The 69,972-nt window shown below is 44.8% G+C and overlaps 1 protein-coding gene across 1 annotated transcript; it reads right to left on the bottom strand.

The window, feature by feature from the left end:
* Positions 1-10,245: 10,245 nt before the first annotated feature.
* On the bottom strand, positions 10,246-45,109 carry HELLS (helicase, lymphoid specific). Its single transcript, XM_082266850.1, has 22 exons — positions 44,974-45,109; positions 39,275-39,393; positions 35,818-35,940; positions 35,464-35,514; positions 32,294-32,321; positions 31,348-31,409; positions 31,223-31,264; positions 30,922-31,143; positions 26,845-27,027; positions 22,772-22,915; positions 22,151-22,347; positions 21,962-22,058; positions 21,661-21,822; positions 20,449-20,597; positions 20,234-20,372; positions 16,533-16,616; positions 16,261-16,380; positions 16,049-16,165; positions 15,295-15,454; positions 13,291-13,387; positions 11,660-11,736; positions 10,246-10,542 (listed from the first exon to the last, which is right to left on the bottom strand). The coding sequence occupies exons 1-22, from the start codon at positions 45,005-45,007 to the stop codon at positions 10,466-10,468; spliced, it is 2,484 nt and encodes an 827-aa protein (XP_082122976.1). The 5' UTR covers positions 45,008-45,109; the 3' UTR covers positions 10,246-10,465.
* Between the last annotated feature and the right edge of the window lie 24,863 nt (positions 45,110-69,972).

The following is a 69,972-nucleotide window of genomic DNA, read 5'->3' as shown; positions in this document are numbered from 1 at the left end:
CCTGATCCCATCTCTGCCACTGCCATACCTCTGCAGGGGGAATGTTTGCTGGTCACTGCATTGAACGGGGCCTGTACTGTGGGGTTTGTGCCACTCTCAAGTCAGTGTATCCCATAATAGGGTGTGTCTCACAGTATAGCCCATAATAGGGCCCCTGCTCCCTATTTATAGGATATACTAGTACTGATGGACCCCTTAATGTGATATATTGGGAGAATTTGTTCAAGCAAGCAAAATACAGGGGACAAAATGGGTGTGGTCTAAGGGGTGGTGCTACTGAGAAATGGGAGGGGTCAAAATAGAAGGGCAGGGTCTTGCACCCCCCATCTTAAAACTTCACCAGCCGCCACTGGCGAGGAGTGCATCCCTCGGCAAGGAGGAACCCACAATTGACCCTTTTTGTTGCCTGAAAAAAAATAAAAATAAATAAAACCGAAGACTTAAGTTCCTCGTTACCTCCAGGTAGTTAACAGGATTCTCCTCACAAAGTCTAGATTGTGAAAGTCTTTCCTTAGGGTTAGGACAAAAGATGTCAGCAGGCCAATATCCTGAGACAGGTTTTGAACTGACTTCACCTTTTGGGGAAGTCAGGAATACTCAGGAAAAAAAAAAACAGAATTTTTGTAAAATTCCTGTCTCTGAGTCCTCCCAACAGTCACCGCCTCCTCTAAGTTATCACTGTTGGGTATTAACTTCCTATCCATAGGAATAGCTAAGCATATAGACTTAGTCCAAAGACAAAGATTGTCCCATCCGGTCAATACCCCCCCTGCATCACCACTCCCAACTCAGTTTGGTAGCATAGCAGTAGGTAATAAGAACCCCAAAAGAGGGGCAGCGACTGTCGGAAGACTCAGAGAAAGGAATTTTACAGGTAAGATTACAAAAATTCAGTTTTCTCTTACGTACTCCGACAGTCGCCACCTCATCCAAGTCATCACTGTTGGGATGTCCCAAAGCAGTATAGACATGAGGGGTGGGAGACGCAACCGTAGAAAAGGCAACGCAGTACCCACATCAGAGAAAGGAACCTTACATGCACTGTAAGAGAACCAACTGGGCAACAGAAAAAAAAAAAAACAATGCTCAACAGGAGCAACAGCCCAGGAAAGCAAATGCCAACAGCCAGGAAAAAAAAAAACACAAGGGTCCATCATGGCACTGAGAAACTTGCGGCCAAAGGAAGCATCAGCTGATGCCAGAACATCTACTTTGTAGAACTTTGAAAAGTATGCACCGACGACCCAGTCGCAGCCTTGCACACCACGGCCCAATGCCAACAGGCCCAGGACGCACTCACAGATCTGGTGGAGTGCGCCGTAACAGGGAACGGTGGAACCCGTTCCTTCAAGGCGTAAGCCTGTGCAATGGTCTGTCTGATCCATTTGGCGATAGTGGCTGCAGATGCAGCCATGCCCTGCCGAGGTCCCTCAGGAAGGACAAAGAGGGAATCCGTCTTCCGAAAGGATTCCGTAGAAGATCGGGCGATCAGGGTTTACCTGACAACAGCCAAGGAATGCAGAGCACCTCCTAGGATGCTTATGCTTCGTACAAGGCAAAGGCAGGACAATGTCCTCATGAATGTGGAACTCAGAGACCACCTTAGGAAGAAAGGAGGGATGCGGACGCAAAACCACCTTATCCCAGTGAATCACCAAGTACGAAGAACGGCAAGATAACGCTGCCAGTTCAGACACCCTGCGAGCCGAAGTGATCGCCACCAAAAAAGGCAACCTTCTTAGAGAGCAGAGGCAATGACATTTCCCGAATGTTTTCAAAGGGAGCACGTAAGACGGACAGAACCAAGTTCAAGTCCCATGGAGGTAAAGGCTGGCTCCTTCCTGGGAGGAACCAAATGTCGCACACCTTGAATACAGGTGCGAACCAGAGAGTGAGACGCCACAGGGCATTGAAAAAGAATAGCCAGTGCGACCTGGCCTTTGATCGTGGTCAGCGCAAGGCGCTGGTCCACTCCAGACTGGAGGAAGGCCAACACTCTAGACACAGAGTATGCGCGAAGGGAGAACCCCCTGGATTCACACCAGGCGAAAAAAGCCTTCCAGGTACGGCAATAGATCTAACCGGAGGAGGTCTTCCTAGCCCCGACAAGGATGACCTCAGAAGAGAGACCCCTGTCCTTCAGGACCAGGGTCTCAACAGCCAGGCCGTTAAAGCCAGCGACTGTAAGGGCTCTTTCACACGGGCGTTCCTTTTTTTTTGGCCCGATCAGGTCCTTTTTTTTTTTGTAACGGACATGGATGACACTTGTGTTATCCGGTCCGTATGTCCGTTTTTCATCCCATCCGTTTGCGGATGAAAAACTGACATAATGCATGTCTATGTAAAAACGGATGTCTGCGGATGACACCACTGACATCCGTTTTTGCTTCAGTTCCGTTTTTTGAAAGGAAGAAAAAATAGGGTTCTCCTCCGTTCAAAAAAACTGAACTGACAAAAAACGGATGTCAGAGGATGATCATCCTCCGACATCCATATTTACAATAGAGATACATTATGTCCGTTTTTCATCCGCAAACGGATGGGATGAAAAACGGACATACGGAACGCCCGTGTGAAAGAGCCCTAAAGCAGGATGGAAGATCGGACCCTGAGACAGAAGATCTTCCCGCATTGGCAGCCGCCACTGCCAGGTGAACAATGTCGGCGTACCAGGACCGGCATGGCCAGTACAGTGCTACCAGAATCACCAGGTGCGGTTCCGAGACCAATCTGCAGGGGAACCGGGATAACTGAATCAGAGGAAAGGCATACATCAGACGATACAGATGCCAAGGGGCTACCAACGCATCCGAGGCGTCCACCAACGGATCACGCGTTCTTGCCACGAACCTGTCCACCTTTTGATTCAGCCTGGATGCGAACAGATCCACGTCCGGGGATCCCCACCTTGCACACAGCATGTGAAAGACCTCTGGGTGTAGGGACCATTCCCCCTGGTCCAGGGTCTGGCGGCTCAGATAATTGGCCTGCCAATTCTCCACACCCGGAATGTGAACTGCCGAGATTGCCGGGACATGAGCCTCGGCCCAAGACAGAATGTCGGTCACCTCCCGGGCCACCCGAGCACTCCTGGTGCCCCCTTGGTGGTTGATGTAAGCCACCGCGGTAGCCTTTTCCGTCTGTACTCGGACAGGACGGCCCCCCCGAAGACGGCCCGACCACTGGAAGAGAAAGTTTCATTGCTCGCAATTCCAGCACATTTATCGGGAGAGAGGATTCCTCCTCCGACCAAGTTCCCTGGGCAGACAGGTTGCCCAGAACTCCACCCCAGCCCGACAGGCTGGCATCCGTGGTAATCACCGTCCACACCAACGGACGGAAGGACTTGCCTTCCGCCACCGACAGGGCCTGGAGCCACCACAGAAGAGCCAATCTGGTCTGACTCCTCAAGGAGACACACAGATCCAGGAACTGAGGCAGTCTGTCCCACTAGGCCAGGATCTCCGCTCGGAGAGCCCGCGTGTGAAACTGAGCAAAGGGTATCGCCTCGAAGGCCGACACCATCAACCCCAGGCCCCGCATACAGGTCCTGAGTGATGAGGACGGGCTGTCCCTGAGGGACCTGAGCTCGTCCTGCAAGGTCCGGAGCTTGACCTCCGGCAAGAACACCTTCACCTGAGCAGAGTCCAGAATCATTCCCATATAGGGAATAGGACGCACTTTGCCCCCCTTCCTGGGCACCGCGAACAGATTGGAACAAAATCCGAAACCTGTCCTGATGAGGTACCAGGACAATCACCCCCCGAGCAAGGTCCTACACCGCTTGATGCAGGTCCTGCCGACGCCCAGGAGGCAAGCGAAGCTTTGAGGGAAAGAATCTACCCGCAGGCCAGGAAAGGAATTCGATCACGTCTCCTGATCAAATGATTCCCTGAACCCACCTGTCCAATATCCGGAGCAGCTAAGGTTGGAGGAAACCGCGCAAGCGTCCCCCCACCCCTGAAACGGGTGAGGGCGTCCCTTCAGGCAGTCAGACTGACCCGCCGAGCCGGCATTGCCCGACTCCTGCTTGCCCTCCCAGGGCTGCTTCTGACTGCCCTGGGCCTTGAAGGGCTTACCCTTGGATTGGTTCCGAAAGGACCCCTGATTGGATCCAGGCGCAGAACCCCACTTGCCACAAAAGGACTTGTTCTGGGGCAGCATAGTGCTCTTGCCCCCCCGTGACGCCTTTCACCAGGGTGTCCAACGCCTCGCCAAAAAGGCGAGAGCCAGCATAAGGAAAATCCGCAACTGTTTTCCGTGAGGACTGGTCAGCCGACCAGCTTTTCAGCCATATCAGTCGCCGGTTAAGTACCGCGACACTAGAGAGGTGAGCCACTAAGGGGGCCTCATTCAAGGCCGCATCACACAAATACATTACCCCTTGGTGGCTCTGATCCACCATTTCCAGCCGGGCTGGCAGGACCCCATCAGACACGAGATTGCACCTAAGCATCTTAGTCCAATCAGCCACCAAAACGGGACGCGAAAACTGGTCTGAGCAACGAACCCACCACCGTATAGGAATGGTGAGCTAGAGACTCCAACCGCCGGTCCGTGGATCCCAGAAAACCAGGGTATCCTCAGTAGGAACCAAGGTAGCCTTGTTCAGCACGGCCACAGTGTGATCTACCTGTGGAGGCACACACCATCGTGATTCCGTAGCCGGTGCAAACGGATAAAGCAATTTGAACCAACTAGGCACCAGGAACAGATGTAACGTGCGCCACATGTCATTAACAGTGTAATGAAATTCTGCTGGGCAGGGAAAAACCTGCGCAGACTTGCGGGTCCTGGAGGACAGGGCTCATCCTCCAAATGCAAGGTTTCCTTAACAGAAACAAATTAACTCATCCATGGTCGCCTGTACTTCGGGTGACCCCGGGGAGGAGGTATCAACCCTCTCCATCTCAGCCTCCCCCACGGACCCCGGGGGGTCCAGGGATGAGTGGGACCCTGAAAAGGGCACGCTCGCAGCAGCCATATAACCCCATCTGAATCAGAAGAAAGACAGTCTGGGCCTCTTTTTGCAGCACCTTCAGCCATCAGCCATCAGCCTTTCCATATTTGCCACTAAAGTCGCTACTACAGTGGCCAAATCGGGTCGCAGCGGGGCCACAGGAGAACTGGGACCCCCCACTAGAGCTGGAGGAAACTTGCTTTCCTGAGAATCCATGGCTCAAGTTATCAGAAACAACTGACAGTGCAAAAATTATGTACTGTCCCCTTTAAAACGCTGCGGTGTGCGCAGCCCACCGCTACTGTAACAGTGATGAAAGAGCCCCAAAGGGGAAAAAGAAACTGAGCCAGAAGCAATATACAGACGGAAGTATGAGAGTGATAACCTGCAGAGCGTTGCTACCAGTGTCCTTGCTGCTGATGGAATGCTGCTGGAGAGGGTTGGACTAAAGTCAGACCCCGGGAAAATGGCTGCCCCATAGGGAAGCATTGGAGGCTACGCCAAAATGGCCGCCGACATGCGGTTGGACCGATCGTTCCACCGCCCAAAAAAATGGCAGCGGATGGCGCCAAAAAGACATGCAGGAGCGCCCCAGAGGAGCTACACGTGTGCCCTAGCAAAGATGGCGGACCGCGCGAAAAGGCACCGCTGCGGTCGCCGCAGTCACAAAACGTCTGCACCCCCACAAAGCACCTATGGTGACACAGGGACAGGGACCCCCGGCAAACATACAGATCTGCACAAGTGAACCCCGCAGGGATCGCACAGGGAGTCGCACAGACATGGGGACACACAGCAACACAGGCTGCCACCCCAGACAGAGGCCCCACACAGAAAAGTACTTACCTGTACCAGATGGCGTGGGGGAGCCTCTATGCACGGAAAACCTCTGTCCTCATCTGACAGGTAGTGCCGTGAGCCAGGGACATGACGCTGCAGCACCGCAGACGAGTCCTGTGAGGTAGCCACCTCACGGCTGCATCCCTGTAGCGAACAGAGATGGGTCGTTCGTAATGCCAGGGCAAACCATAGCTGAACGCTCGATGGCGGGCTGGGGGTCTATCTGACCCTTTTGATCTGGAGAACCAGAGCGGCCAGTCCGAATCCCAGCACCGCATGATCCATCTTCATCCGAAGAGAAGACTAACACTAGAAGCTGACAAACAGCTAGTAAAGTAAGAGAAAAAAAAAAAAAAACTGACATTTTCAAAGAAAAATCAAATAAAAAAAGATTAGGAAGGCTGAGACTGAAGCCCCAGCACAAGGGAAGCCTGACTATTCCTGACGCTAGGAAAATTAAAACTGAGTTGGGAGTGGTGATGCAGGGGGGGTATTGACCAGATGGGACAGCCCCCATGGGTGTGTATATGCTAATGCCTTTTGTCTTTGGACCAAGTCTATATGCCTAGCTATTCCTACGGATAGGAAGTCAATACCCAACAGTGATGACTGAGGAGGCGGCGACTGTCGGAGGACGTAAGAGAAAAAAGGTGCTACCAGGACTACTCCGAAAAAAAAAAAGGTGGCTACCAAGACTACTCCGAAAAAAAAGGTGGCTCCCAGGACTACTCCTTTCTGCAGGAATTCAACATTGACACGATATCTTTTAAAGTTCAATTTGTTGAATGACCAAGTATTGTAGGTTTTTCCAAACTTTAGCGTAAATAGCCCTAGTTACTTTCTTCCTACTGGAAAGCAAAGTGGTCACTAGGAGGTTCTGAGAGTCCTTTATTTCTCAATAGCTGTTCCTCAGATACCAGGCAGTGAGGTTTAGCCAGGCCACATCTGGGTGACTTACTGGGCCCTGAAGCAGCAAATCCTGTTCAAGAGGGAGCTGCCAAAACAGTTTGACTGCCATCTGTAGAATGGTTGAGACCCAAGCTTTCTTTGCGATTCTGCTTGCCCCATTTTGGCCAGACGCTAGTTTCTGTATTTTTCGCAACACCAGTGGAATGAGCTGGAAAGAGGGGGAAAGGGGGGGGGAAGCGTAATCCAGAAGTTCCAAGGATGCGCTAAGGCATCGATCCCCAGGGAACCATCCTCTTGAAGAGGAAGCTGTGCGATCTTGACGCAAATAAGTCTACTTCTGGATGCCCCAAATAAGTCTACTTCTGGATGCTCCCAAGTCCTGGTGATTAAATGGAAAGATTTCCAGATTCAGGCTCCAATCTGCTTCCATCTGCTCAAAGTATCTGGCACCTCGTTTAACGTGCCTTTGAGATGGACCACTGATAAGGAAAGTAAGTGACTCTGCCCACTCCAGGATTTCAGTCGACAGCAACTGAAGGGCCCTGCTTCTAATGCCTGCTACACCCCCCCCCCCCCCATCCCATCCAGTTTGTTTAAATAAGCCACAGCCGTGGTGTTGTCCAAGATCTGCACATGGGATCCCTGGAGGTTCGGAGAGAAGGCAGCCAAAGCGACTGCTTAACAGTCTCCAGTTTGAGGACTTCATTGCCTCGGCGTGGAACCAAACACCTTGTGCCAGATTCTGATCCCAGTGGGCTCCCCATCCCCCCACATGCTGGTCTCTGTTGTCACTCTTTTCGACTGGAAAGGACCATAGTAAGCTCCTTGACAAAGTTGCTTGATTCCTCCACCAGAGGGTCCTTTTGACCTTGGTGGGGATCTTTACGTTTGCTTCTAGGGTTTTGGACGGTGATCCTAAACCTTCAGCAGGAAATTTTTAAATGGCCTGAAATGGAGCCTTGCATAGTCTAGGTTAGGGTTCCCAAGGCTGACATACTCTGGCTGACCTCTCCTTATTAGTCTGTAGCATAGCTACTACATTCTGGATTTTGTTTTTCTTCTGGTAGGAAGATCCTTCTATTGAATTTATCTGGTAACCCAGAAACTGTACCAGCTGAGCTGGAGTGGAGCATGACTTCTGAAGGTTCACAATCCAACCAATAGTTTCCAAGTGATTGCGGGCCTTGCTCAGGTCTTCTTGCAAAGAAAAAAAGGAGGTCGTCAATATATGGGATTACTGAGACTCCTTCGAGGGGGGGGGGGGGGTAGAGGAGCAAGGCCTTCTGCCATTACCTTCGTGAAGATCCGAGGGGCAGATGAAAGGCCGAAAGGGAGGGCTCTGAATTTCAGATGCAGGACTTTTTTCCATATCACAGCCAACCTCAGGAACTTTTGGGAATGAGTGGCTATGGGAATATGCAGATGGCATCTCTTAGGAATCTGTTGACCAAAGGATGCTTCATTGCATCGATCGATTTTTAACAGTGAAGATTGAATCCATACTAAATCTTTTGTACAGGACTGACCTGTTTAACGGTTTGAGGTTGAGAATAAGGCGAAAACTCCCAGATGGCTTCCTGATCAGAAAGATATGGGAATAAAATCCCTGATGTGGCTCTTCTAATGATACTTGACTCAACTCCCTGTCGCATCAAGTCCTTTAATAGGCCTTTCATAGCCAGGGCTTTTGTTGGGTCTTTTGGAAGGTTCGTGACAAAATATCTTTCTGGAGGAGGATTCGAAAATTCTATTTGATAACCCTGGGGCAGTATGGCTAAAATAATAGATTTTTTTGTCATAGCTGCCCAGTGGGGGAGGAATTTTTGCAGTCTTCCTCCCACAGGCAACAAATAGTCATTGTCACTTGTTGGTTGACGTAGAAGGATGGAAAAGGATGCTTCTTTTCCCTAGACCTTTGTGCTGACCAATTCTTACTTTTCCCTTGGGGCTTGCTCCTGAGCCCTTTGAGGTAAAAAAAAAAAAAAAGAAGTTGGCTGTTTTGCTTTTTAACAAGGAATGATTTTTGTCAGCTGCCCTGTCCAAAACTGCGTCTAAATCAGGACCAAATAGTAGATCCCCACCATAAACGGAATACCGCAAACTTTGCTTTTGGATTCCGCATCCCCGGGCCAAGTGTTCAACCATAGCGCACTTCTGGCTGAGTTAGCTAGAGCCGACGACCTTGGTCATCCTTACATATTCAGCTGATGTGTCCGCTATGTAGGCTATGGCCATAGACCGGGTGGAAAAAGAATCAAGGATCTCTTGTTAGGGCGTGGAAAAAGAATCAAGGATCTCTTGTTTGGGCGAATCTGCGATTTGAGTTGATTAATCCAGTGCTCCAGGTTTCTGGATAAACAAAGTGGTCGCCTTAGCTGGTTTGAGATTGCCCAAGCTTTGAGAGTGAGAGACAGACCACAGTAATTCGGGCAAGAAGCACAATTCAACCCTTACCTGGGCTTTGCTGGTACCTGTGCCTGTCCCACTTGCTGCTGAGCCCACTTCCATAGCGGTGTTTTGCAGGCACTGCCAATTGCTAGGAAAGTGCCGCAATTATGTACCAGCATCAATCCTCCCCTCTCCCGCTGTGCTCCAGGCGGAAGTGACGCCTCGCGCCTGCTCCATGAGCACTGCCCTTTGCCGGATACCTCAACTTCCGGCCAGGCGAGTCCCTACCCACATCTGGAAAAAAAAAAAAAAAAAAAAGAGGGGGTGGTTTTAAAATACAATGGCGGGAAGAAAAATGTAAAAAAAGGGGTATGGTGGAGCAGGAAGCCTGGTCTCAGGACAGCACCTTAAGAGTGCTTGACTCCCCACTAGGTGTACCTCAGCCAGAGAAAATAACTGATGAGCTGTGGGGAGTTTGGTGGATGTGGTGTTTTTCTGTTTGCAAGTGGGAAGAGCCATCTCTCAAGGTGCTATCCAGAAAGAAGTTTAGAAAAAAAAAAAAAAAAAAAAAAAAAGTTCGAAAGACCCCTGCACAAATACCATGTGACAAAATATTGCAACGGCAGACATTTTTTTCTCCAGAGTCTCTGCTAAAATATATCTCATTTTAACTTGTAAGAAACTGTGTGCAGACATTGTGTTTTTTCCTTTTAGTCTTAAATTTTTTTTCCATCCAGCTGCATCCTTTATAATTAACCTTTTGGTGAAATATATTGTGCACACCAAAATTTAACTTCTACTAAGTATTACTGAAAACAGATTGCAAAGCGATTGATCAATGTAAAAATGGAAACTGCCACATTTCGTTTACATGGTTTCTTTCCAATAGATTCTAGTGGCTGGAAGTAATTTTTAGCCATAAAAATGTGCAGTAACACGCAAAAAAAAAAAAACCCACACACACCAAACAAATCTTTCAAGGTCAAAATCTCAGCACTTCCAAAGCACCTTATCAGACACTCCTCTGAGCCAGTAATAGTCAAACGCTTTCATTTTGTGGTTTGGTGCTATTCACAACACAGTAAGATAGTATTCATTACAACTTTTATTAACAGTTTTATAACAAATAAAAAAACAAACATAATACTTCCACAGGAAGACTGTTCATTAATATAACCTTGAAGTCAAGTAAAAGTGCAGTGATGGGCATGGCATTCCAAGAATCTAGAAAAAAGACACTGGTACTTTAAAAAGAGCTTTCTCAGGTCCAAGGTAAACCTCTACTGTGACAAGGAAGGTCTATTGCTCTCTAACCTACAGTTAAAAGCAAACAAAGTAGAAAGAAGTGCATAGTGAACTAGTGGTATCTCAGACTGCAATTTCCTCCTTGTCTTCAAGAACCATAAATGACCCACTTTCTTCGCAAGGTGGATTTTTCATTTGTGCTAGAAAAGAATGGAATAAGTGTTAACCATAGTAACACAGGATTTTGTATTATAGCATGCTCAACCGTTTGTTATAAAATGCATTATTTTGAGCAGGGTTTGACAAATTTGCTTGGAATCTAGGAGCCAGCTTTTTTTTTTTTTTTTTTTTTTTTTTTTTTACAACAAAGCTTTATTTTCAATGACAAAAATGACTGATCTTAAATTTACACATAAAAGACTAGAATCAATCCTAGGCATTAAACTTGTGTAGATAATGAATATATTCTGATTTGACACACCAGGTGTTTAATGCAATGTCATTTTTTTCACTTGGCTTATTGTGGCCATGAAAATATGCCTTGTAATTTTGCGTGTGATGGGCAGCGGCTCACTAGGGAAGGACAGTGCAGCAAGGTGGGGGCGATAGGAGAGCCAATGACCAAGAGTATCACGTGCCGCCTTAGGCCCCTCCGCTCAGCAGAATCCGCTTTCTCAGCGGGGATCTATGCTGATCCGCGCTAAGCAGGTGGATGACCGGTCCTGTTCACTCTATGCAGACACAGCCCATTCTCCTCTATGGGGCAATCAGATGGAAACGGACAGTCTGTCCGTTTCCATCTGATGCCATCCAATCAGATTCACCGGACGGATGGAAAATGGAACCACCATCCATCTGTTTTTAGCGAACAGGATCGGATGGCAGCGGATTGCCACTCCATAGGGTAGACTAAAAGGTCTAATTAGGTCTACCTGTGTGAAAGGGGCCTTCCGGCTGTGGCAGGGCGATTATGAAAAAGGGACAGAAACCCTCCTGCAGTGCACCCCAGGCGCCAGGTCGCTAATTCTAGTTGCCAATGCGACCTGGCGCCTGGGCTTTGTTGAGCTCTGATTTTGAGTAGTGTTACAGGTCAATAGGAACATGTACAGTTCAGATTTGGTGTGTTCGATTTACAGTCGAGACACCTGAATAAAACCTATATTCACAGATGGGGTACACTTCTGCACTGAAAGCAGCCAAAAACGAAGTCAGGGCTCAGTTGGCTTGCAAACAGCCTTTAGTGGTGTTCAGGTCATGGGCAAGCAACACACTCCATGTCTTTTGTATGCATTATGTCGCCTAGAAGGCTCAACTCACCAATGAGGTCACTTCTATCCAGTAACAATTCGAGGTCCTTGTCACTCATGACTTTTCCATTGGATCCTTTTACTTCTCTGAAAGTAGAGACACTCAAACATCTCACAAAAGATTTATTAAAAAGCGGCCAGTGAACACTTCACACAGTACTTAGATCATACCACGCTCAAACAACTCTATGCAATTATTATTACACAGGACAAAATGCGCCATTATGCACATGAGCTTGAAACCCACTTGGTCCATACTTCCCATTGAAAATTGTTTACTGTACAGCATGCACTATAAATTCCAAATGCAATTTAAAAATGGTACCTGGAACTCAATGGTTAAAGTTTAAAAAAAAGAAAAATTGCATGTTTTTGGGAGGTAAAGTGCATTTTTTCCTCATCTCAGGAACCTGCAAAGCAATGGATCGCAGGTCAAATGTCAGGCTCCTGCACACTCCTACTGCTCTGTGCTCTCACCTCTGTACAGGCTATCAGTTTCAGAGCTGTAGAAAGAATGGAGTAAGAGTGTGCTGATAGCATTCTTGCAGTTCATTTGAACTACAAGTAATTCCGTTGCAGACAGATAAGGCTTAAAGAGGAAGTAAACCCTCCTCAGGAAGTTGTACCTATAGGTAAGCATATATTAAGGCTTACCTATAGGTACTGTAAATATCTCCTAAACATGCACCGTTTAGGAGATATTTACCTTTAAGGCAGCCAGTGACACTGGCGCATGCGCTCTGAAGGAACGGCAGATCGTGCCGTTCCTTCAGAGCCCCGTGCCGTGACCGTCGGCTCCCGCGCGGGAGTGACGTCACCGCGGCTCCGGCCAATCAGATGGCCGGATGCCGCGATCCCGGAAGACTGGCAACTATACATGTCGCCCGTCATACAGGTAAGCGGACGGCACGGCGGGGGCTTGTTCTAAGGTAAGTATTTCACATTGAGCTAGTATGCGATGCATACTAGCTCATTATGGGTTTCTCTTTCAGGATGTAAAGAAGAGAAAAAAAAATTCTCGGTGTACAACCTCTAATACATTCACAGATCGCTTAGAATGAATGATGTGGCTGTGTGGGTGGAGTACATTTTAATAAAGCTGAATTTATTCAATTTCACCTGGTCGTTAAAGGATAAGGTATAGACATCACTCTCTGCAGCTGCACGTCTTCCGTCAGCTCCCAACACTAACTGCCACAGTTAAGGCCTCAAACACACAAAGGCATTGTTCAACATCTGCTGATACTTAAGGACTACGTTGCTAGAGGCTTATTAAATGTTTGCAGAACCTAATGGTCTGTAGGCTAAACAAACAAGATTACATAATGCCTATATGTTTGGAGCCCAAAACAACAACAGCCCTTTCACACAACCCATTTATTCATTGCTGCCATATTGCTTTACCAGTTACAACTCATCACCGAGAAGGACATAAAGTCTACATCCCCTACTATTCAACTTTGTTTTTGTCCAATATAATTTAATTTCATGCTCGATTGTTACAGGTTCGAGCTTACATTTTTGATCTGTGTACCTGTTCTAGGTCAGATCAGTGACAAATGTCGGTGGTTAACGAAAATTAGTTTTTTCAGAGTCTGCAAAATTTCTCTCCGGACAGAAAAACATAACCCCTATTCTTACCTTTCATGATCCCGAGATTGAAGTAACTCCAGTAATTCTTTTGGATCAAGACAGCTTTTAGACTGGTTCATTCCATTGTGCCCACCTTTAAATTTATCTGGAAAAAAAATATATATGACTTATAGCTTTACATGTCTATTTTTAGAATGCCATATGTTTACGGTTTTCAAATGGGAAATACTGCACTTTAGCTTTATCAGATGTACGGATCAGAGGCAGCTTGGAAATCAAGAGCCAGACCACCCACCCCTCGTCGAGGGGGACACCATGACAAACCCCACACCAATGGTTCACTATCAGAACTATAACATTAGCCAAAGTCCTTTACAAAAGTGGTAGAATTAACCTAAATGTACGCTTGCTAAAATACTAGAAAATCACTCATGTTTTTGTAAATATTTTCCTTAATATCTTACAGGTTTGTTCAGTACTTGGGACACACCGAGTAAGGTTAAATTTAAAAACTACTACATAAAATTTTTACCCCGTGGAGCCAGCAGGTGGCAGAGTTTGACAATTCATAGTGGTAATAAACCCTTTACATAAACCCACTGAAATTACAAGATTTAGGCGATACAGTTATGAAGCCAACCCCCCCCCCACACACACCCCTCCACAAAGAGGATCTACTACATACATCTATGCTATATCAAGGGATGTGAATCGGGGGGGGGGGGGGGGGGGAATGGTTTATGTATACAAATGCGATTCATTTGCATGGTGGGACAGTGAGGCTTTAAAAAATTTACAGTGTACACACACACACACACACACACACACACGTTCTCATAAATATCAGCAAGCACAATGATTCCAGCACTAGACCTCATGTAACTAAAATGGTAACCTGTGAAAGGTTTATAGGCGTTGCCTATGGAGATATTTCAGGTACAATAGTTTGTAGGGTGTATGCAAATTTTACAGCGCTGACACAGGCATCTATTTACGTGGCTTTTCATTTATATTTTACTAAAAATTTTGATATTCTATGTGTTCACTAAAATTCATTAAAGTAAATGATGAATATACATACATACATACATACGTATGCAAGAAAATATCCAGTGAGTAACAAAAGAACCACTCTTTACAACCAGGTATGCAGAATACCATCTCTGAATTCACAACACATTGAAACTTGAAGCATATGGGCTACAGCAGCAGAAGACCTGATGCCACTTCTGTCAGCTGGAAAATGTAGCCTGGTCTGAGGAGTCTCAATTTCAGCTACAACATTCAACAGATGGGTTAGAATTTGGCGTAAGCATGGATCCATCCTGCCTTGCATCAGTTCAGGCTGGTGGTGGTGGAGTAATGTGCGGGATATTTTTATTAGCACAGTTTGGCCCATTTAGGCCGTGGTGTTTAAACTATGCTCAGTTGATACTACCTGAGAATTGTTTTTGACCATGTCCATCCCTTTATGATTACAGTGTACCCATCTTCTGATGGCTACTTCCAGCAAGATTTCACAACAGAATTAAATTTGATTAAATTATAAAATTAAAAAGAAATTTAACAGAATATGCCACACAGAATTAAAGGTTCAGTTCTGAAGGCAAAAGGGGTCCAACCCAGAACTAACTAGCTAACTAGTACCTAATAAAGTGTATGTGGGGGGGGGGGGGGGGCGCGCGCATGTATGGGGGGGTGGGCGTGTTGTGGTGTGGGGGGGGGGGGGTGGTTATAATTGGCCTAGACTCAGTCAATACTGTGCAACACAAAGCAGGCAAGTTTGCATTGGAATTTTACGAGCTCTGGGTCACAACATATCAAACCAAATACCTTTAACCCCAAAACACATTCAGGTTTAACCACACTGAAAGTAATCGAGTGATTTACAGTAGACCAATTACTCACTTTACAGCCGGTTGAAGAGCGAGCACAACCTTGTGGCTGCTTAATGGAATACAAGGTCGTGTGGGACAGCAGGCATTGTAAGTAAACCTTGTACTATTACAAATTCAAGTTTATTTTAAGATACAAGGGTAGGCAACTGCTTACTTTTGTGGATCACCAGCTTTTCTAGCTTCCTTTTGGCGGCTGCTCTTTCCACAATCTTTTGATCTATAGTATTTGCCGTCACAAGTCTATACACCACTACAGGTTTTGTCTGACCAATTCTGTGGCATCTGTCCTGGGCTTGAAGGTCAGCTTGAGGATTCTGTACAAATTTAGAAAATGGACATTTAGAAAAAGCATCTATACCAAGGACACAGACCATCTGAAGCCATCAAATTCAGACATGTAACTACTTTTCAGCCACTATGTGCAAGCAAAGGGAAACAAAAAAACACAATAAAGCAAGTCCCTTCAACTGCACAGGAGTCAAGCAGTTAAACACATGGTACTTGGATGGGGAATTGGGAGAAAACAGCCCTAGGAGAGTGAGCAGGAAGAGAAGGGAAGAGAAAAAAAAAAAATAAAAAAAAAAAAAAAAAACCACAGAACAGAAAGGAAAGTGCCTATTGCACATTTTTGAATCAGTGACAAAGTATTAAAGCAAGAGGGTCATAACAGTTTCCTGTGACTGAAGTACTACAGAAGCACCAAGATAGTTATTCGACCCCTGTGTGCACAGTTGGGATTGGTTTGCATGCTAGCAAGAAAACAATTTTCTAGCCAAGATGTTGTTGCCAATATAGGATTACAGAATTGCCATTAGGAGAGTTTACATTGAGGGGGCTATTAATTCTACCCTACCATGGACACTAGAAAAAAAAAAAAATAGACATTTTATAAGAGACATGGCATTTACCCAGTCACTGTCGTAAAGGATTACTGTATCCGCAGCTGTCAAGTTAATTCCCAGTCCCCCTGCCCGTGTGCTAACCAGAAAGATGAAAACATCAGGGTCAGTATTAAACTTGTGCATCTGTGAAAAAGGAGGAAAAAAAAAAAGTTAAAGGGGGCATCACAGGACACATCAGTAGGTACTCAATATTTTAGTATACAGAGCTAAAACCTCACATTCTCTTCTCTTTCTGCATACGCCATAGATCCATCCAATCTACAGAAGTTGAAATTTCTGTAATAGCAGTAATCCATTATTATGTCCAACATCATTGTCATTTGTGAGAAGATCAAAATCTGAGGGGGGAAAAAAAAAAAAAAAAAAAAAAACAACACGCAAGCATGAAAAAAATGATACTTCTAAAAAAAAAAAAAAAAAAAAAAAAAAAATGAAAAGCAGGCTTTGAACTTGCACAAATCTATAGGTAAAAAGTAAGCAGCATTAATACCTTGTGCCCTCTTTTTTTCATTTCTGGCAACATTCGATCCAAGATCAAGAACTTTCCTGAACTATTTATCAGTTCCTTATCAATCTGGCAAAAAAAACAAACAAACTTGAGACTTGTTTCTGTGCAAAACATTCAATACATTGGTTTACGTATATGCGGTGCAAGATGCGCAATTTTACATGCATCTGCCACCGGTGTCAAATGTTAACAGATGGCAAAATGCAGTCAGATTGCAAGAATCAGATCGCCAAAACAAACAAAAAAATGGGGGATTTTTGACTAGCCGTAAAATCCATTTCTCTGAATTGATGGACACAGCTCCTGATATTCACAACCATTGGGTTACATTGCCCCCTACAGGAGTAGGACACTAGGCAGAAAATAATTCTGGCTACACCCATGGGCAGTCCCAGGGGGTATACTCTGCTATAGCCACTCTTTTACAAGCAGTGTCAGGAGAATTATAGCTCCACAGAGCACCGGGTGGGTGCTGTGTCCGTCAATGAACATCAGAGAAATTAATTTTACGGCAAGTCAAAAATCCCATTTTCTCTTTCCTTCATTGAGAGACGTCCCAAAGCAGTATTAAACCCGAGAGGTAAGAACAAAAATTCCCAAGGCTAAAACATTAGCCAACCAGGCAACAGGAACTCTGAATACTAGAGCCCACCTGGAAAAAATAAACCCCCCAAATACACCCTCAAGAGGATCAGGTTCTCTTAAACAGCAGCCTGCGAATCCTTGCGGTCAAAAAGGAAGCATCCGCAGATGCCATCATCCATTTTATAAAACTTTGTAAAAAAGTGTGCACCGACAACCAGGTGGCCACCTTGCAAACCTGCATCACTGAAGCCTGATGACAAAGCCCAGAAGGCACTAAGCGCCCTAATAGAGTGCGCCTCAACAGGGAAAAGGAGGAACCCGACTCCTGATGGAAAAGGGCCTGAACCGTCTGATTCATCTGGAAATGGCCACAGAGGAAGCCGACAACCCTTTGAGGTCCACCCGTGAGCACAAAGAGAGTCTGACTTGCTGAAAGGGTGTACCTGGCAGCTATGGAGTCTAATTGCCCAGACCACATGCAAGGCAATTTCTTTCGGATGTTTAGGCCTGGGAACGGCTCTGATGAAGAGGGTTTTCCCTTGAAAGGCATCAGCCCCATCACCACGGACGCTTTCCAGTCCTGCTTTTTTAAAAAGCATCTTTGTCTTGGAGGTCTGATTGCAAAAGGAACTTTATGCTTACTTTCAGCATATGCTTGGGAGTATAATGTATGACATACGTTTTTAATTTTCCAATAAATCTCTTGCCACATTGCACTAGGTCAGTGCGCCCTTCTCTTGTTTTCAGTTTGTATCGATACCCATCGTCCTGAGAGGTAGCAAGATCCTAAGTGCCAGCAATAAAGCCGTCCCTTGAACGAAGGAGATTTTACTTTTTTTTTTTACAGGGAAGTCGACACAAGGTCTTCATTCAAATGAAAATCCAAGACAACCTTTGGAAGCAACGACAGACAGGGGCGAAGAACCACCTTATCTCTGAATCACCAGGTAAGGTGAACGACAGGTTAACATCTCCAGTTCCAACACCATGAACGCAGAGGTGATAGGTCACTAAAAAGGCCACCTTCAGGGACAGCGTAAGCAGGGGAATCTCCCAAATATTTTTAAAGGGAGGCTTCTGTAGAGCTGAAAGCACCAAATTAAGACCCCAAGGCGGCAACAGAGCCCGCCCTGGAGGAACCAAAATGGTCAGACACCCTGAAGAAAGGTATGCACAAGGGAGTGTGTGGCCAAAGGTCGTTGGAAGAAGACTGCCAAAGCAGATACCTGGCCCTTGATGCACTCACAGCCAATTACTGTCCAACCCCCAGTTGAAGGAAGGCTAGGATCTGAGCCACAAGAAGGAGCAAGGATGAACCCCAAGAGACTCACACCACACAATGTACGTCTTCCATGTACAATGGTAGATCTTCCTAGAAGTAGAATTCCTAGCTTCCAACAGTGTAGGAATCACCAACTCCTGATAAACCCCTATTCTTCAGCACCTGGCGTTCAACAGCCAAGCCGTCAAAACCAGCGACTAAAGCAGGATGGAAGATCGGTCCTTAGAACAGAAGATCCTCCCCGAGAGGAAGCGGTCAAGAAACATTGGCGACCAGCATCCCCCTGGTGATTGACATAACACGGCCGCATTGTCCGATTGAATGCACACTGGACAACCCTGAAGACGATCCATCCAATGATCCAGACCGTCTGATCACATGGAGTTCCAAGAAAAGGAAGATCAATCAAGGCCTTTTTTGAAGGCTGAACCGCAGACCATCACTTGAGCCAAAAGGCACGCCCCAAGGACCACTGCCAAAACAGATGCGAGCCATCAGGGGAGTCGCATCCAAAGAGGCATCAAGATATAAACTGCAGCCCCTGGGCTAGCTGGTCTGCCAGCCCAGCAAAGGAAGGGGGGAGCGGTTTACCCCTCCAGGTCACAGTGTAGGAGCTTAGCCCACTCAGTCAGTTTGCGACACGACACTAGGGCAATTGTGAATACCGACCTCATTGCCAAACCAGCCAGAGTGTACATAGTGCGGGCCATAGCCTCCGCCTTGCGGTCAGCCGGATCCTTGTAGGCCAGGGATTCTTAAACCGGAATCATGGTTGCCTTGTTCAATCTGGAAACAGGAGGGTCCACCACCGGTGGCACAGTCCACTTCTTAAGTGACTCCTCATAGGGGTAATGTCTAGTAAAGCACTTCGAGACCCCCACAGGGACACTTTGGTCATCCCCCACCCTTTAGCGACAATTTGGTCAAGATAGGCAGGAAAAAGAAACCCCTTTGCCGCTCTGGATGGCTTGTGAGTGCCAAAGGGCACCTGCATCTTAGTCACAGATTCATCCTCCCATCTTCAGAGTCTCATGCACATATACAATCAGTGCATCCACCAGCGCCTTTTTGTGCACGGTCGCAAAAGAGGAGGAATCATCCTCACTATCAGAGGATTCCAGGTGCATGGTTGAAGACCCAGCAGGGTGGCCCACTTCCGCGGCAGCCAAATCAGATTGAGATATGAGGCAGGGGGCACTTTTTGCTGCCTGTTGCCCGCAAGCCACCGCCACCTGGGACACAAGGGACCAGGACAGCCATCAGTGGATGGATGGTTGGGACCCAGAGGGCCCCGCAGCCTCAGAGGGGATCAGGTGGGGAAAATGTGCTCCAAAAGACTCCACGATTCACAAAAGGGGGCCCCACAAAAGTAACACTACTAAGGGACAACCTCCACCATGCTGGCCACACCAACCAGTCGCCAGGCAAAATGGCAGAACCACAAGGCTTACAGGGACCGAGGAGGGAGACCAGGACCCAGGGACAGATCAAGGCAGGATGGGAGGCACACCCCCCTGCCCCCCCCCCCCCCCATCACCAGTTAGTGCCCTGCCCCCATCGCAGGGAAGTGGCAAGACCACCCAAACAGTCCCTGCATGTGTGTGTGTTTAACGTTGCAGTGCAAATTAAGCCAATACAAAATGAATAGGCTAAAATCGCACTGCTAAGAATCGCATGTAGATTGAAAAGGAATGCAATCCGATTCCTATCCGAATCACAAGTGGTGTCCAGCACCACATATGCGTGAACCGATCCTTAGTCGCAGCCATGTTCAAACTCTTCAGTTACACATAAAGACTACCTCTTGAAGCCTTACCTTGAAGTCCTGGGTTACAGGATCTAGAGGATATTCAATCAAATATGGGTGGTTACAACATTTTCTCAGCAACATCATGATATTCCTCATTTTAAGGTTCACTTCTGCATTCCCTGGCATATTGACTTCCATCACAGTCCTGCAGAAGACAGTTTAGTTTACACAAACATCTACAGCTGGTTGCCAATGAGGGAGAAGAGTTACATAGCAAATACCTTTCTTGCTCAGCTTCCTGCTGTTTGAGGAGGTTACTGATGAACTTTTCAAGTTCATTCGGAGTTTCTTTATCCAGCTCACTATAATTGACCACTTTGCGACTTCTTCTTTTTCCTCTTCCATTAGATATTTGTACTGGCTCTGTGGGCTAAAGAAAAAAAAAAAAACACACCAAAATGTAAACACTAGTACATATTGCCAAATCTCTACCCAGTTGTCCTTTATGTTTTATAGTCTTAACAGCAAAAAATAAAAATAAAAGCTGCATGGGGGGAATTGTATTACAATTCTAAACCGCAGATAGACCCAGAAAGCAGTTCCCAGTTAAGCGCTACGTAAAATATATCTAAAAGGGGAACTCCTTCAGCCCGGATCCCTCACACGACCACTTCTCACCGTGTGCTGGTCTTTAGTCATTTTCACTGATCAGTGCAAAATAACCCAACTCCTGTGCAGGTGTCAAGTTATACCAGCACAAAGGGATCACGATGGCTATTTAAGCTGAGCATGTGCAGCTCTGTTTACATATGACCGAACTGCGATCAGGCAGTTGCGTGGATTTTATTGCAGGAGAGATTGCATATCTTCTGCAATAAACTGCATGTCTAGTTGCAGTCTTCATAAACGCCTTCAGTATTATTGGAAATATTGAAATTAAAATTTGGTTGCCATAAGAAAATTGCTCCTTTTAATCTTCAGTTTCACAATTCAGTATTTAGTTTCACTTCAGATAGGTTCCCATGCAGAAGTCTTGCATGCTCAGTTTTATGCATAACAGAAAACCCTAGGAGAATCATGAATCATGAATAGAGATGCATGACTATTTTACACTGTTACAAAAGTGTAAAAATAAATCTTTAATGCCCATTGCATTCAGGAGTGTGCCAACTCCCACAGATTGGCAGACTAGTGGTGTCATCAATATAGTGCATTGCAATAACTTCCGATAACATGCAAAAGAGGTTTACCAAGAAAGCTTGTGTATGGAGTCAGCGATTTCCTACTCCAAAAGGAACAGCAGTTCACATGAGCCAAATTAATGGCACCAAGACAGCATGAAAAACATACCATGCTCACCCCCCCCCCCCAACCTAAGTCGGGGGGAACGGGGGGTGAACACCAAACATGCATGGCCCCAGCCAATGAGATGCAATACAAAATTAGACAATTGTTTTTTTAAGTCAAAAATCAAAATGCAGCTTAGCGACTACCTTGTCCTGTCCCACAATTTTTTCAATGGTCCGATTCACTATGGCTGTGTAAAACTCCTCTTGTTTCTTTGTTAATGGAGCATAGACAATAACTTCTCGCTTTGGGGGAACCTCCAGTGCTACATCAGTTTTTAGTCTTCTTAACAGGAAAGGTGTTAAAATCTAGGATATATATAAAAAAAGTTTGCTTGTTAACAGAAAACCAGGGATGCAATAGCGGGATAGGATTTTTTTTTTTTTTTTTTTGGGGGGGGGGGGGGGGTGCAGGCTGCCCAATTGAACATTTAAGATATGGCATTACCTGGTGCAGCATATGTAAAATGTTCTGCTCACGTTCCTTGACCACAAGGTCTTCAGCATTCTGAGTGATACCAGTTATATCAAACCAGGATTCAAAGCTTTAGAAAAAGGGATCATGAAAACAAATGGTGAGAAAGCAAGCCAGTGTGTAAATCGCCAATATGCTGAAGACAAATCAGTGTTTAGTTACCTTCTTAAATCATCAAACACATCTGGTAGCAGGAAATTCAAGAGAGACCACAGCTCTGCTAGATTGTTCTGTAGTGGTGTCCCAGTGAGGAGCAGCTTATTGTCAGACCGAAATTGCTTTAGTTCTCTTATGAGGCGACAGTTCATATTTTTAATCCTGTGCCCTTCATCTAGAATCATGTATTTCCAGGATCTATGCTGTAGAATTCACAAAACCACACAAAATTAGGTAAAGACAAAAAAAAACAAAAACACCCCACTGCATTTTAAAAAAGGCAGGAGTGGGCAACCTTTCAGAGCTTGCCATTTACCTGGACAATATGGAGGAATGCAAAGATCCCTGTGGGTTGGGACTACTAGGCAACACAAAGACATGCACCCAATAAAGGAGGTAGTGTTCTGTACCCTACCCCCCCCCTGCCAACTGCTAGGACTGCCTACCAAGCAACCAATCACTGAGGCAGCTCTCTCCCCTCCATCCAGCACTATGCTGCCTCCTGCTCTCCAGTAAATGGGTGTAAAGAGTCAGACCAGTGGTCACGATCTGCCCCCCCCCCCCCCGGTCGATTGTGATTGACGACCCCCGCTTTAAAGTACATATCTGTACAATATTATACAATACCTGCAAGACCGGACGATCCCTCATGGCAATCTCAAAAGATGTGATAACCACAGGATAAATCTGCAGAGCCCCATTTCGTTTATTAATTTTTTGGGCCAATTGACGACGTTCTTGTTGGTTACCATGGTAAAGCAGCACTGGAATCTGCAACACATTACAAATGTCTTTCAATGAAATTGAAAATAACCTATCTGTACATTGTTGCAATGGTATTTTTGACATAGCTGTCTAAGTTACAAAAAAGTGTACATCCACAATTCTTTTTCAGATTACTTTTCTGTATAGAAATTCTTTATACAGGTGGTCCCCAGGTTACAAACATCCAACTTACAAAAACGGAGGGAGACAACAGGAAGGGAGAAGAAATCTAGCCATAGGAAGGGAAATTCACTCCTGTAAGAGTTCATGGGTGTCTCCACTGAAGCTTTATCACGAATCCTTGTGTAGCACCCTCCTAGGTAGGTGCTAGGTAAAAGCATTGTTTGCTCTGCCTGCTTATCAGGGGAGCCTGATTGTTAGTTTTGCCTGTTGCATGTGTCCATGTGTGATTTATCTGGTCTGAGGGAGTGTCCCCACTGTATCCAAATAGGGGAGCCTGTTGGACAGTGGAGGAAACCCAGCCAGTGACAGGCTTTTGTAGCTGTCGCAGTGGGTTGGCACAGAGAGTGGTGCATCCTGGGATTTTCTATAAAAGCCAAGGGCACGTGTGACAGGGCGTCTTTGGGTGGGAAGCCAGGTTCCAGGAGGAGGGTGACGGCTGTCTCTCCTCCTGTCAGCAAGGAAGGTGGTCACAGGCAGTCGGCCTAGTGGACCAAGTGTGTGATACTGAGCCAGGAGGTCCAGGATACTGACGAGTGAAGCGGAGCCAGGGGGAAAAAAAAAAAAAAAAAAAAAGTGTCTGAGTACCGGGAAGCTTGCCAGGGGTCTGCCCAGGAAGGGGTCCACTCCAGTGGAGAGTGAGTGAACAAGAGCTAGCATGCATGGAAAGTGAGAAAGGGGGTGCCAGGTTAGGACCCTGAAGAGGAATTCATTCAGGAAAATATCTGCCAATTCAGGAACATATTTTACATCACTTCAGTGGCAAGGTGAAGCAGCGGCCTTGCCGCACACACTACAGTCAGTTGTCCTCAGAAATTGTGCATAGCTCAAGTTGGAGTATCCCACTCATCCCTTCTCCCATCCAAGTTCTAAAATAAAACAAAAATCCTCTGGACTGTTCATTGTCTGAGCCAAGTCTTAAAGTGATAAGTTTTACAGACTGTTGCTATGGGTAACCCAGGGGAATCCACACTCAGCAGCTCCCTAGGGGGCAGTGCTACACTTGTTTCCACAACAACCCAAAATTTTCAAAATCCGGTTGTCATAGGGACAGAAAGTGAGGTGAAATCTTCTGAACAGGGGTGCAGACAGCAAAACAAATACAGAGGTGTTAACCTTTCCCTATGCCATCTAAAAAAAACGTAAATATTTTGACTGGGGCTACACTTTAAAATGTACCTGTTCTGACTAACAAATTCAACTTAAACCTACAGTCCCCATCTTGTTTGTAACCCGGGGACCGCCTGTACTATAACTCACTGCTCAAAACAATGAAAAAAAAAAAAAAAAAAAAAAGTGAAGAGTTTCAAGCTGCCTTATTGATTTGGCTCCTTCTCAAATCAAATCCCTTTTATGCCAAAAATGACAAAGTTTAAAAAAAGGGCTCTTGCACATGGTAGTATCTTACGGCATATAAGCTGTAGTTGTGGGCTCTGAAGGCTCATTTATGCCCATCTGTACCACCACCCCCCCTTTGAGGATAAAGGGGAGCAGTAAAAACACAGCTCATGTGTGTTTATTTTAACCACCACCCCCACCCCTAGCATCTCTCTTGTATAGAAGAAACCTAGTGAACTTTTAAAGTTTACATGTTCGCCACTGACTCATGAATACCCTTTATTAGGATAATGCAGAAATCAGAACTGCAACCATTTTAATCAATCAAGGTATTTGGAAACTTAAATTGTCTATAACCAGAATTTAACAGTCCAAGATTAGTGAACCTGTGTCCCGAGACCTAGTCATTCCACCTCCAGGCAGTGCCATCTTTCATCTGGAACAGCATAGAGAAGAAGCCAGCTGCCCATCACAGCCTGCTCATCCTATACCAGTCATAGGTTACGGATCTTTTCATACTATCAAAGAACAGTTAAAAATAATGATTGGGTTAACCGTATATCAGTTAGCAGCCATGTTTGGTGAAGCAAAACAGCTGACGCCTATTATGAAGTTATCCTCAATCTTGGAAATTAAGTGGCAACATTTAATTTAGCGAAACCACTAATCAACTATGGAAATAGTTGTCAACCATTTTCATAATTAGTTGGTCATCATGCATTTTTTTTTTTACATATCAGGAAATACAACAGTGAAGCAAACATACAGCTCAGTACACCACACCATCCACACAGGTCAGTAAGTGCCTGAGAGCTTGTGAATATGTGAGGAGCAATGCCTCATGGGACATGTAGTCCTGTGCAGGAAGTGAGTGGTTCTAAAGGCAGAAGTTGGTTTCACCTTGCTATAGGGGCAATCAAAGCACGTGTGTATTCTATAATCACCTTCACTGTTCCACAGTATAAATGAACCCCTTTATAGTAGCAATTATCTGCTCACTTTGTACTATAAAAGGCTAATTTTTGTTTTAACCCCATTATGACAGGTAACTAAAAAAGCTGCTGCTTGCGTTTTCGGTGCTTTTTGCAGAAACTACAGTTTAACATGATTTCCTATGGACATGTTCACATCTATGCTGTCAGTCGCTGCATATTTGGAAAGGTTCAAAATGACTTTTCAAAAACGCAAAACTTTTGGTTCAATAGAGAAGCTGCAAAAAAGCATGTTATGCGTTTTTGCGACAACTTGCGTTTTTTAATCTGCTTAACAAATCGGCTAAAAGAAAGCAAAAAAAAAAAAAAAAATGCAAAAGTGCAGCAAAATCGAATGTGCAAAAAACACAGCAAAAAGCACTGTAGAAATGGATCAAAAGCAAACTGCATAGGTGTGAACCGAAAAAAAAAAAAAAATGTACAAAATGTGCTGAAGGAAAGAATGTCGTCTGAAAAATCCTTTGACCAATATTCTGCTCCTTCGAAATTTCCCACCACTGGTCGAAAAACAAATGTAGATTTGACCCCACTAATGATTAGAAAATCAAACGTTTTTAAAATGACTTTGAAAGGAAGTCACTTTTTGTATGGCCAGCATAAGTGACAGCAGGTGCAGGTAGCCATTATCAAGCCACCTGTCCTATGACAAGGGAGTGTCATAATATATTACAGTTCCACTTCCCACCCGCCCTATAGGGAATTGACGGCGGGAAGGTGGTTGTTATCCTGACACGCTGTCATATGACGGCGGCAGGATGACGTGCAGAGCGGGGAATCGGTGCTGCAGTGTGTCAAACTGACACATCTCCGATCTCAGTAAAGAACCTACTGACGTAGGCTCTTTACCAGGTGACCAGCTTTGTCCAATCCTAAAAGTCAATTTAGGTATTGTTGCATGACCGCGCAATTGTCACTCAAAATGCAACAGCGCTAAAAGCTATAAATTGGCATGGGCGGGAAGGGGGGAAAGTGCCCGATATTGAAGTGGTTAAATAAAATTTGATCAGAGTGATCTTTACCAGATTCAACCTCCACTAGTATATACAGTATATCTCCTTCTGCGTTATTCTCAGTGATTCGAGATTTTGCTCCCCAACCATATACAGTAGTTGGTTATTTATATTTACCGCTGCATATAGATATTTAAAAATTGGCTTTTAAAAAAAAAAAAACTTTATAGTAACTAAATTATACACCACACTTTATGGTTAGATTAGACTAATCAGTATCAAGATTGTTAGTTGCAGTCCTAGACACAACTATGAAACATTTACAGTATAAAAGCACCCCCAGAAGCCTGCCATGTCTTCCAAAGATTAAGCGGAAGAGAACACAGATCCACAAGTAGACTTTTTGACTGAGGAAGGAAGCCAAGCATGAACTACACAAACTCCGTTTATTTTAATCTGTATAAAACTATACTACCTCAGGAGAGAACCGTTTGAACTCAGCTATCCAGTTAGGAAGAGTCGATAAAGGGCCACAAACTAAGAACGGTCCAGGTACGCCTCTTTCAACCATCATTGCTATAGTAGCAATACATTGGACAGTCTTCCCCAAGCCCATTTCATCAGCCAATATTCCATTAATTCCATTTTCCCACAACATCTGTCGAGGGGAAAAAAAAAAAAAAAAAAAAAAAAAAAAGGTTTACTACATAAAAACCCAAGCAAAAAGGTTACTACTCAATTAATAGCCATATAAACATATACACATATATTTTCATGAAATTCGTAAGTAATATGTAAATTGTGGCATTCCCTTTATATACAAGACGGCAACATGCATGGTTTTGTACATGTAATGTATTATATATGAAGGACAAGGTTTGGATCCATTCAGTAAGTCTCCACTAGGGGTCACCATTAGCCTAAGACATCGCTTTTACCTTTTATACATTGCAGTAATAATTATATAATTGGCAATAGGATTTAATAATGTTTTAGCAATATGAGATTATGTAGAGCATACGTCATATCCGGCCGATTGAACACATGCTGTAGGAAGCAGGAACCACCGTGCCACAGCTAACTGATGCATTGATTTTAACTGTAAGTGGATATTTTTAATTCAATAAAATTTACTTGATATTCTTCACCATGGTGGGCTTTATTTCTACATGGTACTGAGGAGGAACTTGGCCAGTGTTTACATTTAGCAGCTGTTTGCTTACCAACACAGAAACAGCGCTCTGGATACAGGGTTTGGATACAAGTTTGTCTTGGGGAGGACACAGCAGCCCCATACAGTCCTTGGTGTCACACAGGGCAATATAACAGTGTTCTGGTGAGTATGAAATCTGACACTTTAATTTTCACACATTGCACTTTAACCACTTGCCGACTGCCTAACGCCGATCTACGTCGGCGGTCAGCCCCTCACAGGCAAAGTGATGTAGGGCTACGTCACTAGCTTGTGAGGGTCTAGGGAGCGAGCGCGCGCCCCCGGAGGCATGGTCACGGACCCCCCCGCGCGTGTGACCAGCGGACCCGATGTCCCCTGGTCACTCGCGATCGGCGGGGGAGAGGGAGAATGTCAGGCAGCTTGTGTAAACAAGCCACCTGTCATTCTCCTCGCTGTAAAGACACTGATCACACGGATCTAGTATGTAGATCCGTTGATCAGTGTCCTTACAGCTCAAGCCACAGCCAATCACAGTAGAAAGCACGCCCCTAGGGATACACAGCCCCTCCCTCCCAAATAAAGTTAACCCCTTCACTACCAGTGTATTTTTACAGTAACAGTGCATATGTATAGCACTGATTACTGTAGAAATGTCACTGGTAACCCCAAAAGTGTCACAAATGTCAGTCAAGGGTCCGATCTGTCCGCCCCAATGTCACAGTACCGCAAAAAAAAAAAAAAAAAAAATATCGCAGATCGCCACCATTACGCATTAAAAAAACAAAAAATGACAAAAATCTTTCCCTTTGTTAGTAAACGCGATAACTTTTGCGCAAACCAATCAAAATACGCTTTTTGCGATTTTTTTTACCAAACATAGGTAGCATAAAACAAATTTGCCGAAAATGTTAAAAAATTTTGATTTTTACATTTTTTTTGGGGGGGAATTTCATATAAAAAAAATGTGAAAAATATTGTTATTTTGCAAACTTGACGCTCTTTTTTTGTTTATAGCGCGTGATATAAAAAAAAAAAAAAAAAAAAAAAAAAAAAAAAAAAAAAAAAAAAAATCGCACAGGTGATCAAATACCAAAAGATAGCTCTGTTTGTGGGAAAAAAAGGACGTCAAATTCGTTTAGGTACAGCGTCGCACGACCGCACAATTGTCCGTTAAAGTCACGCAGTGCCGAATCGCAAAATACCCCCTGGTCGGAATGGGGGTAAAATCTTCCGGGGCTTAAGTGGTTAAAGGCACATTTACCTCATCTGTCAGTAGCAGCTGTCTTTTTCATCATTCATTTACCGATTGTTGATTCACATTATTTAATTACACCACCTAACTCCCAAGCAGTGTTCCCTATGCGCGCACCCTAGTGTGAATGAAGGTCCCGCGCAAGCACCTATTCAAACCGCGCAGCCGCAGATGTGGCGGCCGTGTAGCAGAGCGTGCTCCGCGAGAGCACGCCCATTGTGTGACAATAGCGAATGAAAATTCGCTATTGTCACACGGATCCTCCTCCTGGCCAATCAGGGAGCGGGTCCTCCCGCTTCCTGATTGGCCGAAAGGCCAACTTCATGCCATTGGCATCTCTGCATTGATTTGGGGACAATGCTGTGGGCACTCTGCATTAATTAAAAACTGAAAAATTGGGCAACTCTATATGCAGCTTAACATACAGAAAAGGGTGTATTCATCAGTTCTGGAGGATCTCAATGAGGAACTTGCTTGCAGAACCATTACTAGACTCGGGACTGAAGAGTCTCTGCATCGATTGGGGGCACTCTGCATCGATTGGGGGCACTCTGCATCGATTGGGGGCACTCTGCATCGATTGGGGGCACTCTGCATCGATTGGGGGCACTCTGCATCGATTGGGGGCACTCTGCATCGATTGGGGGCACTCTGCATCGATTGGGGGCACTCTGCATCGATTGGGGGCACTCTGCATCGATTGGGGGCACTCTGCATCGATTGGGGGCAATGCTGTGGGCACTCTGCATCGATTGGGGGCAATGCTGTGGGCACTCTGCATCGATTGGGGGCAATGCTGTGGGCACTCTGCATCGATTGGGGGCAATGCTGTGGGCACTCTGCATCGATTGGGGGCAATGCTGTGGGCACTCTGCATCGATTGGGGGCAATGCTGTGGGCACTCTGCATCGATTGGGGGCAATGCTGTGGGCACTCTGCATCGATTGGGGGCAATGCTGTGGGCACTCTGCATCGATTGGGGGCAATGCTGTGGGCACTCTGCATCGATTGGGGGCAATGCTGTGGGCACTCTGCATCGATTGGGGGCAATGCTGTGGGCACTCTGCATCGATTGGGGGCAATGCTGTGGGCACTCTGCATCGATTGGGGGCAATGCTGTGGGCACTCTGCATCGATTGGGGGCAATGCTGTGGGCACTCTGCATCGATTGGGGGCAATGCTGTGGGCACTCTGCATCGATTGGGGGCAATGCTGTGGGCACTCTGCATCGATTGGGGGCAATGCTGTGGGCACTCTGCATCGATTGGGGGCAATGCTGTGGGCACTCTGCATCGATTGGGGGCAATGCTGTGGGCACTCTGCATCGATTGGGGGCAATGCTGTGGGCACTCTGCATCGATTGGGGGCAATGCTGTGGGCACTCTGCATCGATTGGGGGCAATGCTGTGGGCACTCTGCATCGATTGGGGGCAATGCTGTGGGCACTCTGCATCGATTGGGGGCAATGCTGTGGGCACTCTGCATCGATTGGGGGCAATGCTGTGGGCACTCTGCATCGATTGGGGGCAATGCTGTGGGCACTCTGCATCGATTGGGGGCAATGCTGTGGGCACTCTGCATCGATTGGGGGCAATGCTGTGGGCACTCTGCATTGATTGGGGGCCACAGAAAAATGATCAAACGTTGACCGGTCCACGGCGATAAAAAGGTTGGGGAGCACTGCGCTCAGAAATTTTTTTATTTGCTCAGCCCAGTAAAAAATTAGAGGGAACATTGCTCCCAAGCGCAAGGAATTTTTCTTGTTTCATACCAGAGAGACTAGCCAAACAATTTGAAGTTTAGATACCAGTTGTCTTTGATTGGCATGCAAACCATTCTTATATCACACTTGGCTTAATAATTTGATCTAACAGAAGCACCACTTGGTACACAATTTCTTCAAGAGGGCAACAAACATGCAACAAAAGTAGATTATGCCACCATTTTGCAGCTTAACACAGTCCAAAATGCTGCATTATTGGTGCACTGACCTGCAATTTCCAATAAAATAAAGGAGTTGAGGCCCGTCACTAGACAAGCGCATGTGAATTGAACATATTAAATGCGATTGGATAACAGTAAAATACCTGCAATTTCATGATGTTCCTTTATCCACATTAACTTACCCTGAGCCACTCCATGCCTTCCACCTGGTACCAGCGCATCACACCTCCAGTAAAGTACTTTGGCTGCTGAAAAGGAACTGGTTGATCATTTACTTTCCTCACTGGGTCCAGCATATGCTTAGCACTGTGCCTCACAGCTTGAGACAGGCGATCTTTAATTACTGTGTTAGAGTCTCCCATCTGCTCAATCTCTTCAGATGTTAGATTACAGGAAGAATCATTCTATAGGAGGGGAAAAAAATGCAAGTTAAAAATCAAAAAATTCTAAACAAATAAGAAACTACAAATTCCTCACACCTACCTCAGAATTCTGCTTAGATCGTTTGGAGGCAGTTAAAATATCCTAGAAGAAATAAAAATAATAAATAAAAAGGATTCAAAAATATTTTGTAGTACTGCAATCGTGTTAGATAAAAATCCTCTTACTTCTTTTGACATGACATCTGAGATGCTATAGCTTTCCTCACGTGGTCTTTTCTTTGACTGAGCTATAGGAGAAAGGGGAAAAAAAAAAAAAAAACCACATACCGTAATTACCACATATTAGCACAGTTACATAGTCAGGCAGGAAAGAAAAGAAAAAAAAAAAAAAAAATATACATGCATGCACCCCCCCCCCCCTTATCCCACAGCTGATCCAGATCTACTGAGCTCCACCAGACCTTGCTCTTGAGGGAGTCCATTCCAAATTTTCACAGCTCTTACTGTGAAAAAGCCTTCCTGTATTTGGAGATGAAATCTCTTTTCCTCCAGACGTAAAGAGCACCCCCTTGTTCTGCGAGTACCTTAAAGCGAATAACTCACTGCCATGTTCACTATATGGACCACTTATGTATTTTCACATGTTGATCATATCCCCTTTAAAAACTCCACCTCGAGAGAATGAATTCAGTTCCTCACATCTTTCTTCATAGCTGAGCTCCCCCCATGACCCTTATCAGTTTTGTTGCCGTTCGCTGCACTTTCCAATACCCTCTTATGAATTGGTGCCAAACTGAACTGCATATTCCAGATGAGGTCTTAAAGATTTGTACAGGGGCAAAATCATATCTCACTGCAGTCTATATCTCTCAAAATACAAGAAAGGATTTTGCTTCCTTAGGAAACTGCAGCTTAGCATGCCATTAAGCTTATGACCTACCAGAACCCCCAGATCCTTCACCATTGACTTCCCCAGCTGTTCTAGTATGTATGATGCATGTTTCTATCCCCCCCCCCCCCCCCAAGTGCATAAATTTACATCAAACCTCATTTGCCACACAGCTGCCCAATGAAACCATGCATTCCACATGTTGGGTGAATGTACATTCAAGGGTGTTGTTCCACCCCCCCCCCCCCCCACCACAAAAAAAAAAAAAAACACATCCCTCACCTGTTTTGCCAGAAGTTTCATTTTTTGGCTAAAAAAAAAAAATATAAAATAAATGTAAGCATACTTCATATTCACACACTGGGTTTAAGTTGATAAGGGAGTAGCATTTTCACATACACATGATCTGAATGATTGAAGTCACCCCAAAGTTCACTAAACTAAGCAAGTTCACTTTTCCCTGAGCTTAGTGATAGAGATGTAGTGTTACAGACTTTAATTGTAAAGTCTTTTTTTTTTTAAAGTTATACTACCCCCCCTCTGCAGTTGGTTTTGCACAGGGCAGCCTTGATCTTCCTCTTATCGAGCCCCCCCTTCTGCGCTCCTGGCCCCTCCCACCTGACAAGTTCCCTTACAGCAAGCAGCTTGCTATGGGGGCACCCAAGTGGAGCTGCAGCTCGTATGTCCATTCAGACACGGAGCTGCTGCTCAACCACACCTCTATTTCCTGATTGGCCAACTGACTGCTGTGGGAGCCAATAACACCTTAGCTTAGCCAATCAGGAGGAAGAGTCCCAGATGGCAGAGGGACTCGAGAAGATCGCTGTATAGAGATGGACTCAGGAAAAGTATTGGGGGGAGGGGCTGATGCACATAGAATGCATCAAGCTGAAAAACCTGACTTTACAATGCCTTTCAATCATCTAAAAAGGAGGGGCAGGCAAAAAATACGATTTTAGTACGTCGGGCCCTTTGACTGCTTTGAGGGGCATGAAAGTACTACCGTAAGTTTCCCTGAAAATAAGACCTACTGTTCTTTTCGGGGAGGGCTGCATAATAAGCCCTACCCTGAAAATAAGCCCTAGTTTAGTTTCTAAAATCCTAGAATATTAGTGTATTATATAATGCCCAGTGTGTGTTTTTTTAATAGAATAGGTGTGAAATACCTTCGGTACAGCGCCACTCAGCTGATTTCCCGCTCTGCTGTCGTCCTCATAGTTGTCAGAGGGGGGGGGGGGGGGGGATATCAGCCTCTTCCCTCTGCAGTGTTCAGAGCGATCACGGAAGCACCAAGTATTAGATTAGAATTGTGTGAAATACCTTCCGTTACAGCTTCCGTGACCCCCAGCTGTCAGCAGGAAATCAGCTGAGCGCCGCTGTAACTAAGGTTATTTCCCACAATTGTAATCTAATACTTGGCGCTTCTGTGACCCGCTCTGAACACTGCAGAGAGGGGCAGAGATCCCGCTATGAGAGAAGGACAGCAGAGCGGGAGATCAGCTACCGAAGGTATTTCACACTATTCTATTACAGAAACACACACTGGATATAAAAACACCAATACGGTGGATTGGATTCTAGAAAGCCTAAACTAGGTTCACACAGGGGATTCCCGATAGGCAGGGAGGGAGAGAAGACAGCATATTACAGATAAGATCTACCCCGAAAATAAGCCCTACTGGTGCCAAAATGATAAGACCCAGGATTATTTTCAGGGAAAGACGGTATTACATTTTTGGGGTATACTGCTGCCTACAGGATTAAAGAAAACTAGACGCTAGCTCAGGATAACCCATCCCACTATGCCTCCATTTTGTAGCAAAACATTAGAAAGCATGATCATAAACACAGGGGGGACTTTGTGAAATCCTTTCCTTGGAGTCTGTAAGGAACAGAGTACAAAAATCCTATTTTTCTCATTCGTAGAGATACACAGGAGTCATATCTTTGAGGTTTCCAAAAGCAGCTTAAAATGTGTGGGCAACAGAAATTGCTAGCAGGTCCATAAATACACGCTAGTAAATGTTACAATATGTATGCTTTTCCCATCCAATGAGAGCCCTTGCAGAAATAGACTGCCTATCTTTTAGCATGTAGGAATCAAGACTGATGGTCCTGTCCATCAGAACCCGGGTTTCAACTTGCTATTAAAGCCAGAAGCCATAAAGCAGGATGGCAACTTGATCCTTGGGACATAAAATCACAACGTTGCATTGCCCAGGTAATGTCTGCCTGGAGTATTTAGCAAGTCAGCTTGCCCAGGCCAGTCAGGAGCAATAGGCGTTACCGAATTCCCTTCATCTTTATCCTGCAAAGCTGACAAGAGGCTTTGGGAAGAAAAGGCCTAGATCCAGTTGTATTGATCCAACAAAGACACCAGAGTACCTGCTGCTTCCACTTGAGAATCCCTGTACCTGAAGACCACCCTGTCCAGTAGGTCCACATCCAGCATCACCAAACTGCAACAAGTCCAGAACAATCCAAATAAAGTAACTATTACTCCTGGATTCAGGTGCTGCTGGCTGATGAAGTCTGCATGCCAATCTACACCTGTAATGTACTCATCTGATAAGCCTGGAACATCACATTCTGCCTAGAATAGGATCTGATCTGCCCTCCTCCAGTAGGACTGGTCCAAAGCTGCAGACAGCCAAATTACCTTTAGTTTAAATAGGTTGACTGGGAGGAGACTCGTTAGCGATTAGCCACACATTAGCTACGGGAGCTGGAAGCCTACAGCAGCTAATCGCTGGGGTTCTTGTGTTTAGTCAGCGTTGAGTGCATTCACAGGTGGGAATGCACCCTTATATGCCATATTGACATGCCTTAGAGTATGCAGTAAAAAAAAAAAAAAAAACCCACAAACCACAACACTTGTTTACTCCGTACACTTCAGCTTCAGAAGGCTTACAACAGCACAAACCAGGTGCTACAGTGGGCTGATTGACAAGCGTAGTAGCTTTTTTTGTGAGCCCTTTACTCCAGCTGCAATTATCCACAACACAACCTAAAAGTTCTCATTTCCATCCCCCTGAACAGCAGGCTGCAGCTCCAGATTCTTTACCAACGAGAGGAGGAGACACGGTGCTACAGAATGCTGAGGTGGCAGGGCTCAGTACTTGCTGTTAACAGCTTAACATTGGAGTCCCACTATTAGGCTTAAGGAGGGGTGGAGCTAGAGCCAACTATGACAGAAGAAATTGCTTTGTCAGCAGTTTTCATTAAAATTTTAACACTATTAAAAACTGGGACCCCTGGATTATTGAACAAGCTTTGATTCTGGTGACAGACCTTTAATTATCACGGTTTATAAATAAAATCATATCTTTTGCACTGCAGACTTGTGTTAAATTAAATAAGGCAATTTTTATTGTTTGACAGACTGCAAAAAGGTTTTGCCTTGCCATGTAAGTTGCACACTGCTTTCATGTCTAACTTTCAAATGAGGATACCTGTCCAGATTTAGGCTTCTGCTTTTCAAGTTTTTCTTTTCTTTTAATCTCCTAAAATAAAAATAAAAAATGGACACCGTTACATTGCACAGAGCTGTAAGCAACATTCAGTCATCACTAGCTGTACCCAAATCTACAGCAGCAAATGTTACCTGGACAATACGCAACATCGGAGCCGATTTATTGAATACAGTAAGCAGGACCCCTCATACATACATCCCCCCCCCCCCCCCCGGTGGCAGGGAAGTTGCGGCAACAGCTTGCGTTATCCACAGAACACATCTATGCAGTACAGCACAACAGGTCTGCTTTTCTGTACATGAACAGTGAATTTTGTGCACAAAAATAACTTACCTCCAGCTGCTGCTGTTCCATTTTAGTTAGAAGGAACTTGGAATAAATGTTACTTTTCTCAAGCAAATGCTGGAGCCTTTTATAGCGCATTTCATTGGAGTCTCTCTCCCAAGACATCTGAGCCTGCAAGGTGGAACCAGAATAAACAAACATGATACAAAACAATTGTTTTCTGTCAGTTTTGTTTGGCAAGTTCAATAGGGGTACACATCTTATTCTGGAGTACATGTCCTGCCTTTAGAAGCCTGTATAGAGAAGGATTACTGCACCCCTATGACCAATGTCCTTTCAGTCTGTACCAAAAATTCATAGAAAACAGTGGACAGCAGGAGGAAAAAAAAAAAAAAAAAGGGGGGGGGGGGAGAAACCAAGTGGCCCTTAAAGTCTACCTCCGTTTTTTGTTACCTTCGAGTATAGATCCAGGTTTGTCCCAATCAGGTCTAAATTCACTTATTGTTGACTTACTACTTCTGCTGGAAGTATATCCCAAACATCAGGCATACACTTTCCAGGATTAGTTCAGAACTTTCCTCCAGCTAGCTTGAGGTAATGTCCGTGTTCTTGATCGCTTCATATTAAAAATATTGCCCTCCTGAACCTCATCTTCCCCCACCCCCAATTTATTTAAACGTTTCAAATCACGTTTCCCCTTTTCCTCCAGACTGTACAAACCACAGCAGAGAAGAAAAAAAAAAAAAAAAAGAAGGGTTCTGCCTTTAGTTTGACATTGAACTTTGGCTCCCTGGCCAATCTTCCAACAATATCAATGTTCCATATTGCTGCCAACTTCAAGTAAAATTGACAATGGCAAAAAAAATATCAGGACTCCTTGCCCAGGCATAACACCCCTCGGCTTAACCAAGCCCCTGTTTTGAAGAAAGCAATGAGGAACACAGGCAAAGTAGGTAGGGGTCCCCATGTAGTCCCAAGGATTTTTATAGATAATCCCCAAAAAAAAAAAAAAAAAAAATTCTATGTCTTAATAGCACATCATGGAACAGCTTCAAATTCATGACTACTTGGCCTTTGCAAAGCATAAGCGACAGAGCAACAAGGCCAACACATCCAATACCCAAACAAAGAACAGGGAAAACCCCATTTACTGCAAGACATCCACCTGGTAAACGTAATATGTAAACAGAAGACCATGCAGAAGCGTAATGCGCCCATACACTAGATTAAAAATTTTAAAAATCATTCATTTGGACAGTTTGTTCATTTTCAGCCAGTTAATTGGCATAGATTGGTAATTGGTTGCGATGTTTGAGCCAAAAAAAAAAAAAAAAGGAAAAGCGAGTACAAGTTTGGAAATTTTCTGCCGAACGAACAATAAAATGAAAGGTTAATATGTTTCTCGTCTGAACTAGGTATATATGACAAAAAAAAAAAGAAAAAAAAAAAAAAAAAAAAAAGATGTCCTTTGAAAAATGTATTGATTGAAATTGGTTGTTACGCAATGGTAAAATATTTTGTTCTTACGGCCGATTGTTCATTATTCGAAAAGGAGTTTGAACGTACCAGCATTAGACAGAACACAAGCTTGACACTAGGAGAAAAAACAAAAAACACTTAGTTGGCCTGGGAGGCGCAGGGGGTCTTCAAACTATGGCCCCCCAGTTGTTCAGGAACTACAATTCCCATCATGCCTAGTCATGTCTGTGAATGTCAGAGTTTTAAAATGCCTCATGGGATATGTAGTTCTGCAACAGCTGGAGGGCCGTAGTTTGAGGATCCCTGGGCCTTATACTTTAGAATAGAGTCCTGCCTTTTTTGGCCAGTGTCCATTCACCTGAAGGTGGCAGCACAAATCACGTAGTAAAGAATAGCCTTGTGTCCTGGATGTCTGATTAGGTCTCAGCCCTACATCTGCCTGCATAAATTTCATATTATTGTCAGTAGATTGAAGACCAAATGAGCCACCAAGGCTTGATAAAACACCCACACCTAGAGACCCAGAGAGGAGCATGGTGACTTGTCTTTACAAGGAGCTTTATAGTCAAGCCTGCAGCAATCTAGGAAGCCACCATTCCCTTGCAAGGACTATCTGGCATCAGATAAAGTATTTATCTGAAGAAAGTGTGACCTTGGTTTGCAGTGCTCCAATTTTAACTTTGTGGTACTTCGGAACAGAAGGGGCACCAGGAATGTGAACTCCTATTTCTGCAGCCATTAGCACACAAAGTAGGTGTAATGTGAAAGCACATATTGAACCATAATTTATCATATACAGTGGCTGGATCTTCCAGCAGCCCAATCAAGGCTATGTAGCTCAACCACTGGACCACCGGAAGTCTTACACCTGCCCCCCTCTACCCTAATAACCAGGCCACTTTGTGATATGGCACTACGTGTTCATGCAAGGCAGTACCCAAATAAAATTTGTGTCATTTTTTCACCCCATAAATAGAGCTTTCCTTTGGTGGAATTTCATTACCACTGCATGCATTCTACATATTTTTTTTGCATTTCTATACAAATTCTAATAAGCATATATTGTCTGGATTATGCAAACGTTATAGCATCTACAAACTATGAGATCAATACTGGAATTAGATTTCATTTGTTTCTAGTAATGGTGGCAATCTGCGACTTATAGCAGGACTGATATTACAGCAGACAATCAGGCACTGGATACATACAGCAATAAGTGCTAAAAAGATGCACTGTACTGACACTGGCTGGGGAGTGGTAAACATCTAGGGCAATAAAAGGGTTAACCATGTGCCTAGCAAGCATTTGTGTTTATTAGGCGTGTTGCTTTGACTAGGGGGAAGAGACTGATTTGAGTCCCTTCATCATTCTGAGTCTGACAATCGGAGAGCCCAGCACCCACAGATCGGCTTCTGCTGTGAATAATCACACGTGATCTGGCCCAGAGGCTTCCTGTAGCAGTAAGACTGATATAGGGTGTTCAGCAAGTGGTTAAAATGCACAAGTACCCTGACCACCAACATTGAACTATTTACATATCCTTACATACAAATCACACACCTATCTGCTGATAAGCAGAAGCAATTCTCAAAGATCACAACAAAAATCCTGAAGTTTGTTTCTAAGCTGGTAGAAACCAGCTTAAACCTGACAGGTGTACATTGGACAGTGGACAGGCTGACAAAACCTGCGCTTAAGGGTTAGTTCACTATATATCTCTAACCACACAAAAATAGTTTTTTTTTCCCTTTTACAAACCTGAACCCTTTTGCAATTCTGAATTGTTACTGTTCAGTATGAGCACAATAGGCAAAGAGTCAATATTGCTTCGATTGGAGCACTTCTATAGCACATAAGGGACTAAAATATGGTTCCTACGGTTTATTTATAGTCAGCCTGAAGCTATAAATTTAAAAACTGATGTTTTGCCCAGTCAGACACATGGTAATTTATTCAAGGTATTTTACTTTGTAATCATACTACTAAATAGAAATTCAAAAAAAAAAATACATAAAAATATTTCCACCTTTTCCATAATTTTTCGTTCCTCAACTTGAGCTGCTTTCTCAAGTTTTTCCTCTTCCTTTAACATTGCTGGAGTTATTAATCCATCCAGTAATGGATCCATCTCAGATTCCGGTGAAGCTGCAAAAAACAAGAAAATTTGTTGTAAAAACGGTAGTCACTAACTGCGAGGTTTAGCTACTCACAAAATTCCTGCTCCATTTCTTTCATATTCCATCAATGGAACTCTAACGTTTCAAACTTCTTTGGTCAAATATGGGGTGGAAATCCTTTAGGGCTACCATGGATTATTCCAAAACAAAGCTGCCCATTATTAAACACAGAAGCCCCATTGTATGGTATGAAGGTCTCCCCATAATATCCCATTTTCAAACTTAATGGTTTGTAGAATCCTGCTAATACACAAGCAGGCTGGAGCCAGCAGTTTTTTCTATAGCTGTACGAAGAAGACCAATCATGCTTTTGATTTCCTTTTTAAAAAAGGGGTCAAGCATATCTGAGGAATCCCTGCAACTCTTTAGCCACCATTTTGTTGATGCATTTTTAGCATAGTGGTTTTTTTCCCCTATTCTGGAGGAAACGTGTAACTGCAAGAGGCACATGCCTTGCTACTGGTCCTTTACTTTTTTCTTACGGGCAAAGACCCCAGAAGAGAAAGGCAAAGGACCCCATGAGGTAGGGACTTGCCATACACCACCTGTACAGAATGGTGTGTGGTGAGGTAAAGAGAGACGGAACTCCAGAGTGCTCTTGGAGCTGTCCCGACTAGCAGAATCTGCAGGGCAGGGTGATGAAGCATCCAATATGGTCAATCCCAGCATAGGGACCTTATATTGCTTCCTGCCCAGCTCCAGCCCCACCCCCAGCTGCCCCCATGCAGGTTGGTGGACATACCTGCATAGTCGCTTTCTGGAATCCTGTGGTCTTGCTTGGTAAAGATAAGTCCTGCTTGCATTTGTTAAAAACTTGTCAATGTTAATATAGGAAATGCTTTAAGACTAATATAGGAAATGCTTTAAGACTAGGTTCACATGTGTGTGCATGCACATTTGCACACATTGTGGGTATAGCAGCCTATTCATTTGAATGGACTACTGCACCCTCTAAATGATATGGGAGAAGTCATTCCTGACCCTTTAAAATGGGCTGTACAGGAACACATGGTAATGCAGATTTGCAGACACAAACATACCAACGCAATGTGCGTCTGCTAAAGAGCAACACATTTCTGTGCAGGACAAACATGTGATTATGCACGCATTTCCAACCTGCATATATGTGACCTTAGGCTAAGAGCTCACACTGATACTGGGCCCATGTTCTCCGAGACTGCATCTGACTTTGAAGTTGTATGAATACAGACTAAGCGGATGCAGTGGCTGCATGAACACGACTGTATGGTAGAACATGACCTGCAGTGAGTGCACGGATCTCACCAAAACAGTTTTTAGTCAGATCCATACACGCATTTCGGCCCCATGCACACGGGGCGTTAGAAAAAACGTACGTCAAAGTTAGTTCTGACGCCGGAAAAAGCAGCTGTAAAAACGTGCTTTCAGTAGCTTTTTCCATTGGCGTTATTGCACGTTTTGCCACGTTGCTTTTAGCAGCGTTTTTTTTTCTTCCATTCAAAATCAATGGTTCCCTATGGGAGCCTATTGATTTGAATGGAGGTCGCACCGCAACACCGCAAGTCGGATCCGACTTGCGGGGCGACTTGCGCTGTGAGAATCTTGAGGGGGAACTCTACGCCAAAATGGGAAACATACAGTGTACCCCATACCCATTCACATAGGGAGGGGGTCCGGGATCTTGGGGTGCCCCCTTGTTAAAGGGGGCTTCCAGATTCCGATGAGCCCCCTGCCCGCAGACCCCCACAACCACCGGCCAGGGTTGTGGGGATGAGGCCCTTGTCCTCATCAACATGGGGGCAAGGTGCTTGGAGGTGGGGGGTGCAGAGCTCCCCCTGCCCCAAAGCACCAACACCCCCCCATGTTGAGGGCATGTGGCCTGGTGTGGTCCAGGGGGGGTGGGGCCGCTCGCTCGTCCCCTCCCCTTTCCTGGCCTGCCGGGCTGCATGCTCGGTTAAGGGTCTGGTATGGATTTTGGGGGGGACCCCATGCCGTTTTTTCGGCATGGGGCTACCCTCAAATTCCATAACAGACCCGAAGGGCCTGGTTTGGAACCCTGGGGGGGACCCCACGCCGTTTTTTTCCCATTTTGGCGTGGCGTTCCCCCTCAAGATTCCCACAGCGCAAGTCACCCCGCAAGTCGGATCCGACTTGCGGTGTTGCGGTGCGACCTCCATTCAAATCAATAGGATCCCATAGGGAACCATTGATTTTGAATGGAAGAAAAAAAAACGTATAACGTGGCTTAACGCACGTTAAGCAACGTTATAGCAAAGTTATTCAGCTTTTAGCAGCGTCAGGCGTTTTTAACGCTGTAACGCTGGTCCTCAGAACGCGCAGGTGGTGGGTTCTTGTTGCAGCCTAAAAACGTTTAAGCCACTTACAGCTCAAAAACGTCTGAGTGTGCATGAGGCCATAGAATAACATGGAGGGGCGTTTTTAGGCTGCAAAAAGAAAACGCCTGACGCTGCTTACAGCGGCGTTAAAAACGTCCCGTGTGCATGGGGCCTTCAAACTGCGTGCAGTCTCATCCACTTATATTGGCTGCCTGTATGTAGCTCCTAAGGAAAATGAAGATGGGCGTTAACAGTTGGCACTACCTGACACTCTGCATTGGGACAGTACCAAGCACTGACAGACCACAAGATCACCCCCTCTGCCTGACATTGAGGTTCAGTGTTACATCTCGTAGGGAAACCTACAGCTGGTTAATAGAAGAATCTGAAAGCAGAAGTTAACAAAAATCTGCCCATACATGCGTCTATAGTGCTGCCATCCTCATGTATATGCAGCAACACCAATATTTCCTGCAAAATTACATAGCACTGATCTGACAGTTTGAAGGACTCGGTTTACACACGTGGGTCTGGGAAGGAGAATAACATTTATATTCGGCAGCACACAACGAATCACAAAATGTCATCCGGAAGGCTATTTTTATTGAAGAATGATCACATCACTGACAGAAAGGTGCAACTTTAAAAGGGGGGGGGGGGGATTTTGCCCTGTAGGTACTCAAATGGTCCGCTGTGCCCACACAAATGCAGGGAGACACAAATATGTGGACCTCAGGCTATGTTCATACCTTTCCGTATGCTTTTCATGCATTTTTGCAGCCTGTTAATGCATTTTCAGGTTTCATGCATTTTTTAGGAGACCGATTGTTAAACACATAACCCCAAAAAGTAATGTGCTTGTATTGCAGTCTAAGGCTCAGTTCACATCCATGCATTTACCATGTGCAGATTTACAGAAAAGCACAATGCATTTAACCCCATTTCCTATGGGTCCTCTTCCTACTATGCAGTCTTCTGCAGTATGTTTTTTGCAAAAGTGCAGGTGTTTTTTTTCAGGGTGGATAGAAAAAAAAAAAAAAAGTTTAATTTAAGTCAGTTTTATTTAATAAAATCTATCTTAAGATAGTTTTCAAAACATAGTTTTATCAGCATGAATTGGAGCTTAGTTATGTAGCATGAGGCTGTATATTTTGCAGCATTTACATTTTTTGGTAATTGCATTTATTAAATCCAAGCTCTGCAAGCTGAGATAACATGAACTGCATTGATGCATTCACACTACCAGTAAGAATGAGTCCTTACATTTAAAGAGCACTTGTCATTTCAGACCCATCATGGCAGCACCTGTTAGTGGGCATCCACTCACCTGCCGCATCACCAGTTGCCCCATTAAAGTGAAAGGGACTGTCAGTCAACAGCAAGTCAGGAAGAGCGGCTGCGGGACATGACAGTTGCTCTTTAAAAAATTTGAAAATCGACTATTTAAATCAAATCCACCGTTTTGTTTTTTTTTTGCAGCAGTGTTTTTGGCTACACAGACTTCAATAGAATTGCATCAAAGACAAGTATATGAATTTTGACGTGTTTTTCTGCATGACAAAAGATACCTCCTCTTTGCAACACCACATAACTTGCCATTAGCCAAAAATGCAAGATGCATTAAAAAAAACGCACCAAAAATACATGCTGCAAAAATGCAGACACACGTATACTGACCACAGTGTCAGAGCAGCCATGACATACAGTGGTCAGTGTACAGGGAGGAGGGCAAAAACTGGCAGGATCAGCTTTTTTTTTAGGTTTTACAGGGGGCCAAATGACAGCACGAGCATTGTGCTGTATAACCTGTATTAGAGGGCACGGTGCTGTATAACATGCATTAGAGGGAACAGGATTTTTTTTTTTTGGGCAACACTTTAAAATATTCAGGTATGACATTTATATATCTTTGAGTTAAGGAGAAGTCCACCCTAAAACAAGAAACCCTGCATCTATAGACCCCCCAATTGAACACTTACCTATCTTAACTCTGTAAAGAAGAAATCAGTATACTTACCTTTAGTAAGCCGATCCGATCTCCAACTGTGGAAGCTCTGCAGAGGACAAGGCAGTGAATGGAATGGGAAGTGATATCACCCATTGACTTACTTTTGGGCTTCCATTGTTGGCTGTGTCCTCTGCACTCGCTTCCACAGCGAAGCCGCAACTGACAGCTCAGCGTGGAATCTGCGTCAAAAAGGCTGATTTCTTCTTCACAGGGCAAGTGTTAGATCGTAGAGGTCTGTAGATGCAGGGATTTTCAGGTTAGGGTGGACTTATCCTTTACTGCTCCTTTCACACTAGCTGACTTCTAAGCTGCGTGAATTCCAGTGCGACTTTAATACGACATTTACACTCTTTGGCATTAAAGTCGTGTCAAAGTCAAATCACAGAGGTACAGGAACTTTCTGAAGTCTCAGCAACTTCAATAGTGTCAATTGGAACGGCTCCCATAGAGAAGCATTGCATTTCACATGTCCTGCGACTTGGGGGGGGGGGGTCTCACAAATCAGACCCTAGGCCGTTGTTCACACTGCCGTGATTTTTAATGCAACATCCCTGCGCAACTTCATTGCAGCTTGCATACCAATTTGTTAACAGAGGTCAATGCAAGTCGTGTTGAAGTCGCACAGGAACCCTTTTGTAAGTTGGCATGACTTGTAATGCGACTATAAACTCTAAAGTCGCATGAGAAGTCACAGCAGTGTGAAAAGGAGCCTAGCATTGAAGTCTATGGCCCTCACGTTGCAGGAAAGGCTGACCCAAAGTAGTGTAAGAACTGTGTTGAAGTTGCTGTGACTTTAATTCACACCCAGCTCACCCTTGTGTAACTTGTTGTCATGTAACATAAGACATTAGTCACATGACAAGTTACATAAAGGTGAATGGGGTGTAACCCACCTTAAATGTGCACCCCCCCCCCCACTACAATCCTAAGGGGACCTCACCAATACGGGACACATAAGTATGGGGGGGGGCTGACCAAGAAAATGCTCCTCACCTGGCTGCTATCATTAGAGACTTCAGAAGTCTCAGCCAAGCCAGTTCTGCCCCGCTAGCCGAGTGGACAGCCAGGAAATTAGCATTTCCAGAAGGATGACAATGTCAGCCCATACACAATCCTCTCACTACAGGTCTCCTTCCCCTCCCGCCAGCACTTCCATAGGGCACCCTCAGGACACAAGGAGCACGTGCTGTGCCATGAGCCGGTGACAGAACAGAGAGGATATTACCGGGGTCAGAAAGCGGCACTTCCACAGCAGGCATGGTACGGTCCTGGCACACACAGCTCACACTCACTTCTACCACCAACAGCTCGCGCCAAATCCTTCCACAGATCTCGCGTCCCAATCAAAAGTCCACAAAACCCCGCCCCTTTCCTTTTGAAGTTTCTCCGCACCCCGCCTATCCCTCGCTTGGAAATATCGCGAGAGCAGCCTCAGCTGTGTGGAAACGGCGCGAGTTTTTTTTTCTCCTTCACTCGGTGCAGTCATGTGACTTTTTTTTGGAAGGGGGGTGTAGTTCTCAGTTACCTGTATAAGGGACTCTCCCATACGGTCAGAGTGTCTGATAGGAGGTGACGAGGCTCCTCAGGGAGAGATGGAGAATCCCACTGTTCTATATTCTATTCAGTAGACAATTCTATTCCATTGCTGTGCTAGCAGATGGAGGGGTGAAGTCTGAACATGTCCTGTATGGAGGAGGAGGGAAGAGTGTGCACATGTTCTGTATGGAGGAGGGAAGAGTGTGCACAGCACATGTTCTGTATATAGGAGGGACCTCTACTCAAATGATACAACTGAGCTTCTCACCCTTTATATCAGTCACAGCGCCCTGTAAAAGTATGGTCAGTGTGGAGGCCCTGGGTCTGAGGGCTCATTCCCACATGTGGCTGGGGAACGGTGTGCTGCCAAAAAACTCCAACTCCTCAATTCTCCAACCATGTCCCTTCCAGTGATTCTACAGCAGGATAATTAGAGATTTGGATGAGTTGAGTTGCTGTTTTCACACACCACCGGCAGCCAATACAGTACGGTACACACCAAAATGACTGCACATTGTTAGTAACACCCGCCACTAACCAACAACAAGGCCACAACAACTTTTTTTCCTTCTTAACCGGTGTTCTGTGTAAAAAAGCAACTGGTCGTGTACCGTACTGTATTGGCTTCAGGTGGTCTGTGAAAACAGCAACTCATCGAAATCTCCAATTATCCTGCTGTAGAGTCATGACCAGGCCATTTTTGCTATACGTCCTTTTTTCCCCCACAGATAAAGCTTTCTTTTGGTGGTATTTGATCTGTTTTTTTTTTTTTTATTTTTACACTATAAACAACAAAAGACACACAATTTGGAAAAAAAAAACTGGATTTTTGTCTTACCGTAAAATCCTTTTCTCTGAGGTTCACTGACGGACACAGCTCCATATCTTCTTAGACCCTTGCGGCCTATACTGCTCTCTCCATAGGAGTAGGACTAGGCAGAAATAAATTTGGGTAAGTGCCGGTTCACACTGAAGCCGCACGACTTCGGGGGCGACCTGTGAAGTCGCGTGCACCGCGACTTTGGCACAACTTGCACGGAATTCACAGAACGAATGTCTATGCAAGTCGCTCCAGGTCGCCCCGAAGTAGTACAGGAACCTTTTTCTAAGTCGGAGCAACTTGTGTCGCTCCTATTAGAACGGTTCCCGTACCAGACCACGGACCGCGACTTGTCAGGCTGACAAGTCGTATTAGTGTGAATGGACACTTAACCCCTGGGGCAGTCCCAGGTGGTATACTCCCACTTCCTGCTGTAGGACTTCAGTTTGTAACAAGCAGTGTCAGAAGAATACATAACCCAACTCAACAGAGGGGCGGGTGCTGTGTCTGTCAGTGAACCTCAGAAAAAAGGATTTTACTGTAAGACAAAAATCCAGTTTTCTCTTTCGTTCAATGATGGACACAGCTTCATATCTTCTTAGGCCCTCGGGATGTCCCAAAGCAGTGTCAATATGAGGGGTGGGAAAAACATAGCAATACAGATAATTCCCAAAAAGGGCTAAACATAGCCAACCAGGAGCTCAACCAGGAACAACTGGATCTCATTACAATACACCCTCAAGAGGCCGGGGGCTCAGCAATTGCAGCCTGCAAAATTTTGTGGCCGAACGCAGCATCCAAAAATGCAAGCACATCCACCTTATAAAACTTTGTGAATGTGTGTACAGACGACAACGTAGCCACCTTGCACAGCTGAACCACTGACACCTGATCACTGAAGGACCAGGAGGCACTAAGCACCCTTGTAGAATGCCCCGTGACAAGGAAAGAAGGAACCTAACCCCTAATGGAATAGGCCTGCACCACTGTCTACCTGATCCATCTGGAAATGGTCGCAGGAGACGCAGCCTGTCCCTTATGATATCCACCTGTAAGGACAAACAAGGAATCTGATTTATGAAACAACTTCGTCGCCACCAGGTATACCCTGATTGCCCGAACCACTTTCAGGGAATGTAGGGTAATTTATTTGGGATGTTTAGGCTTAAGACACAAAGATGGCAACTCAATAAACCCAGAGATGACCTTAGGAAGGAACGCCTGACAGAGTCACAACACCACTTTGTCCCTGTGAACCACCAGGTAAGGTGACCGACAGGACAACACAGCCAACTCCAACACACTACGCGCAGAAGTAATAGCCACCAAAAAGGCCACCTTCTGTGACAGAGTGATCAGAGGAAGTTCATTAATATTTTCAAAAGGAAGTTTCTGAAGTACTGACGGTACCAAATTGAGATCCCACAGAGGTACCAGGAATCGCACCAGAGGAGCCAAATGGTGACCCCCATGCACGAAAGTGTGAACCAAGGAATTTGTAACCATGCCCATAATATATGAATACCCTGCCCCCAATTAAAGTTATGCCCCGCCTACAGAAAAAAGTGTCCCAAAAGTATTTTTCCCAATGTTGGCAACTATGGTTTTATGGTCAAGAGGACCACAAAGGTACTAACGTTCATGAGAGATCCTGAAAAGGCATGGTGTTGACTGGCCCTTAACCACTTGCCTACTGGGCACTTTCACCCCCTTCCTGCCTTGGCCAATCTTTAGCTTTCAGCGCTGCGGCACTTTGAATGACAATTTCATTTGGTGGTATTTAATCCCCACTGGGTTTTTTTCTTTTTTGCTAAACAAATAAAAAAGACCGGAAAAAAAAAAAAAAAAAGGTTTTTGAGTTTCTGTTATAAAATTTTGTAAATAAGTATTTTTTCTTCTTCACTAATGAGGCAGCACTGATTGGAGGCACTGATGGGCACTGACAGGCAGCACTGGTGGGCACTGATTGGCAGCACTAATGGACACTGATTATTAGTGTAGATGTCCCCTGTGTGAATTCGCTGGTTATCAGCTCTTCTCTTTCCGCGCGCTGTCAGCGTGAGAAGAGGAATGCCGATAACAGGCAAATAATGTTAATGTTGTAATCAGCTGTGATTGGACACAGCTGGTCACATGGTAAGCCCCTTTCACACGGGCTTTCTGATCAGCTCCGCCTGTCAGTTTTGACAGGCGAATCTGATCGGATGCTCCATGTACCTCTATGGAGCAGCGGATGTTAGTGGTGACATGTGCACTAACACCCACTGCTCTCCAATCTGATGTGGTCTGTGAAATCCAGACGGATGGAAACCCTACTTTCCATCCGTCTGGAGGATCGGATCGGATGAAAACGGACAGGTGGTCTGTCTACATCCGATCTACCATAGAGGAGAGCGTGGATCTGACAGCTCCGTCTCTGCAAAGTAAGCGGAGATGGACCTGTCATCTGCCTGCTCAGCGGGGATCAGCAGATTGATCCCCTCTGAGCAGAGCAGAGTCAGCCAGGAGGAAAGCCCTTATTGAAAGGACCATTAAAGAGCCGCAGTGATTGGATTTTTACCCCAATCTGTGATCAGCTGTGCCCTAAGGACACAGTGATCATAGATAACTGCCGACGCGCGCTGCGCGGGAAGTGTGATCACAGGAGGATATCATATGATGCCTCCCGGCAATGTGCGACTGCATTGTAGCTGTCATTCGGCTTTAGGGTGGTCGGGCAGAGGTTAACCACTTGCCGACCGCCGCACGACTATTTACTGCGGCAGTCAGCCGCTCCTGGGCAAACCGACGTAGGGCTACGTCGCTCGTCCAGGAGCCTGTAGGGGGCGAGTGCGCGCCGCCGGAGGCACGCTCCTGCCCCCGCTCATTCGCAGTGATCCCCGCGCGAGTGATCGGCGGCTCAGATGTCTGCCGGTCACTCGCAATCTCCCGCAGGAGAGGGAGAAAGGCAGACAGCTGATGTAAACACAGCCGTCTGTCATTCTCCCTGATGTAAGTGCAGAGACTATACGATCCTGCTATGTAGGATCGTATGTCTCTGTGGTGTTTTAAAAGTGTGTTTAAAGACCTTAAAATGCTTCTACACGTACAGTGACAGTAAAAAAATCATGCCTACAATGCATTTTAATAGGGTTTTTCTATTTCGCGGAATTTCACTTTTCGCGGCTGGGTCCGGAACGTAACCCCCGCAATGGAGGGGGGTTTACTGTATAGCACTGATTACTGCAGTAATGTCACTGCTACTCCCAAAAGTGTCAAAAATGTCAGTTAGGGGTCCGATCTGTCCACCGCAATGTCGCAGTCCAGCAAAAAAAAAATCGCAGATCGCCGCCATTACTAGTTAAAAAAAAAACAATAAAAATGACATAAATCTTTCCCATAGTTAGTAAACACAATAACTTTTGCGCAAACCAATCCAAAAAGGCTTATTGCTAATTTGTTTTACCAAAAATATGTAGCAAAAAACAAATTGGCCTAAAATGTTAAAACATTTTGATTATTACTTTTTTTTTTTTTTGAGAATTTCAAATAAAAAAATGTGAAAAATATTGTTATTTTTTCAAAATTGTCGCTCTTCTTTTGTTTAAAGCGCAAAAAAAATCTCACAGGTGATCAAATACCACCAATGAAAGCTCTGTTTGTGGGAAAAAAAGGACTTCAATTTTGTTTGGGTACAGTGTCGCAGGACCGCGCAATTGTCCGTTAAATTTACGCAGTGTCGAATCGCAAAATAGGGCCTGGTCTTTGAGCAGCCAAATCTTCCGGGGCTTAAGTGGTTAAAGTGATTGTAAACCCTTACATACACCCAGTAGAGTGACTAGTCTCAGGTGATACACATAGATTAAACAAAACCTTCTTCATAAGTTGTATCTGTTTATCTGCAGTCTTATCTTCTCTACATCCATCCAAAGTCCAGAATTTATACAGCTTACCTCGGCTGCCAGAAAAAAGAGGCAGAGAGCTGAAGTTACACTCTGCAGAGCTCAGTGAGGAAAGCTCTTGAGAGTTGATTGGATGGAAGGGACGCACCCCTCTTCATGCAGCATGCAGGAACAGAACTGAGGCTGTCAATCAGCTGGAGGTCCCTCCCCTGTCACCTTTTTTCTCTTGGTGTCAGGAAAACTTGTCATAAGTGATTAATGCTGATAGCAGAGGAACAAAGCAGCAGATAGAAATTATACTAAGTGCTCTTAATTGAGACAATTACACACCATAGAATGGATATGCTTTGTTCATGTTTCATGTAGGAGGTTTACAACCACTTTTAAACCAAACTAAACTCGAATGTAACTGTCCCATTGGTTGTGCTTTTAACCAAGTGTCAAACCATCAAATGGTTGCTGTTATAACTGATCACATGTGCAGCATCATGGCAGTTTAAGATCAAACAGAGGCCAAGATGGCAGCTTCCTTGGCTGAAAAGAATAGAAGGGTTTAGTTCTACTTTAAAGGCCCGTACACACGATAGGAAAATCAGAAGTAAAATTTAGTCAGATGAACGATCTGCCGATTTTCCGATCGTTAGTATAGTGCATTCGACAATCGATAACGAATTTTCGGACGACAAAAACTGGATGTGCAGGGTATGAAATTTTTATTGTACGACAACACAATGTCCGATTTTCGTTTAATTGGTATAGTTTTCATCTGAAAAAAGAGCAAGACTAGGCATGTTCAGAAACTAAAGAATACATACAAAAAATTTCAACACATGACATCACATCTGAAGTTGAATTCTGTCGTACGAGAATTTTAAGTATGAAAGTAACCTTCACTTTCCATATGACATTAGCATGCAACCAAACCTAAAGAAAATTCGTCCGATAATCTGATCGTGTGTACGAGGCTTAAGTCCTGTTACTTGTGAGGTGGGGCCTCCTAGGATTGGACTTGTTTTTCCAGCACATCCCACAGACAGTGGCGTAGCGTGGGTTTTCAGCGCCCGGGGCAAGGCAAGTAATTTGCGCCCCCTAACCTGCAGACTTTTAGCACTCCCCTTCCTACAATAGTACTGACCAGCCTGATTCCTATACTGACCTACCAGTCCACTACGCTAACATACCTGATTCCTGTACTGGCCACTATACTGACCTACCTGTCCATGACACTGACCCTTATACTGACCTACCTGATTCCTACCTGCCCACTACACTACACTGCCCACTACACTACACTGTCAACTACACTACACTACACTAAACTGTCCACTACACTACCCACTACTCTACACTGCCCACTACACTACCCACTACACTACGCCTCCTCCCCAGGCTGTGTCTAGTCCTGCAGCCAGCAAAATGACTTACCTGTTTTCATGATCCATCAGCTCTGTCACATGGTGAAGACGAGCCCTTACAGGGGGCGGGTCGGGGAGGATTGTGAGAGCTTAGAGGAGGCAGGACGGAGGCACATGCAGAGCTGACTTAGAAGACAGCGAGGCGGGCTCCAGAAGCGAGGCGGGGCTCTGCCACTGGCCAGCCCTGCTGCTGCACATGACAATGTTGGCCCAATCACAGGGCGCCGGCCATCGTTTAGCCTGAAGATGGCGGTGGCTGGAGTGACACGCTAGGAAGAATTTTTAAAGTTTGCTAGAGTGACACTGGTGCGGGATGCGCCCCCCCAAATGTTGCGCCCGGTGCGGCCCGCCCCCCCTGCACCCCCCACGCTACGCCACTGCCCACAGATGCTCAATTGGATTAAGATTTGGAGAATTTGTAGGCCACGTTAACACCTATAACTCATTGTGTTTCTCAAACCATTCTTGAACCATTTTTTGCAGAGGGGCAGGGTGCGTTATCCTGCTGAAAGAGGCCATGGCCATCAGGGAAGACCATTTTAATGAAGGGGTACATGTGGTCAGCAACAATGTTTAGGTAGTTGGTAATTTTCAAAGTACCATCCGCATGAATGACAGGACCCAGGGTTCTCCAGTAGAGCATTGCCCATCGACTTGCCTTCTCCCCATACTGCATCCTGGTGCCATCTCTTGCTCAGGTAAACAGTGCACAGGCACCTGGCCATCCACATGATGTAAAAGAAAAGGTGATTCGTCAGACCAAGCTACCTTCTTCCATTGCTCTGTAGTCCAGTTCTGATGCTCATATGCCCATTGTAAGCACTTTTGGCTGTGAACATGGGTCAGCATGGGCACCCTGAAAGTTTTGCAGTCTACTCAGTCCCATGCACAACAAACTACTATGCCCATTTTTTTCTGCTTTCAACACATCAACTTTAGGGACAACATGTTCACCTGCTGCCTTATATATCCCACGTTAATGTGTGGTTGCTTCATTCTTCATAATCAACACGTGTGAACCCCTAGCCCTAGAGTTACTACAACATCAGACAACTACAAGGAGTTTCTGTGGTAACCATTTTAGATCGGGATACCTTAGTCACCAGTCTATGTGGTTAATGAAAAAAATAAATATGTAAAGTGTGATCTCGGCAGTATTAGTATAATAGCAGAGGGATTTATATTTCTTTTTTCACTGGAATGTTAGTAAAGTCTATATGGGGGCCAGAAAATGACTGGGAGAACTGATATTGCATTTGTGAATTTTTTGCAAACAATTTTTTCTAGAATGCATAAAAAACTAACATCTTCGTATGAGGTTTTGAATGGGCTTTCATTTGAATGGGCTACTGTACTTGCAGGAAATGCAGGGGAAAGGTCCCTGCACCTTTTCTAAAATCACAGCCGCACAGAAACTGCATGGTGCAATTAATAATTAATGGCACCTTTTATGCATCTGCTAAACAGAAGCGCATTTTTGCTGCAGGTGCAGAAATGTGTACGATTTACACGCAGTCCTGCACTCGCATAGATGTGAACCTAGCCTCAGCTAGGGGGGATGGGACATACTATTGCCTGCCTGGCACCTATCCTGTCAAAGGAAGATGGCTGGTAGAATTTAGTAAGAGATCAATTAAAAGCTGGGGGAGCCAGCCACACCGGGCGCAAAATATGGGGGGGGGGGGGGCGCATCCCGCAGTCGCACCAGTGTCACTTAAACAGTACGAGTCATAAAAAAAAAAAAATGTCCCCGGTCGGCCCGAAGTGCTCCTGAGGCGCCTTAGATTTAAAAATCGCGCCGCCTGGCGCCAACATGTCACCGCGCATGCGCCGCCACTGCTCGGGAAAGGCTGTACACAAGCTTTCCCGAGCGGCGGCGGCGCATGCGGAATGACGTGTTGGCACCGGGAGCACGTCAGGCCGGCCGAGGACATTTTTTTTTTTTATGACTCGTACTGTTTAAGTGACACTGCCACACGGCCCTGCATTCTCCTGTACCATGCCCGCAGCCCTGTATACCCCTGTACCATACCCACAGCCCTGCAATCTCCTGTACCATGCCAACAAATCTGCATTCACCTGTACCATGGCGCAGCCCTGCATCCTCCTGTACCATGCCCACAGCCCTGCATTCTCCTGTACCATTACCATGCCCACAGCCCTGCATTCTCCTGTACCATTACCATGCCCACAGTCCTGCATTCTCCTGTACTATGCCCGCAGCCCTGCATTCTCCTGTACAATGCCCGCAGCACTGCATTCTCCTGTACCATGCCCGCAACCCTGCATTCTCCTGTACCATGCCCGCAGCCCGCAGTGTGGGTCAGTGTAGGTGTCAGTGTAAGAGGGGTCAGTGTAAGGGGGATCACTGTAGGGGTCAGTGTAGGTGTCAATGAAGGGGGGTCAGTGTAGGTGTCAATGAAGGGGTCAATGTAGGGGGGGGGTCAGTGTAGGGGTGTACGTGAAGGTGTCAGGTAGGTCAGTGTAGGAATCAGGAATGTCAGTGTAGGGGTCAGTGTAGAGTTTAGTGTAGTAATAAGGTAGGTCAGTGTAGATCTAGTAGATTTGTGTAGGGGGCGCAAATTACTTACCTTGCCCCGGGCGCTGACAACCCACGCTACGCTGTGATTCCTTCTATTACGGGATGACAATTTTTATGAATCCCCAACTGCATAGGTAAATGATCTTGAACAATAATTCAGTGGTAGTTTAGCTATAAGTAAGATGACCCCTGTTGAGAAGTTTTCTGGCAACCACCCAAAGATACACCAGGCTGAGGGTATGTAATAAAGTAAGAAAAAAAGCGATGCAAAGTCTAAAGGAAGTAGCTGTACATCTACAAAAATAGAAATGTAAAAGATTCTGGCAACTGTACACATTTTTACAGTTGTCATCAGCGCAATAACTTGTCAAGAGTTATGGCTTCCTGCAGGTGTTTCCCCCCCCCCCCCCCTCTTCTTAATTTTTTGGGTTGTCCAATATGTCTTGTTTTACTTATTTTTGCTTAATAGAGACACTTTGCAATGTGATCTTTACTCATCTGTTTACTATTACCAGACAGTTTTCATACCAGGCAGTTTTTCCTGAGCATTGTATATGATTACTGCTAGTCTTACATCTGTAAGAAAGCTCTGTATTGTTTCTGGATTTTCCTTCTCGTACATACATGTGTGTTTCCATTTATCTTACTGTAGCCCTACCCTCGTAGGAGCCGGTTGAATACTTTCTCTTTCAGCCAGGCACACACTTGGGTTCATTTCGTGAATAATCCGTCTAGGGGTTTTGGTTGTATTTGACGTTTTATTGAGAACTTGGATAGGGAAGGGTGGATAGTGGGATACTCCAGATTCAGCTAATTACAGGGAGGACAACTTCTTCAACTTGACTGTGGAATTCCTACTTGAAGCAACATGCACTCTTGAGCAAGTCTTCTATGGGACAGACAGACTATTGCTCTTCAGGATGCTAGCCAGCACCCCCTTTCTGCTACACCCAGAAGCTGACTTTCCTAACACAGAGAGGTAGCCTACAAAAGAACAAGCCCCTAGATCTTTGGTCTGAGCTCACATGAATCGCATCCCAATCCTCTCAGGCATGGTTCCCCTCAGTCAGCTCTTCAGAACACGTGGGTCAGCTTCTAGGCCTACAGCCTGAGGCTGTATGGTAGCAGGTGCTGAGGAGGGCAAGGCGTCCCCTCCTCACTGGACTCCTCTCTAGGCAAAGACCAATTCCTGTGTATCTTCAAGGAATATAAATACCTATTTCCAGCATGCATAGGGCCCTATGCCTGCAATTATCTGGGATGGCATCCATATTCACGCCACTGATCTGCATGAGTCACTCCTGTCCACCCAGCAATTTTCAAAACTGCCTAGATACAGATGAGTCTCTACTATATTTACCTTAGTTTCCTGTTAAGCAGGAGACCACACTATGCTAGTTATATACATCATAGCAACCTACCTAGGAGGGTGCTAATACCCATACTGATCCCATTGCTATCCCATCTAACCATACCTGTACATAGAAGTTTAGGAATCTCTTTACTCAGTGGCGTCAGGAGGGGGGGAAGGGGGGCTGACCGGGGCTATAGCCCAAGTGGGCCCCCAAAAAGCCCCGGATCTCGAGTTGATAGTACATTACCATTAGCCCGAGTCTAATATGATCCTCCTCCTCCTCACTGCTGGGTGGGGCTCTTAGGTCATCACTCTCTATGCTGGTGGGAGTGGAGAAGGGTCAGAGGTGGGCATGGTTTAGGGGCTTGCTGGCAGGGCTGAGTCTGCAGCGCTCCCTGGCTGGGCAGGTTTCTCCTCATGAGGGAGGGGGCATTTCCCCGGACTTGCTGACGTCACTGGACAGACACAGGCGAAGCGGAGAGCGGGGAGCTGTGCGGTTTAGGAATTACATTTTTTACATGACAGGACTGCATATACTTAAATTATGTGTGCCATTTTCTTCCTCTCAAATAGAGTTTCTTTTGGTGGTATTTGATCACCTGTGCAATTTTTATTTTTTGCTCTAGAAACAAAAAAAGACCAACAATTTTGGGAAAAAAAAAAAAAAAAGACAATATTTTTTACTTTCTGCTATAAAACCTATCCAATAAAAAAATGTAAAAAATTGAATCCCAATAAGCGTATTTTAAATGGTTTGCACAAAAGATATTGTGTCTACAAACTAGGGGATAGATTTATGGCATTTTTATTTATTTTTTTTTACTAGTAATGGTGGTGATCAGCAACTTATAGTGGGACTGCGACATTGCGGCGGACAGATCAGACACTTCAGGGGTCATTGGGTGGAGCTTGCGCGGGACCTACTTTAAAATGTGGGAGGGGTTATCAAATTTACCTTCGGATATTTTTAGCACTGATTACTGTAGTAATGTCACTGGTCCCCCCAAAAGTGTCAAAAATGTCAGTTAGAGGTCTGATCTGTCCGCTGCAATGTCGCAGTCCTGCTAAAAATCGCAGATTGCCGCCATTACTAGTAAAAAAATAAATAAATAAATAAAATGACATAAATCTTTCCCATAGTTTGTAGATGCGATAACTTTTGCGCAAACCAATCAAAATACGCTCATTGGGATTTTTTTTTTACCAAAAATATGTAGCAGAATACAAATTGGCCTAAAGGGATAAAAAAAAAAATTGATTTTGAAATTTTTTTTTTTGGAACTGTTCTAAATCTTCTCCCCGAAAATGAATGTCATAATGTGCTAGAATGCATCCTGCTGTCACCGCTGACAGGGACTCCATTTACACCTAGTCTTCCTTCTGGGTTCACGGAAAGCTGTCGTTTGACTGGCGGAGCCGCGATGCATCACTTCCGTGCATATTTGCAGGAGTTATGGCTGCGACACGGCTCTCTCTATGGATGGCCCACGGTCTATTGAGAGCGCAGTGCTAAAGTAAATATCTCCTGTACGATGCACATTTAGGAGAAATTTACTGTAACTACAGGTAATCTTTATTATAGGCTTAGCTGTAGGTATAAATCAAAAATAAGCTGTTACTACCACTTTATTGATTATTATAAGATGCAATCAATGTTCCAGTCCTTATCTTACCCTGTATCCACTTATTCTATACTGTTCCTTAGACCAGTGGTTCTCAATCACTGGGCCATGATCTGGTTATGGACCGCTGGTTTCCTCCTGCCTGGCCATTAAATTCACCATTTTATATGCCCCTGCCTGCCTACCTGGACATCGCTGCCATTCCTGCAATAATCCAGCCTGGGCCTACATTCTGTAGGCTGCTGTCGATAGGACTTGTGTCATTTGGCTCCACCCCCAGCACCACCCACACCCCCTCTGGTACCTCCCCCAGCAAGAGCAAATGGCCTGCCCTACGTCCCTTACAATTGAGGTAAGCTGTAAGCAATAGGGGAGGAGCGTGCAAAGGTTGCAGGGGTAAGCAGAGTTAGGCCTTGTTCACACAGGGTGTAATTTAGCATATGTGCATTCAAGGGCATTGTTTACCCTAAACTAAAAATTGGGGAAAGAACCCCCAGAGGAAGCAGGTACTATATGCGGCCCATGTAGTATGTATATATATATATATATATATATATATATATATATATATATAGTACAAAATGACTTTATTAAACATACCAAACAATTAGCAAATAACAATAAGTGGAAATAACCACTTTAAAAAAAAAATAAATACCTCCACCCCAATCGATAAAGGGCCATGTTTACCCACATGAGGATGCACAGTTGTTCTCTGCATCCCATGTAGGCAGTCCCATTCATTTTAATTGGAATGCAGCGGCTGCATGGACACAGCTATCCATGCAGGTGTGGTGAACAGCCCCGAATACACACTGTCTGCAAGCCTGCACGGGCTGCCCTGGGGGGTTTTAACAAGTTTTAGTTTTCTCTGGTAATAGCTCTTCTTTAAAGTTTGTCTTCTCCATTCTGCCTCAGGCACAGTCCTAATGGCATTAAGGCCTCCCATGGTATTGATGGACTAGTAGGAATGTGTGGTGGGACCGTGGGACTTGCTGCAGCCACAGTATTGCAGTCTAAACACAAGGGAGGAAAATGCCTGCAGTGGACTGATTATCTCAGCTTAGGCAAAGTCACTTGACTAAATATCAAGGATTGTCTTTTAATGATAAAAGAAAACATCATTGAGTACCAAGACAACTAAGATACCATGGAACAATTGAGGTGGAGCATAAGGAACTGAGAATTTATGGTGTTTGGGCTGCAGTTATCATTGGAGAAGGGTAAAGGACATCATACAAATTTTAGTATTAAAATCTAAAAAAAGGAGTATTTCAGAATAAACGACCAAGGAACTGCACACCACAAGATACTGTAGATCAGAGGATTGGAGGCTTTTTGAAGTGAAAGCCCACCCTAAAACTAAAATCCCTGCATCTATAGACATCCACGAGGTAACACCAACTTACTGTATCTAGCCCTGTAAGAAAGAAAATGGTATACATACCTTTTTTGAAGGCGATCCGGCTCTGCAGAGGACACAGCCAACAACGGCTGTGAAATGAATGGGAAATTACGTCACCTATAGACTTACTATGGGGCTTCCATGGTCGGATGTGTCCTCTGCACCCGCCTCCACAGCAGATCCACTGACAGCTCAGTGTGGAACTGGGTCGGATCGGCTTCAAAAAAGGTAAGTGAACTGATTTCTTCTTTACAGGGCTAGATAGGTTAGTGTTAGATTGTGGATGTCTGTAGATGCTGGGATCTTAGTGTTAATGTGGACTTCTATTTTAAGTCGTTGAAGAGAGGATCTCTGGCATCACAGACTTCCAATATCAAAATTTGCTAATTATAACTTCTTCAAACCCATTGTGCCTGTAAAGATAGGATCCTTGAATCCTGCAGGGGTAGGGAGGCAAATTATTCAAAGAATATACATAGTTTAAATTAGGGCCACTCCTATGCCGTGAATTGTCTTTGTTGTGTTGACGTAGCCCTACAAAAATTCCCTGCTTTCTATTCTAGATAGGGATCATTGTGAGGAGTGTCCAGTACAGTCAGATGCATTGGGAACATATTAAAGACACAGCAGTTTGCGTGTACCCTAATATCTACACGAGCACGTAAGATGTAATATTTCCATAACAATGTGCAAGCCTGTATTACCATTGGACTGTTAAAAACTGTGAATTTGTTTGCTTTATTTTATTATGACATAGTATTTTCTAAAGTAGACAGGTTTTTTATTTGTTTGATAGTTAGTTTAACCCTCTTTAACCACATCAATACTGGGCATTTTCACCCCCCTTCCTTCACAGACCAATTTTCAGCTTTCAGTTCTCTCGCACTTTGAATGACAAATACTCATTCATGCTGCACTGTACCCAAATGAAATTTTTATAATTTTGTTCACACAAATAGAGCTTTCTTTTAATGGCGTTTTTTCACCACTGGGTTTTTTATTTTTTGTGACATAAGCAAAAAAAGAGCGAACATTTTGAAAAAAACATTATTTTCTACTTTCTGTTATAATAGAAAACCCATAAAATCTAATTACATCATGAATTATAGGCCAGATTGTATTCTGCTACATGTTTTTGGTTAAAAAAAAAAGTCCTGATAAGTGTATGATAATAGGTTTGAGTGAAAGTTATAGAATCTACAAGCTAAGCTACGTATCATTGAAAATTGATCAATCCTGATGTACTGACTACCTATCTCATTTCTTGAGGCTCTAAAATGTCAGTATAGTACAAATACCCCCACAAATTACCCCTTTTTGTAAAGAGGACCGTCCAAGGTATTTAGTATAAGGCATAGTGAGTTTTTTGAACTTGCAATTTTTTGGGTATTGAAGATATTTTTTCCACAAAAATGTCATATTAACAAGTTATTTCTTACGCATGACATAGATAAACTTGCAATTACACCCCAAAACACATTCTGCTACTCCTCCTGTGTATGGCAATACCACATGTGTGAGACTTTTCCACAGCCTGGCCACTTACAGAGGCCCAACATCCCAAGTAGCACTGTCAGGCATTCCAAAGCCATAAATTACACATTTCATTTCCTGAGTATCTATCACATTTTTGAAGGCCCTGGAGCACCAGGACAATGGAATTACCCACAAAATGACCCAATTTTGAAAAGAAAACACCCCAATGTATATTCTACAAGGCATAATGAGTCTTTTAAATATGTCATTTTTTCCACAAGTTTTTGGAAAATGTAGAAAGAAAAATAAAACTTATTTTTTTTATACAAAGTTTTCAATTTATAAGATATTTCTAACACATAGCATGTATATAGCAAAAATGACACCCCAAAATACATTCTGCTACTCCTCCTGAGTATAGCGATACCCCATGTGTGATACTTTTCCACAGCCTGGCCACCTACAGAGGCCCAACATCCAAGTAGCACCGTCAGGCTTCTAGAAGCATAAATTACACATTTCATTTCCCGAGTACCTATCATATTTATGAAGGTCCTGGAGCACTAGGACAATAGAATTGCCCACAAAATTTCCCCATTTTGGAATGAAAACACCCATATGTATATTCTATGAGGCATAATCACATTTTGAAGGCCCTGTGACAGATGTTGATAACTGGGATGTGACAGATGTTCACTGGGACAGATGCAGCAGATCACGGACAGATGCGGCAGATCACGGACAGATGTGGCAGATCATGGACAGATGATCACAGACAGATGTGGCAGATGATGTGCGCCAGATGATAACAGACAGATGTGGCAGATGATTACAGACAGGTGTGGCAGATGATTACAGACAGGTGTGGCAGATGATCACTGGCAGAAGTGGCCGATGATCACTGGCAGATGTGGCAGATGATGTGCGCCAGATGTAACAGATGTGGCAGATAATCAGGGACACATTGGCAGATGATCAGGGACAGGGGTGGCAGATGATTACAGACAGGTGTGACAGATGATCACTGGCAGATGTCACAGAAAGATGTGGCAGATTATCATGGACAGATGTTGCAAATGCTCACGGACAGATGTGCCAGATGATCACAGACAGATGCGCCAAATGATCACGGACAGATGCGTCAGATGATCACGGACAGATGATCACGAGCAGATGTGGCAAATTGTCACGGACAGATATGGCAAATGATCGCGGACAGATGTGGCAAATGATCATGGACAAATGTGCAGATGATCACGGACAGATGTTCACTGTAACAGATTATTTTCCTGGGACAGATGTGTAACAATTGTTTTCACTGTATTGGGGACACTGTATGTAGGGGGCACTGTTTTGGGGACACCGTGTGTTGGGGGCAATGTTTTGGGGACACTAGCTGGGTGATCAGTGAGTAAAAAGCAGTAAAACTGTTCAATACTCACTGATTGCTGGCTACCAGCACAGATCCACTCTCCTTCTCCTCACTGTGTGAGGAGAAGCAGAGCGGATCACCGTGACAGCAGCTGTATTGACATCACATGACGGCTGTGATTGGACACAGCCGTCATGTGATCAGGAGGGCCAATTACAGAGCCCTCTTGCCGAACGGTGATGTGCTGTGTCCTGGGGACACAGGCACACTGAGATTGTGCACGCACCCGCACGATCTCTCTCCTTCTGAAGGACATTCAGGAACGTCCATTCAGGAGGAAGCTCCCACCCAGCCGTTTATATGTGTAGCACCCTATAGGTAGGTGCTAGGTAAAGGTTTAGTGGGCCTTGTCTGCCTAATAGCAGAGCTGTGATTTATTAGACAGGGTGTCATGGTTTCCAGGTGTGCCTGCTGAAGGGGGAGTCTCCCCACTGGCTCCTGTGAGAGGCTTCTCATAGGGCAGTGGAGGAAACCCAATCAGGGGACACATCCAGGCATGTAACTACCCCAGAAGGCAGATTGTGCTGCAAAGGATTCTGGGAGTGGGTATAAGTTTAGGGGTGGCACATGACATGATGTCTTTGGCGGGAGCAGAGTCCCAGGAGGGAGAGAACAGCTGTCTCCCCTACAGTCTGAGTAGGAGGATTTCGGGGTGTTGCCTGAAGATCCAGAGAGTGCTGAGCTAAGCTGAGGGGATCCGGTGTGCCGAGAACCTGCGGAGAGTCAGAGGGGTCCAGTCCCAGTAAAGCCTACACAGGTCGTGAGTAATTAGGATTGTCCCTGGGAGTCTGCCTGAAGTTAGAGGGGACCACTCCGGAAGAGGTTCGGGGATCCAGTGCCAGCTAGTGGTGAAAGGGGGTACCTAGGTTGAGGACCCTGAAGTGACAGAGGGGGTACATAGTCAGTGGACCCTGAAGAGCTTAAAGTGTAAAGGGTGCCCCTGCGGTTTGGGCCCTGAAGTGCTAGTGCACAGTGTGAAGTGTGGCAGTTGAGAGTTGCAGCAGTACAGGAACTTACAAGGAGTTTTCTCAGCCAGTGCAGTGCTGGAGGGAACCATTCAGTGACTCTGAGCTATCGCAGTGTTACAAGTCAAGCAGTTCTACAGTCCTGTATCTTCTGGACTAAAGTCGAGGATCCAGCACAGTTTCAGTAATTACACAGTGTTCAAGCATCAGGAAGCATTGGCTAGCGTCGGCTGGCGTCAAGACAGCGCTAATAGGCATTTTTGCCAGAAAAGTCCCACAATTTTATCTAGTTGAGCCTAAAGGAGTGTCCCACTCAGTCCCTTCTCCCATCCCCTTAAATACAATAAAACCACAAAACAAAGATGCCGGAGTTGTCAATGTCTCAGTGCTCACACCCAGGGCCGCAGCTCACAAGGGCTGGAGGGGTAACCGGTACCAATGACAGACCCACATCAGGCCACAGGCCTGGAAAACCTGCTACATATGCATTGGCTGGGTGGGAGGAGGTTAAAGCTGAACCTTAGCCATAACAACTTTATTAATGTTCTATAAAGCGGTCCCCAACCTTTTTGCCACCGGGGACTGGTTTCATGGCAGACAATTTTTCCAGGGGTAGGGGCTTCACAGATTCAAGCCTCCCCCCTCTATATCAGTGTCCACAGTCCCTCTTTACATCACAGTTCCCCCTTTAAAGCAGTTCCGCAGTGTTCACAGTTCCCCTTTACATCACAGCCCCCCTTTACATTACAGTGGCCCTTTACAGTGCAGTCTCCTTTATATCACAATGCCCCGTTACAGTGCAGTCCCTTTACATTACACTGTAATGTAAAGGGGACTGCACTGTAAAGGAGCACTGTGATATAAAGGGAACTGCACTAAAAAGGGGCATTGTAATGATTACAGTGCAATCCCCTTTATAATAAAGTGACTCTACAGCCCCCCCCCCACCATCAGTGTCCCTTCTAGTCATGCCCCCCCTTCCCTCTGTTACATAATTGTCCACTTCCAGTCTCTGCCTCCCCTGAATAGTCTTATCTTTGGCACGGCAGAGGCATTTATCAGCCTGTGTTTCCTCTACCTGGGGCTCCTTCCCCACTGACGATGTCATCCTATCAGCAAGGCAGGGTGCAGGAGGAGCTGCAGATCTGGATGGAGGATGGGAGCTGCCCAACTTATCATTCAACAAGAGGGTGTTACTCGGTTGGTAATTTGAAAAGACTCCCACTCTGTCCAGATCTCCAGCTCCTTTTGCCCCCTGCCCTGCTGATAGGATGACATTGTCGGTGGGGTGGGAGACCCGGGAGAGGACACAGGCTGCTAAGTGGCACGGCCATGGACCGCACAGGACTGCCATGGGGAGCAACTGAACATGTGCAGAGGAAGAGTAAGAAAGTGTTTTACTGGACTTTAAACAGTATAGGCACTTTTTTTTAATCTTTTACATAGCTATACCTGCAAAAGGAGCCAGCCTGAAGTGATAAGCAGGAGTTAAAATGATTGTAAACGATCATCTTGTAAAACAAGCCATTCAGTTTAAAATAGAAATGAGAGGCAAAACATGTTTGTATAGGTATAAAAAACACCTTATAAATAACCTTTTTTCCCCGTTTTTTATCAGTGATCACATTCCCTCTGTTCTCAGCTGCATAAGAGCTGTGGGCAGGGTGTGCTCTCCTGCTTAGTATGGTTAGTTTTTAATCAGAAATCAGAGGAATTGGCAGGAACACCAGGGATTTCACATAAAGGAAGCGATACAAAAAGAATAGGATACTTTCTCATACAAGTACATAGTACAGTAGGTACATATCAGGAATATGAAGTGTTGAGGTGCTTTACTTTTCTGACTTGCCACTGACTTTAAAGTTCCACTTTAATAACTACAAAACTCTGATTTGCCATAAGTTGTTTGATCAGCATTTCTTCACTAGGTGGCAGTATAATACAGTATTGTGCCTAGCTCTATACCAATATGTTCTGTAAAGCTTAACAGTTTCAGCTCAGCAGATATTTTTTATTTTCTAGATTTTACATTGCCTTTGTGCAGTCTAATATTACTAATATTATTCAGTAGCAGATGTCATCCCTGGGTTATGACTTGGCTTGGTCTCTCTTAACACAAACGTGAATCTTTATTTCATTGCAGCTTACCAATTCTTAGATTTGAAGGCTGCATTTGTTTTCTTTTTTAGTTTTTCTTTTATGTTTACCTGGTGATCCTGCCAGTAAGTCTTTTGGTTTTTAACAGAACAAACGGTCCTGCAGATGTAGCAGTTAGAGGTTTGAGACAAAATATTTACTACTGACAGGGTACAATGATCATTTTTATTTATTGATGTAAAACCTTATCCTAAAAGCAAACAACTGTTGCAATAATTGCTTAAAAAGTGTTGGGTTAGGTTTGGCTTAGTAAGTGTTTTTAAATCTGCTAGTACATCTAATACTCCCCTCCTCCTAGACTGACAATGCTGCTATCCAAAGATGTCTCTGTTTCTCCTTTATCCAGAGTGCAGGCACCCTGATATAGGAAGTGTATTATCGATCAGATCATCAGGTAAAAATAGGGGGGAAAAAAAGCCTAAAAAAAAAGAAAACTAATGAAGTCATCACATTTAATGACTAGTAAGCTGCGAAATATTACAATTTGGTTTTGGGTTTAACCACTTAAGCCCCGGATGATTTTACCCCCTTCCTGACCAGGGGGTATTTTGCGATTCGGCACTGCGTGACTTTAACGGACAATTGCGCGGTCGTGCGAAGCTGTACCCAAATTAAATTTTTTCCCACAAACAGAGCTTTCTTATGGTGGTATTTGATCACCTGTGCGATTTTTTGATCACGCGCTATAAACATAAAAAGAGCGACAATTTTGCAAAAATTACAATATTTTTCACATTTTTTTATATGAAATTCCCCAAAAAAATGTGAAAATCAAAATTTTTTAACATTTTATGCCAATTTGTTTTCTGCTACATATGTTTGGTAAAAAAAATCGCAATAAGCGTATTTTGATTGGTTTGCGCAAAAGTTATTGCGTTTACTAACTAAGGGAAAGATTTTTGTCATTTTTATTGTTTTTTTTTAACGAGTAATGGCGGCGATCTGCGATTTTTTTTTTTTTGCGGGACTACGACATTGCGGCGGACAGATCGCACCCTTGACTGACATTTTTTACACTTTTGGGGGTACCAGTGATATTACTACAGTAATCAGTGCTATACATATACACTGTTACTGTAAAAATGACACTGGCAGGGAAGGGGTTAACTTTATTGGAGAAGGAGGGTTAAGTGTGTCCCTAGGGGCGTGATTCTTACTGTGCAGGGATGTGGCTTTTCATGTAACAGCAGATATCTACGATCCTACATAGCAGGACCGTATGATCTCTGCTGTTACACAAGGGAGAATGACAGGCGGCTTTGTTTACATTAGCCGCCTGCCTTTCTCCCTCTGTAACGGACGATCGCGAGTGACCGGCGGACATCGGGTCCACCGGTCACACGCCCCGGGACCACAGTGAGCGAGCGGGGGCGGGAGCGCGCCTCCGGCGGCGCGCGCTCGCCCCCTATTGGTTTGCAGGCGAGTGACGTACCCATACCTCACTTTGCCTGCATGGGGCTGACCGCCGCAGTATACAGTATGTACTTGTGGCGGTCGGCAAGCGGTTAAAGGATCAATTCACCTTTTGGAACATGCTACACATTACACCCACATTTAGGGTGTAATGTGTATAATGCGCCGGGTCTGTCCTCAGATCCCCCCCCTTGTGACAGCGGGCAGGGGATCTTCTACCCGCACGCGCTGTCACTTTTCAAAAACACAGCTTGAAGCAATGTCTGCAGGAGCCTGACATTGCACCCACAATCTTCTGATCGCGGGTGCAATGCTCTACAGGCTCATCAGAAAAAAATAATAAATGCACCTTTTTTTTCTGCAAAAATATGTGCATTATTTTATTAAAAGGTAAACTTATCATTTAATACGGCTTTGGTTTTCGCTGTCTGTCCCATCCCAGCTACTTAAAGCGGTAGTAGATTGCTGCAATAAAAAGAAATTAAAAAAAAAAACTTTCCCCTGCATTGCATATTGGCATATTATGAAACACTTACCTTAAAACTAAGCCCTCCAGCGGCACGCGGCACGCTGATACCTCATCAAAGTGCTTCCATCTTCCCCCCTTCTTCATTCGGGTTTGCAGACTCCGGCTGTATGAGCGGCCTTAACCATGATGATGTCACTCCTGCACATGCGAACGGGAGCCCTCGGTTACAGGAAAGTGCTCTGAAGGTTCAGCACGGTATGCATCTTTTTAAAACCTTTTTCTCAGAAGGGAAATAAAACTGTTTGCTGTTACTGCCTAAACGGTGTTAGCTGGACTTTGTCTATAATTTGTTTGTCAAGTCCAACTAAATCTGCTAGTCTAATGCCTCGTACACACGTTCAGATAATCGGACGACTTATCGTTCGCATTTTGTTGCATGATACTAATATTGAATTCAACTATGCATATAAACATAAGATTTTTTTCGTATGATTCTGGAAAAGCTTCCTGGTTGCGTAGCTACGTATCAGATGGTGCAAAAAAAAAACAATGGCAGCCAAGTGGGGGTGGGAGCGCACTGGAACGCTCTCGCCCCCTAGCTGCAGGCGCGCGACCGACGTAGGTATAGGCTTTTTCCGTGCTATGTTAGTGTTTCTGATCATGCGCGGCCTTTGTCGATTGATTTTTAGCGGACGCATACTGTACTGCTTAAACGATTGTCGTTCACTAGGCTATCATAAGACAGAAGTTTTCGTGTTTGTCCCTTCGGATTTTGTTGGATGAACTGTCGAAAGCTGTGTACTAACAATCAGATTATCGTGCGATCAAGTTGAAAGCCATTATTTTCGTACGATTATCTGAACGTGTGTATGAAGCATAAAGTTGGGCATTCATGGATCCAAGTTCGGCCGGTTCAGCAGGGACCGGCCCAATTTATGATCAGTGTATGGGCAGGGTGGTTGTACAGAAGTTGATCTGCTGACTGACTTTTGTACAACAACCTTTTCGGATGTTTGCCATGTATAGACTGCTTTTCACTACCATCTCCCCACACTGACAAAGATGCTGTCCAAAGATGTCTCCATTGCTCCTCCATAGAGTGGAGACATCATAAGAAAGGAAGTGTGTTATTGATTGGATCACCAGGTAAAATTAGAGGAAAAAAGCCTAAAGAATAAAAATAATGCAGCTACCACATTTAAGAATTGTTAACCTGAAATGTAATACATTTTTGTTTTTGGGTTTAATATCATTTAAAGTCAGTGGCAAAGTAACTCCACTGAGAGAACCATCTAGTTACCAATGTACAAATCTCTATGATTAATACAGTAGCCAAATTATGAAATCTTGAGAAAATATTAAAGGCATAATAGACTGGACTTTAACACCAAGTTAACCACTTGCCGTCTGCTCACGTTGAGCCTACTGCGGCAAAGTGGTTCGTTATCGTCTGACGACGTAGACCTACGTCGTCAGACACCCCCCCTTCTCGGCGGCGCGCGCGCGCCGCCGGAGGCTCGCTCCCGCTGTATTCAGTCACAGCAGGAGTCGGGCCAGGGGAGGAGCAGCGGCGATTGCCACTGCTCTTCCCCGATCGTCGGGGAATCGAGTGTGGAGATCCGCCCGCCTGTGTAAACACAAGCGGGCGGATCTCTGAAGTGACAGGCAGGGTCAGATTGCAGGGTTCAGCATAGTTGAACCCTCGGTCTGTCCTTGTGTCACACAGTCACCTCCCCCCCCCACACGTCAGTAAGCACCAGGCATACATTAACCCCTCCCTCTCCAATAAAATTAACCTCTTCCCTGCCAGTGTCATTTTTACAGTAACAGTGCATATATATAGCACTGATTACTGCAGTAATGTCACTGGTACCCCCAAAAGTGTCAAAAATGTCAGTCAAGGGTCCGATCTGTCCGCCGCAATGTCGCAGTCCCGCAAAAAAAATCGCAGATCGCCGCCATTGCGCGTTAAAAAAAAAAAAACACCAAAAATGACAGAAATCTTTCCCTTTGTTAGTAAACGCAATAACTTTTGCGCAAACCAATCAAAATACGCTTATTGTGATTTTTTTTACAAAACATAGGTAGCATAAAACAAATTGGCCAAAAATTTAAAAAAAATAGATTTTTACATTTTTTTGGGGGGAATTTCATATAAAAAAAATGTGAAAAATATTGTTATTTTTTCAAAATAAATGCTCTTTTTTTGTTTATAGCGCAAAAAGTAAAAATTGCACAGGTGATCAAATAGCACCAAAAGAAAGCTCTGTTTGTGGGAAAAAAAGGACGTAAATTTTGTTTGGGTACGGCGTCGCACGACCGCGCAATTGTCCGTTAAAGTCACACAGTGCCGAATCGCAAAAAGTGGCATAGACGTAAGACAGCAAAATCCTCTAGTGGTAAAGTGGTTAAAGATAGATATTGCAGTAACAGCCTTTACTTAACCCCTAAGGACCGCCAGCCGCAGTTATACTGCGGCAGGCAGCCCCTCCTGCGCAAACCGACGTAGGTATACATCGGTCGCGCGCCTGCAGCTAGGGGGCAAGCATGTTCCGGTGCGCTCCCACCCCCACTCGGCAGCAGGGACTCCGATGCACGGGGCAGGCGGCTCTGATTGCCTCCTGACACCCGCTATCGCTCCTCGCTGAGAGAGAAGGACGGTCAGCTGTTGTAAACACAGCTGAGCGTTCTTCTCTCTGGAATGATCACAGAGCGCCTGTGATCCTTCTATATAGAATCACATGTCTCTGTGATCATTTCACAAGCCCCGCCCCCATACAGTTAGAATCACTCCCCTAGGCTCACATTTAACCCCTTGATCACCCACAGTGTTAACCCCTTCCCTGCCAGTGGCATTATTACAGTAACAGTGAATATTTTTAGCACTGATTACTGTAGTAATGTCACTGGTCCCTCCAAAAATGTAAAAAAATGTCAGTCTGTCTGCCGCAATTTTGCAGTCCCTCTAAAAATCGCAGATCGCCGCCATAACTAGTAAAAAAAAAAATTACATAAATCTTTCCCGTAGTTAGTAGACGCGATAACGTTTGCGCAAACCAATCAAAATACGCTTTTTGCGATTTTTTATTTTACCAAAAATATGTAGCAGAAAACAAATTGGCCTAAAATGTTAAAAAATTTTGTTTGATTTATAATTTTTTTGGGAATGTTATATAGCAGAATGGGTTTTTTTTTTTCTTTTAATAGTATAACTTATAGCTGACAAATTTACTGTAATAATGTTGTTCTTGTTTTTGCTACTGGATTTTTTTTTTTCTTTCTTTCTGTGGTTTGTATATTATATTTGTTATGTGAAAAATTAAATTAAAAGAGATATTGAAACATATATAGCAGAATGGGAAAAATATTGTTTTTTTTTTTCAGAATTGTCACTCTTTTTTTGTTTATAGCACAAAAAATAAAAATCGAACAGGTGATCAAATACCACCAAAAGAAAGCTCTATTTGTGGGAAGAAAAGGACATGAATTTTATTTAGGTACATCGTTGCGTGGCCGTGCAATTGTTCGTTAAAATAACGCAGTGCCGAATCGCAAAAAATGGCCTGGTCATTAAGGGGGCAAAACCTTCTGGTCCAGAAGTGGTTAATAGGGATGATCAAACGGTTCGGGTCGACCATCGGTTCGACCCGAACATTGACTGTTCGAGGTTTGGCCGAATTCCGAACTTTTTGCTGAAAAAGTTTGGAATTCGGCAACCAGAACCGACCAAAATGCAA

The sequence above is a fragment of the Pelophylax lessonae genome, assembly GCF_965119305.1.
Source record: "Pelophylax lessonae genome assembly, chromosome: 9".
Classification (NCBI taxonomy): Eukaryota; Metazoa; Chordata; class Amphibia; order Anura; family Ranidae; genus Pelophylax; species Pelophylax lessonae.
Note: the sequence above shows the minus strand (reverse complement) of the source record. Positions and strands in the feature narration are given on the sequence as shown.

Bases quoted from the DNA above. Each gene is read 5' to 3' on its own strand.
- HELLS (XM_082266850.1), bottom strand. From the start codon at position 45,007: ATGCCTGCTGTGGAAGTGCCGCTTTCTGACCCCG. The intron at 39,394-44,973 runs GTAATATCCTCT...TGTTTTTTGCAG, and splicing joins AGTGCCGCTTTCTGACCCCG to CTTCACCGGAATCTGAGATG. The intron at 15,455-16,048 runs GTAAATGCCATG...AAATTTGTACAG, and splicing joins TCCTTTACGACAGTGACTGG to AATCCTCAAGCTGACCTTCA.